General features: G+C 58.3%; 1 protein-coding gene across 1 annotated transcript; it reads right to left on the bottom strand.

Moving 5' to 3' along the window:
* Positions 1 to 759: 759 nt before the first annotated feature.
* Positions 760 to 30,262, bottom strand: NMUR1 (neuromedin U receptor 1). The gene is made up of 4 exons (XM_056121465.1): positions 30,191 to 30,262; positions 4,947 to 5,065; positions 2,490 to 3,334; positions 760 to 1,241 (listed from the first exon to the last, which is right to left on the bottom strand). Exons 1-4 carry the CDS (start codon positions 30,260 to 30,262, stop codon positions 760 to 762), a joined length of 1,518 nt encoding a protein of 505 aa, XP_055977440.1.
* Positions 30,263 to 69,687: the final 39,425 nt, after the last annotated feature.

The raw sequence follows: 69,687 nt of genomic DNA on the forward strand, positions 1-69,687 counted from the left end.
CACGCGGCTGACCCGGGTTCGAGTCCCAGCATCCCATACGGTCCCCCGAGCACCGCCAGGAGTAATTCCTGAGTGCATGAGCCAGGAGGAACCCCTGTGCATTGCCGGGTGTGACCCAAAATGGAAAAAAAAAAAGACTTCCCAAGGCTCACTCCCAGCCTTGACCTGGTGCATTTCCCGGGCCCATAGGGTACAAACCGGCAGAGGTGAGGGTGGAGGCGGGGGCCTCTGTTGGGAGGTGCCTGGTCCTACCGTTCTTGGCCTGGGAGCACCCCTGAGAAGACGGGCAGGGGTGGGGGGAAGCGGCCACCTTGGTTTCAGGCGATTTGTGAGCATGCATAGAAGCTACAGCCGTGGCCAGGGCAGGCGTGGGGCGGGCACGGCTGTTTTCATCTTGCAAGGCCATGCAAGGAGAGGCCTCCTGGGAGGCTGCCTACTCCGTCCCATGCGCCAGGTGGGCGGCTGGGCTGAGCTGGGGCCCGGTTCCTGCACCCCTGCAACCAGCTGGCCCTCTGGTGGAGGAGACCCCAGAGCAGAAAGGGCTGGGCTGGGGACTGGAGGAGCTGCTGGGTACAGGGGCTAAGGGTGGGCGAGGGTCCCAGACGCAGTACAACAGCGAGGAGGAGCCGGGGAGGAGCCTTTCGGAAACAGGGGTGCGAGGCGTGCTGTGCCCGGGCTGTTTCTGCAGAGGGGCATGCGGGGGGCAACAAGCCACTTGTATTTCCCGCCCAGGCAGTGATGTAGGCAGGCCACGGGCTGCTAGTCCGTCCCCAGGCGGAAGCGAGAGGGCCCACCAACAGGGTCAGGTGGAGAAGGCGTCGCAATGCCACTGGGGCCCCCTGCGGTGCTGAGGGAAGCAGACCCAGGCCCACTGGGCAGGGGTTCATTCTGCTGCGGGTCCCCGTTCTCGGCCAGAGGGTGGCCCTTGCCGCCTGTGGAGCCCAGCTCAAACAGGGTGGTACCCGTGGCCACTCGGCTGATGCTGTGGCCATGGCCAGGGGCCGCCCGGCAGGTGGAGCCCAGGCAGAGGACATCCTGGAAGGTCTCCCGGAAGCGGGTGGACATGAGACTGTAGAGCACGGGGTTGGCGGCCGAGCCGACGTAGAGCAGGACGCCTGAGAAGATGTGCACATACTCGTAGGCTTCCTTGGAGTCGGGAGTCCAGTCGGTCACAAAACTCCACAGCAGGCGCTCGGTGTGGAATGGGGCCCAGCAGACGGCAAACAACACGACCAGCACAACTGCAGGCATAGAGGGGGACCTCTGGGGGTCTGCCAGAGCCGTCACAGCACCCAACGGGTTCCACCTGTCCTAATCCATGTGGCCCACCTGGAACATTCTAGAATGTTGCTTCCCCCACCGAGGTCACTGGTTGGAGGCAGGGGGTGGCTGGTAGCACCAGGCCTGCATGCCTGAGCCCACCGCGTCTCCCCTGGGAGCTTGGAAGGGGCTAACGGGGTAGCGCGCTGGGCTGGGCGACTTGGGGGTCTCTGCGGGGGACAGACGCCAGGGCGCGAGCTCACACAGCTGTGGCCAGAGGTGGGGACCAGAGGCAGCCACACCCGCATCCCCACACTGCGCCCACCAGGCGCTCCCTACCCAGGCCCAGTTCCCAGCTGAGTATTCGGCCCCAAACTCAACCCTGCTTTCCTGAGGACTCGGCCCTGTCCCAGCAAGTCTGACACTGTGCCCATTTCTCCTGCCTAAGCTGCCGTGTTGCTCGGAGTTGCGGGTGTCAGAATTCCCGTGGTCAAGAGGTGGTCAGAGGCTGACGTGGTGCAAGAGGAAAAGAGAGAGAGGGCTGGAGCGATAGCACAGCGGGGAGGGCGTTTGCCTTGCATGTGGCTGGCCCGGGTTCGAGCCCCAGTATCCCATATGGTCCCCGAGCACTGCCAGGAGTGATTCCTGAATGCAGAGCCAGGAGTAGCCCCTGAGCATTGCCAGGTGTGACCCAAAAAGAAAAAAGAGGAGAAGAGATTGGAAAGGGAACACTCCACCCTCCCAGGGTTCGAGGTGACAGACCATCCCCGGCGGGGGGGGGGGGGGGGGACAGAGGGGTTGTAGCGTGAACTCAGAACTCAGGGGTACCGCCCTATGCGAGGAGGGGGTCCCTGGGCTCGGGGACAGTGTTTCTGAGGTGAAATTGGATGGGGGGAGGGACAGGGTCTCTCTCTGGGGATAGGGTCTAGCTAGTTATGACAGTGACGCTCTGTCCAGGGTCCCGCCAGCCCCAGGCAGGCCCTGCGGGATTGGGGATAGGGACCAGGGATTGTCAGAGCCTCAGTTTCCCCTGCCTTCCCAGAGCTCCTCATGTCTGCGTTTGGGGGCTCCGGGTCAGCTCCTGTCTGTCACCCCCAGGCATGCTCGGGGCCACGTGGTGCGGGCTCAAAAAAAAAAAAACAAACCACTCAGCCTCACCCCTTCCCAGGTTCCAGAAAGCAACCCCTCCCCTGCCGCCACCCCGCTGCCCCGCGCTCGGACACACTTACACAGCATCTTGGTGACCTGGGTCCGCCCGCGCTCCTTCAGGGATGACCTCTTGGAGCTGTCGTCGGGCCCCGCCCCCTGCCCGGGCGCCAGCAGCCGCTCCCGCTGCAACTGACGCCCGATGAGCAGGTAGAGCACGCTGATGACCCCCATGGGCAGGAAGAAGAAGAGCAGCGTGGTCACCTGCACCACCAGGTTGTAGAGGTCCTTCTGGGACTCGGCCACGGTGCACGAGGACGTGTCGGGCACCAGCCCCCAGCAGTCCACCTCCAGCTCCTTGACCTCTTGCAGACTGGTGTTGGGCACGGCCGAGAGCGTGGCCAGGATCCAGATGGCTGCCAGCACGCGGCGCACGTGGGCCCCCGTCACCAGGCTCCGGGCCCGCAGCGGGTGCACCACGGCCACGTACCGCTCCACGCTCAGCGCCGTGACGTTGAGCACCGAGGCCAGGAAGCCGATCTCGAAGAGCTGCGTGCGTAAGTAGCAGCCGCCGACGCCCAGCAGGTAGGGGTAGTTCTGCCACAGCTCGTAGAGCTCCATGGGCAGCCCTGCCAACAGCAGCAGCAGGTCGGACACGGCCAGGCTGAAGAGGTAGTAGTTGGTGGGGGTGCGCATGGTCTTGTGGCGCAGGATGACCGCGCAGGTCAGCGCGTTGCCCACCACGCCCACGGCGAAGATCAGCAGGTAGGTGACACAGATGGGCACGAAGTGGTGGTACTGCTGTGGCCCCAGGAACTTGACTTTCAGTTCCTCGAGGGTCAGGTTTTTCAAGTCCTCCGAGAGATTGCAGGGGACCGAGGTTTCCTGCTCCACGGAGGGGGGCCCAGTGGGGGTTCCAGAGAGAAGCCTGTGGAATGGAAGACAGGGGTGCCTGGAGCGGTCACGCAGGGCGACTGGTGCCCAGCTCTGGAGGAGATGTGGCAGCGTCATCAGCGACAGAGAAACAAGAGATGGGAGAGGGCGTCTGAAAGACCCCGAGACCCTAGAGCATCCCGTCATCTGGTCCTGTCTGTCTCTTTTTATTATTTTTTAATTTTTTTAATTAAAAAATTTTTGTTGCCTTTTGGGTCACACCCAGCGATGCTCAGGGGTCACTCCTGGCTCTGCACTCAGGAATGACTCCTGGCGGTGCTTGGGGGACCATATGGGATGCCGGGATCGAACCCCAGTTGGCCCTGTGCAAGACAAACGCCCTCCCCACTGTGCTATCGCTCCGGTCCCTGTTTGTCCCTTTTTTTTTTTGCTTTTTGGGTCACACCCGGCAATGCACAGGGCTTACTCCTGGCTCTGTGCTCAGGAATTACCCCTGGCGGTGCTCAGGGGACCAGATGGGATGCTGGGAATCGAACCCCGGTAGGCTGCGTGCAAGGCAAACGCCCTACCCGCTGTGCTATTGCTCCAGCCCGTTTGTCCCTTTTTAAACTGTGGACTGGACCCGAGTAATAGTACAGCAGGTAGGGCATTTTCCTTGCATGCAGCTGACCCGGGTTCAATCCCCAACATTCTATATGGTTCCCCTGAGCAACACCAGAGTGATTCCTGAGTGCAGAGCCAGGAGTAACCCCTAAGCATCACCGGGTGTGGCCCAAAAAGAAAAAAAAATAAAATTAAGCCGTGGACTTAGGAGAGACTTTGTGGGCATCCGTCAATAGGAGACAAGGCGGCTGGAGCAATAGCACAGCGGGTAGGGCGTTTGCCTTGCACGCGGCCGACCCGGGTTTGAATCCCAGCATCCCAAATGGTCCCCCTGAGCACCACCAGGGGTAATTTCCTGAGTGCAGAGTCAGGACTGACCTCTGTGCATCGCGGGGTGTGACCCCCACCCCCCAAAAAAATAGGAGACAAGGGTAGAATCTCACTGGACTGGTCGTTGGGGCCACATGCAACTGTGCTCGGGGATCACTCCTGACTGTGCTCGGGAATCACTCCTGATATGGGAACCATCCAACCCCGCTGCACCCTAAGGGCAAAGGCTCCAGGAACAACGACTCGAATCCAGCCTTGCTCTTTCCCGATTTGCGGCTTCTCTGCAGCTCTTAGCTTCTTTCTCAGGAGGGTGGGGTTTGGGCCACCCTCAGCGGTGCTCAGGGCTTACTCCTGGCTCTGTGCTCAGGGATCCCTCCTGGTGGACTCGGGGGACCATGTGCGGGGCCGGGGATCACCATGCCCTACCTACTGTCCTAGCATCCGGCCCCCTGACCAGGGCGCATTTTCATCCCCAGCACTTGTGGACACCAGAGCAGGGAAAGCGCCAGAGACTTCGGAGAGGGTCGTCACGCTAGAGCCGCAGCCAGGTTCCTCCCCGGACGGAAACCCCCAGAAACAGTGACCCGGGGAGGGGAAGCCCGGATGGGTCCTCAGACCCCTCCTGGCTGGGGGACACTCGCCCCACGCTCTCCCGCCGCGCGGATCCACACCCTGGGCTCCGCATCGCTTCCCATCCATCCCGGGGTCCTCACCGTGCCATCCGGGCTCGCCGCTGCTGCGAGGCGCCCCCGTGCAGATCCCGGGCTCCCACCTCACGGTCCAAGCCCGGGCTCCGCAGCGCGCCCCTCTCCAGCTCCCCGGGGCGCGCGCTCTAAGCTCGGGGCTCCCCAGCGCGCCCCTCTCCAGCTCCCAGAAGCGCGCGGCCTAAGCCCGGGACTCCCCAGCGCGCCCCTCTCCAGCTCCCCGGGACGCGCGGTCCAAGCCCGGGACTCCCCAGCGCGCCCCTCTCCAGCTCCCCGGGACGCGCGGTCCAATTCCGGACTCCCCAGCGCGCCCGTCCAGCAGCAGGACCCGCATCCCCTTCACCTACATGCCTGCCAGACGCAAGCGGCGAGGGCTGCACAGGCGTCCTTGGACCTCAGCCGGACGGACAGACAGACCAACCGACGCCGTGGGGGGAGCTGAGCGCGACTGGCCCAGAGCAGCCCGCCCCGTCTCTGGCCCCGCCTGGCTCGGGTGGGGGGCACGCCCGCGAGAAGGTCACTAGGGGGCGTGGGTGCCTCCGAGGAGACTGCCGTCCAGCCCAGCGTTCTCCTTGGGACCCCACGTCCCCGCAGAGCCCCAACTTTGCTCTAACGGCGCCCAAAGGGTGGCCCCCAGGATCCCGACGTGGTCTCCTCCCCTCAAGATTTACACCCCGTTTCCTAAGATCCTCCAGCCTCGAGGCATCTGCCACCTCCCACATAGCCCAGTCAGCCCCCTGAACCCCAACAATGTCACTCCTCGCAGGAAACGTTTTGCTGGGGGACCCCAACTTCTACCTGCCAAGGAACACACAGGCGTCTCCACCCCATCCCACTTAACTTCCTCCTCCTCCCTCCCTCCAGCCCCCCCCATACCGCCCTTCTTATCCATTCAAGCGTACCCCCCCCCCCCCCCCCCCCCCCCCGCAACCCTCAGCTGGCCACAGGGGGTCTGCAGAGTGGGAAGAGGGTCGACTCTCCAGATTTTAAAACTCAAGAGGCACAGCCGAAGCAATAATACAGTGTGCAGAGAGTTTGCCTGGCTTGCATCTGACCCAAGTTCAATTCTCAGCACCCTATATGGTCTTCTGGGCCATGAATGATCCCTGAGTTCAGAGCCTGAGCACTGTTCGATGTGGCCCCTCATTCCTAATAAGAAATAAATAAAACTCAAAAGAGGGAATCAGAGAAATATTAGAGCATCTATTCTGCAAGTATTTGGTTCCGAGTTCAAATCCTGGTGTCACACATGTACCATGAGCAGCTCTGCTGCTTGAGCCCGCAGCCCCCTGTCCAGGCTCTGTATTTAGAGTTCACTCCTGGCAGTGCTCAGTGGACTGACCCATATGTGGTGGTGGGAAGTGAACAGGGTTGGCCAAATCTAGACCAGCCGCATGCAAGGCAAGCACTTTATCTCTTCAGTTCCTGAAATTGTAGCTTTATTTATTTATTTTTGTTGTTGTTGCTTTTTGGGTCACATCTGGCGATGCTCAGGGGTTATTCCTGGTTCATGCACTCAGGAACTACTCCTGGCCATGCTCAGGGTACCATATGGGATGCTGGGGATCGAACCCGGGTCGGGCCGCCTGCAAGGCAAACGCCCTACCCGCTGTGCTATCACTCCAGCCCTTTGTTTTTATTTTGACGAAACAAGAAAGACTTCATAAGACTGATTTAGCGAACAGAAAAAAAAAAAATCAGCAGGACCAGCTCCTACTGCTGTTTGGAGGAAGGGCACAGGAACAGACAGTTCAAACGCTTCTGGGCCTCTCTGAACTCAGAAGATCAGCATAATAAACAACCTGCTCTCCAGCAGAGACTCAGTTGCTGATCCCCTGGCCTCGGGCCGAGATTCTGCGGAGGAGCTGACCAGCACCAGAGCCTGGGCAGTCTCTGGAGGAAGGCTGGAGCAGTGTATCTGTGGATCTGTTTAAAACTGCTCTGGTTCCCTCCTCTGACCCTCGGTCTCTCATTTCCAAAGACGGTCAAGATTCTGGGTCCAGATTTAAAAATAAACCCATGTGTCTATTTAGCCCCCAAGAGACTGGATTCGAGGACTCAGCGCTGGACCTCAGGGGGTAGCCACGGGTGACATTTCCCTCCCCTTCTCCCTGAGCTGCCTGTCCACCCGCCTGCTGTCCTTCCAGTCCAGAGTTGCTGGGAAGCCCCTCTGTGGGCCAGTGGGGCATGCCCTGACCTCAGGCAGCTTTTCACTGGGCCCAGGAAGCATCGTAGGGTTTATTCTAGAACTTTCAAGAAAAGATAGCGCCTGCCCTCAGGTCTTGCCAAGCTCAGACAGGTGGTTCTAGGTAACGCAGAGGTTTGGGGGCTTGAGCAATAGTACGGAGGGCGTTTGCCTTGCACACCTGACCGGGATTCGATCCCCGACTTCCCATATGGTCCCTGAGCACCGCTAGGAGTGATTCTTTTTGTTCGTTTGTTTGAGGATCCACCTGGAGACACTCAGGACTCACTCCTGGCTCTATACTCAGGAATCATCCCGGGCCAGAGCGATAGTACAGCAGGATGAGCATTTGCCTTGGACATGGCCCACCCGGGTTTGATCCCCAGCACCCTATATGGTCCTCTGAGACCACCAGATATGATCCTGAGCACAGAACCAGGAGTAAAGCCCTGAGCATCACAAGGATGCAACCCCCAAACAAACAAAAAGAAATTATTTCTGGAGGTGCTCGGGTGACTATATGTGGTGTTAGGTTCCAACCCAGGTTGGCCATGAGCAAGACACTCCCCAGACCACTGTACTATGGCTCTGGCCCAGGAGTGGTCCCTGAGTACAGCGCCAGGAGTAACCCTGAGCATCTGTGGGTGTAGCCCCCGAAGCCAAAACACACACACACACACAAAGCGGATGCTTAATCTTGATGGGCAGGTGGCGCAGACGGTCCTGCAGAGGTCATGGCGAGCATGACGTGAGCTAAAGGCAGAGCGCCCAGAAGGCCCTTAGCCTCACTTAGTCGTTGTTGACAGCAAAGAGGAGGAAGCGCCATGCACTCACCCAGCCCAGAGGAAGTGATCGTCCACATTCTTCTTCCAAGGCCGGCAGAGAAAACAATATTAGAAGCGTCTGGCTTCCCCCCCCCCCCCCCCCCCCAGGGATCGCGGCAGGCCAAGTTCGGCTGTCCACGGCTGTTCACGTGGAGGTGCAGCCACTGGCCCTTCCTGGCAGTGTGTGTGTGGGGGTGTCTCTCCTGCTTCTCAGAAGCTTCTTCCCAGAAAGCGCTGGAATATTTGCCTCTGAGACAAACACACAGGGAGCAGGGTGTTTATTAGGGCAAAAAGACTGCAGAAAAGTGTCAGGCCCTCAAGGACCCGAAGCCGCGGGAGCACTGCCCCCCCCCCGGCCCGTGCCAGGTCCCCCACTGTCTCTCAGCAAAGGGCACATGGCCCCAGAAAAAGGCAGGAAGGAGCGGCCGTGGATGCTGTCAGGTCAGTGTCCCTTCCGCCTCCTCTCTGGGGATGCCCAGCCGCCTCTCAGAGTTGCCGTGGGGTGCTCCCTGCCCTGGATGAGTGAGGCTGAGCCAGTTCCTTGCAGGCAATTGGGAAAGGGGGTCACTGATGGTAGCACTGGGGTCAGATGGCGGAGAGGGGAAGTCAGTTTTTGCTCTCAAAAATGTTTTCATGGGGTCGGAGCGATAGTACAGCAGGAAGAACATTTGCCTTGCATGCGGCCGACCCAGGTTCGATCCCCGGCATCCCATATGGTCCCCCGAGCACCGCCAGGAGTAATTCTTGAGTGCAGAGCCAGGAGTAACCCCTGCGCATCGCTGGGAGTGACCAAAAAAAGCAAGTAAATCAATCAATAAGCATTCAGGTTGGGCTGGATTGTTAGGACAGTGGGGAAGCAGCCCACCCTGCAAGGCTTTGATCCCCAGCACCCACTGTGCACCCCCAGAGAAATGCCAGGGGTGATTCCCGAGTGCAGAGCCAAGAATAAGCTCCGAGCGCTGTCCGATGTGACCCCAATCCCAACCGAAGCCAGTGGATTGAGCCCTTCAAGGAGATAGATGGTTCACCCGGGCACAACATCGCTTGCCCTGTCCCTTGATGCCAGCTCAGCTTATGTCCCGGTCCCGTCTCTCCGCAGATCTCTGTTCAGCCTTTGTGCTCCCGGCTAGAGCCGTCAGCTCTGCCCCTGCCCAGGGCTACAACTCTTGAACCTGTCACTGGTGCCTCTGGGACTGACCTCCCGGCTTAGCCTTCAGCAGGTGAGTGCCCTGCTGTCCAGGGGAGGACAAAGACAACGTCACCCGCAGGGGGCATCCTCTTGTCTCCCACCCCTAGCCATGCCCCATTTTAGAGGAGACTTCTTGGCGGGTGAGATTAGAAGCGTCCAGTAGAATGAGCTGGATGACCTGGCAGCCACGCCCATGGGAACATAGGGAGGGCTCAGGGTGGCACAGAGAGGGGAGGACCCCCCCCCTCGCCCAGGCTGGAGACAGGCTGTTTCCATGCTGTGTAGGCTCAGAAAGTCCTTGCCAGGCCTGGCTGGCATTGCCCTCGGCACACTCGGGATCTGTGGGTGGTTTAGCCGCCTGGGATCACATCAGGAGAAGTTTCCATTATTGAAACATTGTCTCTCTCTCTCTCTCTTTCTCTCTCTCTCTCTCTCTCTCTCTCTCACACACACACACACACACACACACACACACATGCGTGCACACACAACAGAATGTGGTGGGTTGGGGGCGCATCAGGGCGCTTCTGCCTCGCCAGGCTCAGAACACTATGCTAAGTGCAGGAAACGGGTGGCACAAAGATAGAGGTAAGGATGTGAACACACACATTGTATTTGTATGGTGGGATGGCAGAAACTTTCAGCTGAGGCTGGAGCGATAGCACAGTGGGTAGGATGTTTGCCTTGCACGCGGCCAACCTGGTCGGCCCAGGTTCGATTCCTCTGCCCCTCTCGGAGAGCCCAGGAGGACTACTGAGAGTATTTCATCCGCATGGCAAAGCCTGACAAGCTCCCCGTGCCGTATTCAATACGCCAAACACAGTAACAACAAGTCTCACAATGGAGACGTTACTGGTGCCCGCTCGAGCAAATCAATGAACAACGGGAGGACAGTGCTACAGTGCAGTGCTATGGCAGAAACTTTCATACCTCCTATTGGCATTTTTTGTCTTGTTTTGGGGGGGTCACACCCTGCTGTGTGTTCAGGGATCGTTTCTGATGGAATTGGGGGACCACATTGGTGCCGGGGTTCAAATAGGAGTTGGCATTGTCCAAGGAAAGTGTCACTCTCTGCCCCTGTTTGTTAGTTGTGTGTGTGTGTGTGTGTGCGTGCTCACAAGATTGTTTTCTTTTGGGGGCCACACCTGGTGGCATTTGGAGTTTACTCCTAGCTCTGTGCTCAGGGAACATCCCTGGTGAGTTCAGGAGACAATACGGGATGCTGAGATGGTAGCTGGGTCGAGCATATGCCAAGCAAACGCCCTACCCTTTGGACTATCTCTCCAGCTGTATTTTTTTTTTTTTTTGCTTTTTGGGTCACACCCGGCGATGCACAGGGGTTACTCCTGGCTCTGCACTCAGGAATTACCCCTGGCGGTGCTCAGAGGACCATATGGGATGCTGGGAATCGAACCCGGGTCAGCCGCATGCAAGGCAAACGCCCTACCCGTTGTGCTATTGCTCCAGCCCTCCAACTGTATTTTTTAAAAACAGTTGGCAGAGGAACCCAGGAGATATTACAGGGGTTAAGGCACTTGCTTTGCGTGTGGCCCTGGTTCAGTGACTGACATTCAGAAGTGATCCCACAGAAAGGAAATTCTGTTTTGGAGCTAGACAGACAAAACTGCTGGTAAAGTACCTGCCTTCCATCGGTCTGATCCCAGCATCCTGTATGGTCCCTTGAGCACCATCAGTAGTAATTTCTTAGTGCAGAGCCAGGAATCATCCCTGAACACCACCAGGGATGGCCCCACCAAAAAACAAACAAATGAAAAATTCACTTTTGTGTTCAGATTTTCAGCTCTCCGTGTGTCTTGCTTTTGTAGTAATAAAACTAAAAATAATAGAACCAAAGTATAATTAAAAATCAAATAAAGGGCCTGGATCAAGAATACAGTGGTTGGGGCTAGAGCAATAGCACAGCGGGGAGGGCGTTTGCCTTGCACATAGCCGACCCAGGTTTGATTCCCAGAATTCCATATGGTCCCCCGAGCACCGTCAGGAGTAATCCCTGAGTGCATGAGCCAGGAAGAGTAACTTGTGCATCACCGGGTGTGACCCAAAAAGTAAAAAAAAAAAAAAAAAAAAAAGAATACGGCAGTTTGGGGTGTTTGTCTTGCAGGCGGCTGACCCGGGTTCGATTCATGGCATCCCATATGGATCTCCAAGCACTGCTAGAAATAATTCCTGAGTGCAGAGCCAGGAGTAAACCCTGAGCATCGCCAGGTGTGACCTAAACAGCAAAATTAATTAATTAATACCAAAAATAACAAATAAAACTCAAGTGAGGCTGTAGAGAAGGGCTGGTATCAGCTGGGCAGTGTGTGAATCAGCTGCTAAGGTGCAGGCCAGGCAGCCTCGAGAGCCGGTCAGGCTGGCTTCAGCAGGGCAGGGCTCCCGGCTGGACGGTCCTGGGCACTGACATCAGGTCCATGGCTGGGTGGCTGTGGGCATGCGCGCATGGACGGGGCCCAGGAAACGGGATACTGAGCACAGCGCCGCTCCTCTCCTGCAGACAGGACTCCGCAAGAGTGACTCACACGGTTTCCTGAGCTTCTTACATGGAGGTGCAGGTTTTATGGTCACACCCAGCAGTACTCAGAGGCTGCTCCTTGCTCTGTGCTCAGTGCTCTGTGCTCAGGGAGCCGCTGTGCAGTTTGGGGGATGACACCCAGGCCTCCCACACATTTTGCTTTTTTCTTTGCTTTTTTTTTTTTTTTTGCTTTTTTGGGTCATACCGGGCAATGCACAGGGGTCATTCCTGGCTCTGCACTGTGCGGTGCTCTGGGGACCATATGGGATGCTGGGAATCGAACCCGGGTCGGCTGCGTGCAAGGCAAATGCCCTACCCACTGTGCTATTGCTCCAGCCTCCATTTTGCACCAAGCTATTGATCTATACTTTGTCCCCCCTGACCCCCCAGAGTGTCATGGAATGAGACAAGTTATGGGAGCTGGAGGAGGCCAGGGGTTGCGGTTCTTGCTTTGCATGAGGCCGACTGCAGTTCCATCCATCCCTAGCACCGCTCAAGGAGCACCAGTCGGAGTGGCCCCTGAGCACAGAGCCAGGAGGAAGCAACATCACCAGGTGTGCCCACATCTCTACAAAAATACACATGATGGTGTCAAGGGACCAGATCTATCAAAGCACTGGCCTTGCTGAGGCTGATCTTGGTTCAACTTCAGAATTGCAAATGGTTCCCAAGCACAGTCAGAAGTTACCCTGAGGGGCTGGAGCGATAGCACAGCAGGTAGGGCGTTTGCCTCGCATGCCACTGACCTGGGTTCAATTCCCAGCATCCCATATGGTCTCCCGAGCACCACCAGGAGTAATTCCTGAGTGCATGAACCAGGAGTAACTCCTGTGCATCGCCGGGTGTGACACAAAAGCAAAAAAAAAAAAAATTTAAATTTAAAAATCACTTAATCACTTAACTTCCCGTTAGTCGTCGATTTGCTCGAGCGGGCGCCAGTAACGTCTCCATTTGTCCCTGTCGCGTGCTAGTGTTGCCCAATGGCATCTGTTCGCTCCGGGAACATGAAGGGCCTCAAACCGATCGTTCATGATCTTGACGAAGAAGTCTGACCATCTGGTAGGTGGGCGGCCACGCGGTCTTTTGACATCCCGTGGAATCCAGTCGGTAACAGCTCTAGTCCAGCTTTAAAAATAAAAAATAAAAATAAAAACAGAAGTTACCCTGAGCCCCACCTGGTTGTTCCTCCAAATAAATAAATAAACCAGATGGGACTGTCAGTGTGTTCCAGCTTAGGCCCACGGTGTTAGGGAACTTTGCACCCAGAATGCCAGAGAGCGGGGCTCACCCGCAGAGGCCACCCTTTGCACAGACGAGACCTCAGGCCTGGCGGCAACTTTCAAACATTCCCTAGGTCTGACTCCCAAAATGACCAGTAAGGGAACCCAGAAACGGCCTCCCTGTTGCCCGGCGCCCAGCAAACCCTGGAATACGAGAGAGGAGCAGCAGCAGTGCCGCCCTGATGCCCCAAGAATGACGCTTCACTGTGGCTGCTGTGATGGCCAGAGGTGACCCCCGCATCCCCAGCTGGGGACACTCACGCTCAACCACGGCACTCGGACTCATTTCGTTGTGGTGTCTGTGTGGACTAGGGGTCACTGGGCCACCCTCCCGGCTATGTGCTCATCTGGTTTCTTCAGCCGCGGGGCTCATGGGGGGTCACCCGCTTTTCCTGGGGTGTTCACACACACGCCCAGCTGTGCATTGGGCAGCATGAGTCCCGGGGTCAGAAACGTCTGCACCGGGGATGGAACTCAGGCCCTGGCCGCAGGTGACCTGGGAATGTGGGGAACTGGGGGGAACCCCAAGAAGACAGTGCCTACACCTCTCTACTGCACCCACCGGGCCAACCCGGAAATGCCTGCTGAGGGTCTGGATCGAAGAAAGCCCACCCCGAGCACCTGCCCCACACAGATGCCCACGAAGTGGCCATCAAGCTGCCCCTGATGCCCGCTTTCCGTAGGCAAGGGAATAGCCCTCACTGCTTGGGTCCTTGGGGAGTTGGGGACTTGGCCCAGGATGAAGTCAGTCCTCACCACAGACACAGGCGTCTCCTGGCACCCGAGCCCGTGTGTTGCTGGCGTCTCCCGTCTTGAGATGTGGACTGTCCTGCATCCCTGTCTGGTGCGCGGGGTGTGTGCAGGGCCCCCTCCGCCTTGAGGAAGCCCGCCTTCTCTGGGAGCGCGTTCCTCTCCCTCCCTTTCTCTTCTTCCTTCTCCTTCCTCACAACTCTCCAAATGCAATCCGTTTTACTTCGTTCCTCCTGAAATTATTTTCTGCGAGGCGAGAAAAGAACCCGGTAAGACTGAGTAAGGCTGGGGCTGGAGAGATAGCACAGCGGGTAGGGCGTTTGCCTTGCACACGGTCGACCCGGGTTCGATTCCCAGCATCCCATAGGGTCCCCTGAGCATCGCCAGGAGTAATTCCTGAGTGCAGAGCCAGGAGGAACCCCTGTGCATCTCCAGGTGTGACCCAAAAAGCAAAAAAATAAATAAATAAAAAAGACTGAGTAAGGCCCAGAACTGACTTTCCCTTCCTGCAAAGAGCAATTCCTCGCTCCATCCTGAGTCCGCGGTTTGCTGAGAAATCAGGTGGTGGGATCAACTCCCATGCGAAGAAGACCAAGCGGTTGTCAGGTGTGGCTTGACCAGCCACCTGGTGGAACTCGCAGGGCTCCGCCCAGGGACTCATCACAGACTTTACCCGTCCTAGCCTCCTAGCCGGTCCCGGGGCCATAGAGGCCGAGAAAGTGACCATATCTCTCCTCCTCACCTCACATAAGCCACCCGTCTGGTCCACCGACTTCAATAGCACCACTCAGTTCCCCGAGCACTGCAGTTCTGAGCACCTCCCAGGCCTGTGTAGCTGGGAGGTTTTCCGGGGGTAGTCCCGGGACCCAGCACTACTGGGAAGGGTCCCCTCAAAAGCAGCTCACTCGTACACCGCAGCTTCCTTCCGTTTCTTTGGGGAAACTCTGAGGGGAGTTCCAAGGTCTCCCGAGGGCCCCCAAGCCCCAGAAGCCCCTTCTCCTGGTTGTGGTGTCTCCCTCTCTGCCCTCCAGGCCATCCCACACTGCCCTGACCAGCCACCGCGCCCACCCCACGCTTGCAGAAATGGACCCGAGCAGCTGCGTTCGTCACACTGGTGTCAAGGTCCCTGGGGCGGCCAGCGGTCCCAGAAACTGGTTCCCATCCTTGTGCCCATGGTGGACAGTCCAGGGCAGAGACTTGGCCCCGGGCCCAGAGTCTCAGGCACGCATAGCCTGAACCACTTGCTCTGGGCTGGGAATTGGGGCCCCCACTCCTCGGCCCACTCCCCCGCCCGTTCCTGTCCTTTAGCCCAGAGTCAGCACGTGGGACCTTTCTCTTTCCTGTTTGTCAGTCCCCTCGCTGGGCCTGAGCTAACCACACAAACCGCCGAGGCCTGGGGAGGGCAGGCCTCGGGAGGTCAGAGCGTTCAGCTGTGCTGGAGGTCTCCGAGGGTTCAGGCCAGGCAACGATGACCCAGCTGGGACCTGCAGCTCCTGGACCAGGAACAGCCCCGAGGAGACCCAGACCACCAGGAGCCCTGTGACACTGGACCCCACAGATGCAAACGTCCAGCCCACAGGCCGACAGCCTCCAGCCCAGTCTGGGAAACCAGCGCTGGAATGCCATTTTAGTTATTGGTGGCAGGGGTAGCGGTAACCCAGTGATGCTCAGGGCTTTCTCCTGGCTCTGCGCTCTGGGGTTACTCCTGGCGGTACTCAGGGACACACACGCAATGCCGGGAATTGAACCTGGGACCAGCGCCTGTAAGGCAAGTGTCTTAATTGCATGTTACTCTCTAGCCGTGGAATTTTGCTCTTTTCCAGATTCAGTGTCTTCTTTAGGTGAAAAGACTGCTGCTACACGCTCACATTTCACACACACACACACACACACACACACACACACAGTCACCCAGAATAATGGCAGAAGGACACCCCCCCACCACCACCATTGGCTCATAGGTTTCCCAAATAAAAAGTTGGATTTGGGGGCTGGAGCGATAGCACAGCAGGTAGGTGTTTGCTTTGCATGCAGCCAACCCGGGTTCGGACCCTGGGATCCTATATGGTCTGACAAGCACCTCCAGGGGTAATTCCTGAGCGCAGAGCCAGGAGTAACCCCTGAGCATCGCTGGGTGTGACTCAAAAAGAAAAAAAAAAGTTGGATTTTGGGTGATAGTACAGCAGGTAGGGCTTTTGCCTTGCATGCAGCCAACCCGGGTTCAATCTCCAGCATCCCATATGATCCCCAGAGCACCGCCAGGAATAACCCCCGAGCAATGCTGGGTGTGACCAAAAAAAAAAAGGCAAAAATCAATAAATAAGTCATCACGATCACGACCACCCTGTTGTTCGTCAATTGCCTCGAGCAGGTGCCAGTAACGTCTTCTTCGTCCTAGCCCTGAGATTTTTTTTTTAAGTGCCATATTCAAGGCTTTTTCAGGGTTAGGAGAATGAGACCCATCATTGTTACTGGTATTTGGCATATTGGGTACGCCACGGGGAGTTTGCCAGACTCTGCCGTGTGGGCAGGTTACATTTGGTAGCCTGCCAGTTTGTCCAAGGTAGGAATGAGATGATAAGATGATAAGATGATAAGCCACGCACTTCCGGGAGCTGAGTGTGATAATCTCTGGATCCTGGCCGTTGTTGGAGTTACACTTACAATAAATAAGTAAATAATAAAAACAAAAAGTTGGATTTTACTCTTCATGTGCAATGGTTCGTTTCACGTGCCAAGGGGGCAGGAGTACCCAGTTATTCACACTAACATGGTGACCAAGTCTGAAGGTGGCCGTGACGGTGTCGGCATGTATGCAGTGAACTGCTGCCCAATGGACACGCTGGGCCTCCCAAATGTGATTGGGTCTGGTCTAAGCAGGTGAAGGCCTCTGCTCAGGACCCAAGAGATGGCACGGGGGGTGAGGTGCTTGATCTTCAGTCCCAAGCACTGCATCTAATCCCCAGAGCACCGCCATCCCAGGGAACCCTTGGGTGTGGCCCTGAAACAAAATAGAAAGCCTCAGTGCAGAAAGAGAGGTGGTGTCGCCCAGGAAACAGCCGAGAGAGCAGACGCAAGGCCCTAAGTCCATTCAGGGGGGTGTGAGTTGCTCCCGAGGTCAGAGAAATAGTTGGAAGTTTCTCTGACCTTGACCTGTATCCTGCTCTTGGTTTGACTAATGTAAGCTGGAAATCAAAAATATCCCCAGACTCCAGAGGCACAAGGACTTAATTCAGAGCCCAGCAGCCTGTGGCAGAAATGTGAATGGACTATGCATTAAACTACGGTGCCATGCCCGTTGCCCCCCACCCAGGGAAAGGGCGTTCGTCTCTTCCGCCTTCCCCTCTCCCCTCCCCCCCTCCCCGCAGCATGGTGGCCACCGCCTCAGAGCTCACCGCATAACTGCAGCCTCATGGGAAGGGGTGCAAAACCAGCTTGTCCTTCACACCCAACCGAGGCCACAAGTTGCCCCCCACACGAGCAGCTCTCCAGCACGGCCATGGCACCAGATGCACAGACCAATCTCGTAATTCTCCAGCTCTTGGCCGAAATCCCTCCAGACTTAATTAGTAAAATATCAGAAATCCAAAATCGCGCGGCTGCAATAGCGGCCACACGACATCATATGGCTTTCATAACCAGCAATAGAAAACAAATTCTTTCACAATGCCTTTTCAGCAGTTCTGATTGTTGGGGGGAAATTCCAAACAATAATGGTGCAGCTTTTGTCAAAAGAATGAATGTCATCAAAGTAGAGAGAGTTAAGTAGAAATCATCTTCCTCACAGGCATCGGGAGGGGTGGAAGGGGGGTATATTGGGGTTCTTGGTGGTGAAAAATAATTACTGGTGAAGGGAGGGGTGTTCGATCATTGTATGACCGAGACTTAAACTTGAAAGCTTTGTAAATTTTCTCACAGTGATTCAATAAATAAATTTTTTTTTAAAAAATACCCCCAGAAAGCAACCCGTCAACAGGGCTGCTGATGGAAAATTCCAGAAATGGCTGGAAAGATAGGGTGAGTCCAGTCCCACAGCTGCTCAGCTCCCACATAAATCAGACCAGGCCACAGCAACCCCCACCCCCACCCCCAGCCTAATCCAGCCTAATCCAGCCTGAGCCAGCCCACCCTTCCCATGTCACCGCCTTTGCACACACTGGGACTCTCCTTCCTGCCACAATCTCATCCTTCAACTTCCCAAACACAAATTCTTGCTCCCAAACCTTCTATGTGACATCTCTGTGTGCCTCTGTGTCCATGTCGTGGAGCCTAGCCAGGCCCGGAATGGACTCACTGGTCAGTGCTCTCGCAGAGTGAGTCTCTCTCTCTCTCTGCTGGGAGATCCAGAGGAACTCACCCTTTTCCTTGCACGGCTCTCCAGGGCAGGTCAGAGCTTAAGTGGCTCCTGAACTCATGTCTTTTTGGGGTCAGGGTCCCTCCCACCTTCCCACAGTGCCCCCTGATGGAGGGTGGTCCCCTTCTGCCCTCAGGATCCCCCTCCTCCCGACCTCCTCCCCTCCCCTCCCGCCTTCAGCTCTTGGACTCACTCCCCTCCCCTTCACTCCCTTCTCTTTATCTTTTTTTTCTTTCGTGTGCATGCATGTGTATGTGTGTGTGGGTGTGAATGTGTGTGCATGTATGTATTTGCTTGCGCATGTGTGTGAGTGTGCATGTGCGTGTGTGTGTGTGTGTGTGTGTGTGTGTGTGTGTGTTTAGGCCACACATGGCAGTGCTCAGGGCTTATTCCTGGCTCTGGTTCAGAGATCGCTCCTGGCAGTGCTCAGGGAACCTTTTGGGGTGCCAGGGATCTTACCCTGGTCTGGGCAGGCAACTTCCTTAACTGATCTCTGGCCCTGCAGGCTAACTCCTCTCTCGGGTTCTGCAGAGTGAGGTCATCAAGGTCATGGAATACTTAGAGTATGCGGGCACTGGGTACTCACTCACAGCCCCTGCCCTGCTCCTTGTGTTTTTCCCTAAGGGTTTCATGGAGAGTATGAAATCTTTTTTTTTTTTTTGCTTTTTTTTGGGTCACACCCGGCGATGCACAGGGGTTACTCCTGGCTCATGCACTCAGGAATTACCCCTGGAGATGCTCAGGGGACCATATGGGAAGCTGGGACTCAAACCTGGGTCGGCTGCTTGCAAGGCAAACACCCTACCCACTGTGCTATCGCTCCAGTCCCTGAAATCTTTGTTTATATTTTTGTTTGGGGGCTACACCCAGCAATGCTCAGGGATTCCTACTCCTGGCGGTGTGCTTAGGGATCACCTCTGGAGGGCTCAGGGGACCCTAGGGGGTGTCGGGGATAGAACCCAGGTCAGCCTCGTGCAAGGCGAGCCCCCTCCCGGCTGTGCTATTGCTCTGCCCCTGGCCACCACCATCTAGAACAGAATTCTGGAGTGTATCTGGAGATTCACCCAGCCTGTGAGCGGGAGAGAGAATCTGGCCCCGCACGGTCTCCTGAGCACCTCTGGGAGCGACCCCCAGAACCCTGGGTCTGAGCCCCAAATAAAAGCAAAACCCAGCAAATTCCGCCTGCAGGGCCAGAGGGATGGAACAGGACCTAGGGCTCTGGTCCCCTTCAGGATCCCCAGGATGTAGTATTCCCTGAGAAGCACCAGGGGGCACCCCTGAGCACAAAGCCAGGAGTAACCCCGGATCCCGACTAGGTCTCATCCCAAATGCCCCTCCACGCAGCCTGAGGGCTGGAGAGAGAGTTCAGGGGGGAGGCGCCTGACCCCAGTTCCATTCCTGACACTGCACACGGTCCCGGAGCACGGGAGCTGCTCAGAGTCTGGGAGCACCTGCAGAGCATTTCACGGCTCCTCCGCCGGTCGCCCTCCTGCAGCTCTGCTCGGGCGCTCGGGGCTTCATCCATTCAGCACCTGCACCCAATCGGGCTCTGAGCAGCCTTGAGTGAAGGCACCCATCTCGCTCCGGGTCCAGCCCCCAAGCACAGTGCTCTCACTACAGCTCTTGGCGTGGTCCTGGCTTGGACCCAGGCTTGCAGAGAGAGGGTGATCAGGGTGCAGCGAGTCCTGGCCAGGGCCCTGAGCCCAGCTCCGGGGTCCCCTGAGGATGAACGGGGACAAGGGCTCTCATAGAGGGAAGATGGTGGGAAGGCCTGGGGCCGACCAAGCCCAGAAGCCCGGTGCTGCCTGTCCGCCCCACTCAGCCCTGCGGGCACCCAGGCCATACGCCGGCGTGTCTTTCTCCCTTTCTACCCACTGAGACTCCAGGCAGGCCAGCTGGGCCCCATCAGCTATTCACAACCTTCCTCTGCCTGGTCCCTAAATAAAGCCTCCAGGGGTGCTGACCTGACCCTCCACCCAGCCTTCGCGCTCACATGCTCCCTCCCTGGGCCCGGCCTCCCCCCACCCCCAGATTTGACCCCCACCCCTTGGGGGCCAGAGCAGTAGTACAGCAGGTAGGCACTTACCTTACACACACACAGCCGAGCCCCATCTGATCCCCGGCACCCCATAGGGTCCCCTGAGCACTGCCAGGAGTGACTCCTGAGCATTGCAGGGTGTAGCCAAAAGAGTAAAAGAATTTCTCCCACGTCAGGATCCCCGCAGCCCTGAGGCTGGGCCCTGCTCCCCACCAGCCTTCTGCCCTCCTCAGCTGCCATCATCTCCAGGACTCCAAACGGGGCCTGCGCCCAGAACCCTCCACGGCATGGCCCGTGTTCCCCACAGGCCTTGGGGTGTGCGTGTGCGTGTGCGTGTGTGCATGTGTGTATGTGTGTACGTGCACGTGTGTGCACGTGTATGCATGTGTGTGTGCGTGGAAGTGTGTGTGTGTGCGTGCGTGTGTGCGTGTGTGGGAGTGTGTATGTGGGAGTGTGTGTGCGTGTCTATGCGTGTGTGTGTAAGTGTGTGTGAGTGTGCGTGCGTGTGTGCGTGTGTGTGCGTGTGTGCGTGTGTGTGCGTGTGTGTGCGTGTGTGCGGAAGTGTGTGAGTGTGCGTGTGTGCATGTGTGGGAGTGTGTGTGCGCGCATGTGTGCGTGTGTGTGTGCATATGTGTGTGTGCGCACGTGTGGGGGGGTCCTCTGAGGATGTGAAAGGAGCAGAGCATGGTTGAGGGGCAAGGGGGCACCCCTAGAGAGGCCAGGAGGCAGAGAGGCGGAGGAGGAGGCTGCTTGGGGGATCTGAGGGCAGAGGCCCCTCTCTGTGACCTTCTAGCCAGACCTCTGGCAGGCACAGGAACAGGGGGTCCCCTTTAACCTGGGGCACCCAGGACCATAGGGCCCAACCAGGTGGGACTGTGGCCACCTTTGGAAGTCTCAAAGCCGAGGCTGCACTGCTCCCCCGCCCTACCTGGGTGTGTGGACACAGAGAGGCCCCATCAGATGGTCCCCGGGCTCCAAATGGGCCCAGCTGCCGCCTGCCAGTGTCTCACGACTGCTCGTATTTGGGTGCCAGGAAGACAGTAGGTGGGTCAGATGCTGTCTCGTCCGAGGCCAGTCCTGGGTGGGACCGGGGCTCCGCCAGGAGTGAGCCCTGAGGACTGACGGGTGTGGCCAGAAACCAATCCATAAAATCAAAAGACAAGTCGGGGTCCGTTTTTATTTTATTTATGAATAAATTGTACAGCAGGGGCTAGAGAGAGAGCACAGTGGGGAGGGTGTTTGCCTGGAAAGCAGCTCGCCTAAATTTGATTGCCAGCACCCCTCCGAGTGCAGAGCCAGGAGTAAGTTCTGAGCACTGCTGGGTGTGACAAAAAAAAAAAAAAACTGTCACTGTATCACTGTCATTCTGTTGTTCATTGATTTCCTCCAGCGGGCACCCGGAACGTCTGCATCCGTCCTAGCCCTGAGATTTTAGCAAGTGTCACATTGGAGGCTCTTTCAGGGTCAGGGGAATGAGACCCATCATTGTTACCGGGTTTGGGCATATCGAATACGCCACAGGGAGCTTGCCAGACTCTGCCATGTGCGCAGGATACTCTCGGTAGCCTGCCGGGTTCTCCGAAAGCGAGAACTAGACAAACAAACAAACAAAACAGGGCAGGAGAGTTCAGGGGCTGGAATGTGGCTTTGCATATGGGAACCCCAGGTTTGCTCCCCAGGCCCATGTGGTCACCCCCAGCACTGCTGGAGGAAACCCCCAAGCACCCACCAGGGGGACTCCTGAGCACTGCTGGGTGTGGCCCCCAAACCAAGATAAATAAATTAGTAAATTAGTAAAATAGCCTTGGGGGAGGTCAAAGGACTGACATGCAGGCTTTGCATGCGGGACCCCCAGGGTCAAATTTTTAATTTATTGTTTGTTGTTTTGGGGGCCACACCTGGTGATTTTCAGGTTATTAGTAGCTCTGAGCACGGGGACCACTCCTGGAGAGGCTCAGGGACCACATGGGGGTGCCAGGGATCAAACCCGGGGCAACCGCTTGCGAGACAGGCGCCCTCCCCCCTGTAACTGCCAGCCAGCCCCGCCTAGAAATCACATCTAGTGTGGGGCGCAGACGCTTCCCAGTGTGTCCAATATTGAGTGGGACCCCAAAATAAAATTGTCCACCAAGAGACCGTGGTTGCTAACGACCTGTGTCCTGTTCTCCATAACACACCTTGTGGATTGACGGTGGTGTGTGTGTAGTCTGGGGTGTAGGGATGGGAGTGAGACGTCGGGGCTGGAGCAATAGCACAGCGGGTAGGGCGTTTGCATGCGAGTCAGGGCCGGTGCCTCGGCCCTGAGTGTCTCCAGCCCCTGAAACGTCTCTCAGCCTGCGGGGTGAGGGCTTGGACCTGGGGTTCACATCCACGCCCTGAGCAGAGTGAGTCACCCAGCCTGAGCCAGGGCTCCGCCCTCCTGCAGTGGCGCACAGTCGGCACCAGGGGGCAGCAGACAGCCAGGCCGGGCTCAGGGGCACCAGGGCCCTTCGTGTGTGTGTGTGCCCCCCCCCCACCCCCGCGCCCCTCCCGGTCTCTGCCCTCCTTGTGACCATCTTCGGGGCTTCTGATTTTCAGACAGTACATCTTCCACATCTTCCTTTTTTTTTTTTTTTACTTTTTGGGTCACACCCGGCAATGCTCAGGGGTTCCTCCTGGCTCTGCACTCAAGAATTACTTCTGGTGGTGCTTGGGGGACCATATGGGATATGCCCAGGCTCGAACACGGGTCGGCCGCGTGCAAGGTAAACGCCCTACCCGCTGTCCTATCGCTCCAGCCCCCAGTGCAGCTTCTTAAACGAAAATAAAGACCTCGGTGTTCTTCTGCCTCCTCGCTGAGGTACGTAAGAATACTCTGGATAGGTCCATGTTTGCAGGTTTGCTTTTCAAGATTTTATTTTATTATGTTTTTTCTTTTTGGGTCACACCCAGTGATGCTCAGGGGTTGCTCCTGGTTCTGTACTCAGGAATTACTCCTGGCAGTGCTGGGGACCATACGGGATACTGGGGATTGAACCCGGGAGGACCACATACAAGACAAAGGCCCTATCCACTGTACTATAGCTCTGGCCCTGAGTTTTCAGGTTTAACACATTCTATTATTCAGAAAGATGCTCTCAGAGTCGCAGCCACAGAATAGGGGTAGGTCACTTGCATCACACTCACCCACCGGAGTTTGATCCCCCGCATCCCCGATGGTGCCCCGAGCACAGCTAGGACTGGTCAGTAGCTAATCCTAGGGGTGACCTGCCAGAAGCTTGATTCCTGATTGTTATTGTTTGGGGATCACAGCCAGCAGTGCTCCGGGATTACTCCTGACTCCCGAGCACAGAGGCCAGGAGTTAGCCTGTGCATCGCCAGGTGGGGTCCAAATGGTTTATTTTGGATTTTGAGGCCACAGCTGATTATGCTCAGGGCTTCCTCCTGTGCTTGGGGCACATAAGGGATCGCGGCACGCAAGGCAGACACTGGACTCTTGCTCCGGCCTCTTCGTTTGTCTTGGAGGACACTTCTCCATTTAATATTTATTTTTTTATTTATTTATTTTTTTGATTTTTGGGTCACACCCGGCGATGCACAGGAGTTACACCTGGTTCGTGCACTCAGGAATTACTCTTGGCGGTGCTCGGGGAACCATACGGGATGCCGGGAATCGAACCTAGGTCGGCTGTGTGCAAGGCAGACGCCCTACCGCTCTGCTATTGCTCCAGCCCCTAATATTTATTTTTAAATATTTACTTTTATTTTGGGGGGGGTCACGCGGTGCTGGGGTGGAACTCAGGGTCGCCTGCATACACGGCGTGTGTTCTACCACTTTCTTTCAAAACAGTGTTTTTTTGTGGGGGGGAGGGGGTGGGCTACTCCTGGCTCTGTGCTCAGGGGAACACATGAGGCACTTGGGGGATGGAACTGAGGTTGGTGGCCACATGCAAGCCGGTGCCTCGGCCCTGAGTATCTCCAGCCCAGGGCTGTGCTAGCTCTTGTCCTGTCCCCTCTCAACCATCCCCTCTCTTCCCTGTCCCCTCTCGCCGCTGTCCCCTCCGCCTCCCGAGGTGCCGTCCACACAGCTCTTGCCCAGGCCCTTCCTCGCTCCCCTCAGCTTCCTGCCCTGCCCTCCACCCCTGCTGAGACCACCCCTCTCCGCTCTCTGCCATCCAGAGTCCCAGCACCCTCCCTGTCCCCAGCACTGTTTGCCCTCAGCAGAAGGAGGGGCCTTCCCGCTGGGCCTAGCTGGCTCGGGGCGCCTGGGAGGAGCATGGGGGTGTGGGGGGGCTTCTGTCCCAACTGTGCTAGTTCTCCCTCCAGACTCAGAGGCTGGGCACAGTCCCAGAACTGACCCTGCTGTCCTGTATGCTTGCTCGAGGGCCACTACGGTGGGGCCAGGGGCTATTCAGGCGACCGCTGGGCCCCTCTAGGGTCACTCCGGGCACTGTGGCGGGGGGCGGGGGGGGGCAAAAGCCCTGGCTGCAGGGGCTCGGCCTGTGGGGTTCCCTTCCCCCACACCGCCAGCTGTGCTGGGGCACCGGGTGGGACACACCACGGGTCCTGAGAGGTCGGCCCCTGTGGTCAGCTTCCCTGCCGGCTTTGAGTGAGGCCACAACATGCGTTGTGGGCTGTGTGTCTGGGGGTGTAGTGAGGGGTGGAAGGTGGGTGGTGTGAGTGGGGTGTTGGGGAGTGAGTGAGGTGTGTGTGTGCAGTGTATGTGGTGTGTAGCGCGTGGGATGCAGTAGTGGTGTGTGGGGTGTGTGTGTGTGTGTGTGTGTGTTCAGGAAGTGCAGTGTGTGTGGAGCGCCTGCAGCACACAGTGCCAACAGTGTGGGAGGTGGTGTGTGGGGTGTGAGCTGTGCGGTGTGTGTGGTGGGGAGAACGGTACGTAGTGTGTGTGGTGTATGGTGTATGTGGTGTGTGGGGTGAGTGTGGTGTGTGGTGTGTGTGGTGTGTGGTGTGTAGTGTGTGGTATGGTGTAGGGTGAATGTGTGTGGATTGTGGGGTGGGGGTGCAGGGTGAGGGGTGAGTGGGGTGGGGTGTGTGCGGAGTCACCCCTGAGCCTCGCCAGGTGTGGCCCAGAAACAAAATAATAAATGAAAGGAGTCCGATCAGGCCTGGGAGAGGCGCAGGTGCGGGACCCTGGCCGGGGTTCGAGTGCGGGAGGTCCACGAGCCTCCCTCTGCAGGGAGGCCGAGCGGGAAGGACGTTCCGGGAGGGCTCCGTGCCCCCCACAGCCATGGGCGTGTGGGTGCCTCGGAATGCTGTTTGCACACAGAGCCCCCGGCTGCTGAGAGCCCGGGGAAGATGGAATTTATTTTAACTTGCAAATTTGTTCTGAGACAAAATAACATGCGCCCATTGTGGAAAGGGCAAAGGGGCTGTAGACATTCAAAATTGCACAAACGCTTCAAAGAAACCTCTGGCCCACCATCCCCCACCCCCACCCCAAACTGGCCACTTCCGGGCCTGTGGGCCCCCACGCAGGACCCGAGGGGTCGCCGGCCTGAGACACCCCGTGTGAGCCGGGGCGCCTCTGGCCTCCCATTTCTTGGACGCTAATTCCGCTGCACGTTCCCCGTTTACTTAGAGAAGAGTTGGTTGTGCTATGGGGTATCTGGCGAACTCGCCATTCTCTTTGAGTCCTTCATGTTACTCCTTTATTTATTTTTATTTCTGGCTTGGGGGGCCACACCCAGCAGAACTCAGTATGAGTCCCGTATGGTTCAGGCCAGGCTATTGTGCTGTCATCCCAGGCCCTCTGTGATCGCATTTGTAACAAAGAGGCTCTTCTGGGAGCAGACCGGGCACTTGCCTTGCACAGGGCCCATCGGATTCCATCTCTGGCACAGCGTATGTGCCCCTTTGCCCCATCAGGATTGACCTCTGGGCACCGAGCCAGGGGTAAGCTCTCAAGGCCAGGTGGGGCCCTCCCCAAAAACACCAACAAATAAAAGACAGTGTTTGTTCTTCAAACTTCAGTGTTTTCCCCTTTGCAGATTCCTTGCTGGGTTTTGTTGTACAACCTCTGGCCCTCCTCAGATCTTTGTCTTCTGGCAGTGGTTGCTCTCTCCCTCCCCCACGGTCTCAGTCTGTCTCTGCTTCTGTCTCTTTCCAGTTACCTCTTTAAAATTGGCCTGGGGGCTGGAGCAATAGCACAGCAGGTAGGGTGTTTGCCTTGCATGTGGCTGACCCAGGTTCGATTCCCAGTATCCCACATGGTCCCCTGAGCACCGCCAGGAGTGATTCCTGAATGCATGAGCCAGGAGGAACCCTGTGCATTGCCGGGTGTGACCAAAAAGCCAAAAAAAAAAAAATTGGCCTGCATGGGCCAGAGCAATAGTACAGCGGGTAGGGCGTTTGCCTTGAATGCGGCCGACCCGAGTTTGATCCCCGGCATCCCATATGGTCTCCCTAGCACTGCCAGGAGTAATTCCTGAGTGCAGAGCCAGGAGGAACCCCTGAGCACTGCTGAGTGTGGAAAAAAAAAAAAACTTTTGGCCTTCTCTCTCCTCCAGCTCATGAGGCAGGCTTCCAACCGTGCAAAGGCAGCTGGGACTGAGAAGGGATCACTAAGCCAATGATGGTCGGAGGGGTCACTTGGGATGGGAGATGTGTGCTGAAAATGGACAAAGGACCAAATGTGATGGCCTCTCAGTATCTGTAATCTGTGCTGCAAACCATAATACCCATAAGTAGAGAGAAAGAGGGCATTTGTCTGCCATAGAGGCAGGAAGAGGGGTGGGATGGGGGTGGGGGACAGGAAGGGATACTGAGAACATTGGTGGTGAAAAATGTACCCTGGTGGAGGGATGGGTGTTCGATCATTGTATGACTGAAACTCAAACATGAAAGTTTTGTAACTGTTGCTCACAGTGATTCAACTTAAAAAAAAAATAGAACTTTTGGGATTGGAGCATCTCCAGGTGTGGCCTGAAAACAAAATAAAAAAAAATCTGCATGGAGGTTGGAGCCATAGCACAGTAGGTAGGGCACTTGCCTTGCACCTGGCTGACCTGGGTTCAACCCCTGCACCCCATACGATTGCCCCAGAGTAGAATAGGAGTCATCTGAGACAGGAGTATGCCCATAATCACCAGGTGTAGCCCCAAAACAAAAACAAACAAAAGCATTTTAAATCTGCCATGGGGGTGAGGGAGAAAAATTAAAAATAAAATCTGGGGGCTGGAGTGATAGCACAGCGGGTAGGGCGTTTGCCTTGCACGTGGCCGACCCGGGTTCAATTCCCAGCATCCCATAGGGTTCCCCAGCACTGCCAGGGATAATTCCTGAATGCAGAGCCAGCAGTAACCCCTGGGCATCGCCAGGTGTGACCCAAAAAGCAAAAATAAATAAATAAACAAAAATAAAGAAATAAAATCTGCCTGTGAAACTGAAAAGTGAACCCCATGTTTTTCCAACCATGCAATTGACTGTGCACCCCTGCCCTCCTCCCCCCGTCCTGCCCTGTCCCTCCAGACCACCTCCCCCAGGCCACAGTCTCCTGGTCACTGGCCCACACGAAGGATAACTTTTGATGTTCTGAAGAAGGGAGGGGCTTACCTTGAAGACCTCAACATAAATAACTTTAAAATGCCCTCTAGAACCTTCTGTTCTGCTCAGCCTGGCCTTGGCTCCCTTCTCTGCACTGTGGGGCTCCAGCCTTTCCGGCCATCAGAATGCAGGGCTCCTGCCACACCAGCCCTTTTCCAACAAAGGCCCTGAAGGCCGCCATCACTCGTCCTTAGGAGGCTGGGGAGGGAGGCCCTTTGTCATTGAGAACGCTCTGGGGTCTGAGCCTCTACTCCCGGGACTCATTAAGCTCCTGCTTCCAAACAAATCCCAGGCAGACCTGAGTGGAATCCCAGGCCATCTGCTCCCCCTGCTGCACCCTGCCAGCTCATCTTCTCTTTTTCAAGTTTGGTGCCCGGTGCCCAGTGCAGGGAGGGGCCCGGGCCTGGCCCGAGCGTAAAATGTACTCCAGCCATCCCCTACCCCCACCCCTCATCTCCCAAACCCTCCACAAGCAGAGGTGCCAGAGTGATCATATGGAGGCTAGGACCCTTGCCTTGCAAGCCACCCACCCAGGTTCCATCCTCAGCATCCCACTCGGTCCCCTTGAGCACTGCCAGTAGTTCCTGCATGCAGAGCCAGGAGCAACCCCGGAGCACTGCGCCAAACCCAAAAAAATCCTAGCAGAGCTGAAAGACCATTTGGGGTGCAGGGGATAGAACCTGGGTTGGCCACGTCAAAGGCAAACACCCCACCGCAGACCTATCGCTCCGAACACCCCCTCCCCCTTTGAATCCTGACAGAGAGGAGCTTGGGGGTCCAATGCTGGGGCGCAGGACCCCAGAGCAGCCAAACCGAGGAGCAAGAGAAAGTTATTAAAGTAGGCCACACCCCCATGTCGAGGCCACGCCCCACCCTAGACCACGCCCCTAGAGGCCATGCCCCAATGCAGGCCACGCATCTGTGAGGCCACGCCCTCTTGTGCATTACGCCCCTCTAGAGGCCATGCCCCAATATAAGTTGCACCCCATGAAGCCACGCCCTCTTATGACAGGCCCTTCTAGAGGCCACGCCCCTGTATAAGCCACGCCCCATCCTTCTAGAGATCACGACCCCTGGTCGAGGCCACGCCCTGGGCTGTGGAGCCAAGACGTCCCTGCTTCCGCTTTTGAGGCTTCTAGATCTTTCCTGATCCTCTCTGCTCCCCCTCCTTCCCAACTGGCTTCCACGTGTCTGGCCTCTCGGTCTCCTAGCCCCCGAGTGTGGCCGTTGCCTTGTGGAGGGAGCAGTGGGGTCCGAGCCCGCACAGACTTTGGGGAGCGCGGACCCGGCCCAGGGCCACCTGGGAGCAAGCGGGGCTTCGCTGGCCGGCGTGGGACCCCCAGATGCTCCATTTCCCTTCCCCCTCCCCTCGTCCCCCTTTCTCCTTCCAACAAAGGCTACCGCATTGCTGATCACAGATTTTATACCCAATTTTGTTTCTGCAAAAATTTGGGTGTGCCCATTCCGTGGCTTGCTTGCTTTGGGGACCACACCCGGCTCTGATCAGGGGCCCTTCTGAGTGGCCCTGTGTGGTGCTCCAGCTCCAGATGTCCTGTAAGGCTTGAATGGGGTGGGTCACGTGCAAGGGAACGCCTTACCTCCTGGACTATCTCTGGGGCCCCAAGTTTTGTTTTTTGGGTTTTTTTTTTTGCTTTCTGAGGTCACACCTGGCGATGCACAGGGTTTACTGCTGGTTCTGCACTCAGGAATCACCCCTGGCGGTGCTCAGGGGACCATATGGGATGCTGGGAATGGAACCCGGGTTGGCCGAGTGCAAGACAAATGCCCCACCCGCTGTGCTATTGCTCCAGCCCCCCAAGTTTTGTTTTTATTGAACAGCAGAGAGCAACAACTACAATGCTGGTAGTTCAATGCAGTAGTCACAGACTGGGGACCATCTGGGGAGGACCCCACTCCTCCAGGGAGCAGAGAGGGGCTGCCAGAGTTCAAACCTAAGGGACTTGGGGGAAAACAGAAGATTCGGGGTTGGCAGGAACTTTTCAGTGGACAGGGAACCTCCTACCCCCTGCAGACAGAGCGGCCCCTCCTCCAGCCCAGCCCCACTCCTCCCCTATATGCTTCCTATCCTCCACGCTAAAACGTTGATGTCAGCTCCTCATGTGGCCCTGGGGGGGGGGGGGGGGGGCAAGGCCGCAAGTCTGATCCTGAGTTTGCAGAGACCCCAGCTCCAGGAAGGAACGTTCTCTTCCCAGCTCTTCCTCTGAACCAAGTCGTTTTGTCATGATGTCTGCTTCCACCAGGAAAGGCGGGCCGAGAGTACGAACCAAAGGTGCCCCCAGAGTTCTCTCAGAGCACAGCCAGCCATGTCTGAGCACCATGACCAGACTCCAGGAGCATCACAACAGAAAGGTATGTGAGCACCAGCCTCAGAGTTGCGACTGGGGAGCACCCATGGGAGCACCAGAGTGACCCCCAGGGAGCACCTCCACCATGCACGTGTGATCCCCACACTATAGAGTGGACCCCCACGATCTGGGTGCAACACCCGCCTCCAAGAACATCAGCTATGGGAGGATGGGGAGGGGACAGTCACACCTCACCGATGGGTTCCCGGGAGGCAGGGTCAGGCCGTGCTGTCCTCGCGTGACCCCGCAGCACGACCACGCAGCCATCGTCACAAGACTCAGCCACTGATTGGTTTTGTTTTATTTTGTTTGGGGGCCACACCCGGTGGTGCTTAGAGGTTACTCCTGGCTCTGCGCTCAGGAATCACTTCTGGTGGTGCTCAGGGGACCCTATGGGATGCCGGGGATCGACCTGACACAAGACAAACACCGTCCCCATTGTACTATCTCTCTGGCCCCCCTCAAACATCTTTAGGGCATGCAGGACTGCGGTGCTAGAGATCTGCAAGTAGGGGTTCTGGCCATGGAGGAAGAGCCAATTTAGCGCAGCTTCACACGCGTCACTTCTTCTCAGGACTGTCCCCAGGGGTCAGCTGGGTCTGAGAGCGGGTCTGTGCCTGCCCAGAGAGCTGAGGGGCCCTGGGAAGGCTGAGATGTGCAGGTCCTCCATCCCCCTGTGAGAAGCAACCCCGAAATGCAGGCTGATAACCTCTGGGGGGGAAGCAGTGCCCAGGCGACCCATGCCCTGGAGTCTTGGGATGGTGCAGCCTCTGCAGAGCACAGCGGGTCAGGGGGACGGAACCCTGTGCCGTAGGCCAGAGGATTCGCTCCTGCCCTTCCAGCACTGACTTCTGGGGACCCAGGGTGTGCTCTCTCTCTCCTTTACTGCCTCCTCAACGTGGGAAGTGGGTTGACTCCATGCTTCTTTTTTTTTTTTTGCTTTTTGGGTCACACCCGGCGATGCACAGGGGTTACTCCTGGCTCTGCACCACTCAGGAATTACTCCTGGCGGTGCTCGGGGGACCATACGGGATGCTGGGAATCGAACCCCGGTCGGCTGTGTGCAAGGCAAACGCCCTACCCGCTGTGCTATTGCTCCAGCCTCTCCGCGCTTCCTTCCTTCCTTCCTTCCTTCTTTCTTTCTTTCTTTCTTTCTTTCTTTCTTTCTTTCTTTTTCTTTGTTTTTGGGATCACACCCAGTGGCTCTCATCAGGGCTTACTCCTGGAGGGGTTCAGGGGACCCTCTGGGGTAGCGGGGATTGAATCTAGGTCAGCCACGTGCCAGGCAAGCGCCCTCCCTGGCCGTGGAGGAAAAGCCAATTCAGCGCGCCTTCACACGCGTCACTTCTCAGGACTATCCCCAGGGGTCAGCTGGGGACAGTCCCGCCTCCCTCCAGCCGCGCCTGTTTCTTTCCCAGGGCGCTACTCACAGCCTTCTCACCTCCCAACACTTCTATACCGGGGTCCACCTTGGAGACGTACGGTGGGCAGGGACGGTCAAGCTGGTGGGTCCCCTCGGGCAGGGCTGACCCCGAGCTGATCCTGGGTTTCCGCTGCAGGGCAACCTTAGAGCGGCTGTCCTTGCATGGCACTCCTGCACTCCCTGTTTCAGTTCTGGCAGCTCTGACCCCTGCCCGACCCGCTCCAGGGCCGGTCCGCACCCTCCTGTGTGGTGCCTGTGACGTCATGAGCTGCCCACAGCTCCCTGTGACCTCACTCGCCACCTGGGCAACACAGCCCGGCAGGGCCAGGGCCACTGCCCCGAGCGTGGCCCTAGCGGCAGGGGGGGCCTAGATGACCACCGTGCCCTCGGGGGCACCAACACCCCCACCCATGGAGACGTGACCGGCCAGGGGCGAAGAGCCAGCACAGGGGGCGCAGTCAGCAGCCAATGGGGGTGTCGCAGAGTCAGCACGCCCTCCTTTCCGCCGAGGCCTCCCAGGACTGCCGGGGACCGCAGTCAGCTGACAGCCACTCCCACACCATGGCCTGCGCCTCCAGCACTTCAGGCCAGACCACCAGCTCACCTGACGTCTCAGAAGTGACCCTCGAGGACCAGGACAAGTGCAACAGTGACTCAGGGCTGGACCAGGACCCGCCGACACCCAACAGATCAAACCCGAGCATTCAGGACATGTCTGCAGACAAGGACAAGGGCAGGCGGAGTGTCCAGACTCTACCATCGCAGTTCCGCCTGATGGAGAGCACCACCACCCCGGAGGACATCATCGAAGGGGAGCCCGTGTCCGTTTCAGCTCCACCCAGCACTGTCCCTATCACTGCCCTCCAGGAAGCCCCCAGTGCTGGTTCCACGCTCAGTGCAGCTCCTGGCACTGCCCGCAGCACGGCCTCCACACCTGGAGTGGCTCCTGGCACTGCACCCAGCACAACCTCAGCGCCAGGAGTGGCCCGTGGTTCCTTTGTCAGTGCCAACTCTGCTCCTGGTGTGGCCCGTGGTTCCGTGGTCAGCACCGACGCCACACCTGGTGTGGCCCGTGGTTCCGTGGTCAGCACCGACGCCACACCTGGTGTGGCCCGTGGTTCCACGGTCAGCGCCGACGACGCACCTGGTGTGACCCGTGGTTCCGTGGTCAGTGCCGACTCTGCTCCTGGTGTGACCCGTGGTTCCATGGTCAGCGCCGACGTCGCGCCTGGTGTGGCCCGTGAGTCCTTCGTCAGTGCCAACTCTGCTCCTGGTGTGACCCGTGGTTCCATGGTCAGCGCCGACGCCACGCCTGGTGTGACCCTTGGTTCCGTGGTCAGTGCTGACGCCGCATCTGGTGTGACCCGTGGTTCCATGGTCAGCGCTGATTCGCCACCAGGTGTGGCCCGTGATTCCTTCGTCAGCGCTGACTCCATGCCTGGTGTGCCCCGTGGTTCCATGGCCAGTGCTGACTCCGCTCCTGGTGTGACCCGTGGTTCCGTGGTCAGTGCCGACGCCGTGCCTGGTCTGACCCGTGGTTCCGTGGTCAGTGCCGACTCTGCTCCTGGTGTGACCCGTGGTTCCGTGGTCAGCGCCGATGCCGCGCCTGGTGTGGCCCGTGATTCCTTCATCAGTGCCAACTCTGCTCCTGGTGTGACCCGTGGTTCCGTGGTCAGCGCCGACGCCGCGCCTGGTGTGACCCGTGGTTCCGTGGTCAGTGCTGACGCCGCGTCTGGTGTGACCCGTGGTTCCATGGTCAGCGCTGATTCCCCACCAGGTGTGGCCCGTGATTCCTTTGTCAGCGCTGACTCCATGCCTGGTGTGCCCCGTGGTTCCATGGCCAGTGCTGACTCCGCTCCTGGTGTGACTCGTGGTTCCGTGGTCAGTGCTGACGCCATGCCTGGTGTGGCCCGTGATTCCTTCGTCAGTGCCAACGCCGCTCCTGGTGTGACCTGTGGTTCCGTGGTCAGCGCCTACTCTGCTTCTGGTGTGACCCGTGGTTCCATGGTCAGCGCTGATTCCCCACCAGGTGTGGCCCGTGATTCCTTCGTCAGCGCTGACTCCATGCCTGGTGTGCCCCGTGGTTCCATGGCCAGTGCCGACTCCGCTCCTGGTGTGGCCCGTGGTTCCATGGCCAGCGCTGACTCCACTCCTGGTGTGGCCCGTGGTTCCGTGGCCAGCGCCGACTCCCCGGCTGGTGTGCCCCGTGGTTCCGTGGTCAGCGCTGATTCCCCACCAGGTGTGGCCCGTGGTTCCATGGTCAGCGCCGACTCCGCACCTGGTGTGACCCGTGGTTCCGTGGTCAGCACTGACTCCGCTCCTGGTGTGCCCCGTGGTTCCATGATCAGCGCCGACTCTGCTCCTGGTATGGCTCGAGGTTCCGTGGTCAGCACTGATTCCCCGCCAGGTGTGGGCCGTGATTCCCTCGTCAGCACTGACAACACAGGCAGGGCAGTCCGAGGTTCTGTCATCAGCACTGGCTCCTTAACTTCAGTGCTCCCTGACACTGCCCCCAGTGCTCATTCCATGGCCAGTGCGGCCCCCGGCGCTGTCCCCGGCAGTGTCTCCAGCTCTGCACCTAGTGCGACCCCTAGTGCTCAGTTCAAGCCGCATCCCGTCTCCAGTGCCACCACCTACCCCGTGGGCAGCACTGGCCCCAGCTCTCATGGGTTCCTGACCAGCGCTGTCCCCAGTGCAGCCTCCAGCGACGAGCTCGTGATCAGTGAAACCTGTGAGGTTGAGGCCATGCCTGAGTCCCAAACCCAGGTGGCCATGAGCACCACAGAGCTACCCGACCAGGAGCCCAGCCCTGCCCTGGACATGCAGCCGTCGGAGGAGTCCCAAGGGGAGCTGCCAGGGGGACCGGAGGCCTTCGAGGCTCCGGGCCCTGCCCCACCGCCCCTGAGCGGGGGATCCAGCTTCTGGGGGGTCAATGATGACAGCAGCTACATGCGCTCCATGACCAGCCTGCTGGGAGGTGGCGAGGGTGCCATCAGCTCCCTGGCGGACATCCTGGTGTGGTCAGAGGCCACCATGGGCATTGCCACCGGCTTGCTGACGTCCGGCCACGGGCAGTTCACTGACTTTCTGCACAGTCGGAGCGCCCGCCTGCACTCCGTGTCCAGCATCCTGGGCCACGCCAGCTCGGTCCTGCACGCCCGGCTGAACCAGGGCACCAACGCGGCCCTGCGCTGTGCCACCCGCGTGCTGGAGACCGTGGAGCAACGGACTGTGAACAGCATCCGCTCGGCCATTCGCTATCTGAGCAACCACCTGAGCTCGGAGCAGGCGGGCTGCAACTAGGCTGGTCCAGGGCGCCCCCCTCCCCCCACCACCTCCACATCATCCACCCCTGTCCCAGACGGCGGGGCAATAAAGACCTAGAGAGCGTTTATTTTCTAAGCCGCCTGCCTTTTTTTTCTTCCTTTTTTGATTTTTTGGTTTGTCTTGGGGGGGGGGGGCACAGAGAGTGAAGTTATTCCTGGCTCTGTGCTTGGGGGACCCTGTGTGGTGTCAGGGTTCGACTGCATGCCAGGCAAACGCCTTACCTGCCGTTCGGCCCCTAAGTCACCTGCCTTCTCCCACCCCATGCGGAAGACTTGGATGTTCTGGAAGCTGGGATGCTCCGGAAACCAAAAGGGGTCCCCGATGGGGGTGTTGTAGATCAGGCTGTACCCCTCAGGGGTGAGTCTTTTAGGGGCTGGGGTGAAAAGGGCAAGAAGAGAGGAGTGGGGGGGTGTGGGGGTGGTCTCAGACTCAGCCAGGAACTGAAAAGGTGATGCTGGTGTCCTGTCCATGGGTGGGGTCCAGCCTGCCGGCCAGGGGGCGGGTCCAACTGGACCCCCAGGCTAATCTCGAATGTGCAGGAGCGTTTACCTAAAAGGGTTTGTGTATCTTGTGGGGGAAAAAGAAAAAAAAAAAAAACAACAGATCTTATTTCTTTGATTTTGTGCTCAGCTCGGGATCAAGTGTTGTCTGAGACTGTGACAGCTGGGACTGCAGGGGGGTATGGGAGGGTCTCTGTTCCCCACACCCATCCCATCCCCGGCTCACGGGAAGGGGGGGCGGGGGGGAGGGGCGCATCTGCTGCCAGGCCGAAGGGCCCTCGTGCGTGCACACACTTCCCTGGGAAAGCCACTGTTCCTGTTCTCTGCAGGAGAGACCCGGGTGCCTCCACCGCCCCCAACCCAACCCACCCCACCCGAGTGCCCGAGGGGCTAGGGGCCTGGGCCCTTAGGGCACCCGGAGTTGGACAGGGACAGAGAAAGGGACAGAGGCCAGAGGAACCACCAAGTTCCTGGTGGGCATCCTGGGGCTGGGTGGGCCTGGAGGGTAGCCTGGGGCAGACAAGGGGCATAAAAGCTGTTGGCGAAGACCCCCAAATAGGCTCAGGCACGTGGCCAACAGAAGCTTGTTCCGCAGAGGTGTGGCCCACCCCGCCCAGGCCGCTTAGAGGAGCACTGGAGGCCCATGGGGAGGGGTCTGTGTGGGCTGTCATCCCACTCTGCAGGCTGAGCGCCCCCTGGAGAGAGACACCCCCATTCCCGCAGGCCCCAGGCCTGCCCTGCTCTGCCCTGGGTCATCCCTAAGGAGGGAGGCCAGGAGGTGTCTCCCATCTCCCCGGCCTGGGCCTCAGCCCTGCTGAGGGGGCTGAGGATTGGGGTGTCACCAACACCCCGCTTCGTGAAAGCTCACAGAGGTGAGAAAGGTCTCAGCGTTGGGGTCCAGGCTGCCACTAAGGCTGGCTCACCCTCTCCGGGGACCCCATGCCTCGGTCACCTCACGTGTGAGCGGCTGAGAATCAGCTGCTCGGGGTGCCCCCCAGAGCCTTCCCGGAGCGCAGGACGAACTTGGGGTGCTAAAAGGGAGCGAGCACTGAGGATGGGCCCTGGCAGCTGCAAGGACAAGCTGTGTGGACAAGCTGCCATTGGTCATCGACCTTCTTGCATGCAGGAGGGCACGTCCGCCTCCTTCCCCGTCCCCCACCCCCACACAGAGCAGATATCCAGGTGCTGGTGCAGGGAGGTGGCGGAACAGGTGGCCAGAGTGAAAAAGTCACAGTCCAGGGCCAGAGATGGGCACAGCCCAGCCTCCAGGGATAGACTCAGAGGCCACAGCACCACAGGACACGGGGCCACTCCTGACCCCAGGAGCAGCGTCCCAAAGTGCTGTGGAGGGGGACAAAGGAGGCCACAGTGGGCAGAATGCCCCAGCGAAGGCACTCGCCTCGCACACAGACGACCCAGGTTCGATCCTGGGCATCCCAGAAGGTCCCTAAGCACCGCCAGGAATAATTCCTGAGCGCAGAGCCAGGAGTAACTTCTGAGGACTGCCACGTTGGATTGCCAGGTGCAGCCAATAATAAATAATCATTGTCACTGTCCTCCCATTGTTCATCGATTTGCTCGAGCGGGCCCAGTAACGTCTCCATTGGAGACTTTGTTGTTACTGTGTCTGGCATATCGAATACTCTCGGTAGCTTGCCGGGCTCTCCGAGAGGGGCGGAGGAATCGAACTCGGGTCGGCCATGTTGGCCGCGTGTAAGGCAAACGCCCTACCCGCTGTGCTATCGCTCCAAAATTAATAATAATAAAAGAGAACCACCTCTCTGGGGTTAAAAAAGCCTATCCCCCCCCCCAACACTATCTTCATGAAGAGCTGAGACATGGCTCAGAGGTAGTTCACTGGCCCAGATGGTAAACAAGACCAAGAAGAGAGTTCGGGGTGAAGGTGCTTCCTCTGCCAACCCCAGTTTGAATCCCAAAGCACCTTATAGGATCAAGCACCACAGGGGTAACTCGTGAGCACAGAGCCAGGAGCCAGGAGTAGTCCCTAACACCACCGGATCTACATCAAACAAAGAGGTTTGTTTACAGTGGCAGCCACTGAGGCTGGGGTGATAGTACAGCAAGGAGGACACGGCCCTTGCATGACCCAGGTTCCATCCCTGACACCACACCCAGACTGCACTAAAAGCAATCCCTGAGTGCAGAGCCAGGGGTTAGCCCTGAACACCGCCAGATATGGACCCCAAAGCAAAATAAAACAAAAAATTAAGACTGTTTTCCCATCTTTAAAAAACAAGCAAACATGGGGGCCGGAGCAATAGTACAGTGGGTAGGGCATTTTCCTTGCCAGTAGCCAACCTGGGTTAGATCCCCGGCACCCCATTTGGTCCCCTGAGCCTGCCAGGAGTTATCCCTGAGCACAGAGCCAAGAGTAACCCCTGAGCACAGCCGAGTGTGGCCCCAAAATCAAAAGAATTTTAAAAAATAAAAATAAAAACAAACATGGATCATAGTTATAATACAGCAGGGAGGGCACTTGCCTTGCATGGGGCTGACCTGGATTTGATCTCTGGCAGCCCATATGCACTGTCAGAAGAAATTCTGAGTGAAGAGTTAGGAGTAAGCCCTGAGCACTGTTGGGTATGACCCCCCACACACACACACACTCACACACAGAAAACAAGCAAAAAGGACATGAGAGACAGTAAGGGGTTAAAGCACTTGCTTGCACGTGTTAATTGCACACACACACACACACACACACACACAAACACAAGCACCACCACACACACACCTCAAATAATTCCCACACCCTGTCAGGACCAATCCCTGAACAGAGCCAGGAGTAAATCTTGAGCATCGCTGAGTATGGCCCCAAAATCAAACCAGACCAAAGGAAACAAGCAAAACGCCAACGTCCAAGTCCTTTTCTCAGTTCTGACTCTTCTGTGAAGTCAAAACATTGTCTTAATGGCCATTTGGCTAAATGAACCACATGCGCCACAGATAGAGCAGGTTTGATTGGGCCAGCACAGATGCTATCCAGAGCGCCTCCAGGAGAAAGTGACCACAGGTAGGGCCAGTCCACAGGGAGACAGAGTCGCGGTAAGCCCAAATCTTTTTTTTTTTTTTTTTTAATTAGTGAAACACCATGAGGTACAGTTATAGACTTACAAAATTTTGTGTTTGGGTTTCAGTTATACAATGATCAAGTACCCATCCCTCTACCAGTGCCCATTTTCCACCATCACGGGTCCCGGTATCCCTCCCACCCCCCATCCCCCCCATCCTACCCTGCCTCTGTGGCAGGGCATTCCCTTTTGTTCTCTCTCTCTCTCTCCTTTTGGGTTCTGTGGTCTGCAAGAGAGGCATTGAGTGGCAATCACTTTCAGCATGCTTCTCCCATCCTGGGAGGATGCTCCCAACACCCTTTATTTGGTGCTCCCTTCTCTATCTGCGCTGCCCTTTCCCCCAGCGCGTGTAAGCCCAAGTCTTAAGGACTAAGTTAAACCAAAGTCTCCAGGAGAGAGTTGCTGCGCCTGGGAAGGCCTCTGTAGCTCAGCACCTGGCTGGTTACGCGCCCCCTGCTGGACAGAAGGTAGCACTGCAGGGCCCGGCCGGCCGAGGACACAGCCTGGACCCCTACGCTCCTGGCAGAGTCGAGAGAGAAAGCCCAGGCCCCCCAGACACAGAACAGCAGGGCCTTGCACAAGGGCGTTTTCCTTGCACAAGGCCAACCCGGGTTCCATCCCGGGAGTCCCTTATGGTCCCCCGAGCACCACCAGGAGGAACTCCTGAGCATTGCTGGGTGTGACCCCAAAAGATGAAAAACAAACAAAAGAAAGCCAATAGGGCCTGGTGGGAACTGCAAGGCAGACCCGGTGCTCGGCATGTGGGGAACATGTCTCACTGCGGAGACATAAACGTGTGGCTTTTCCACACCAAATTGTTCTCCGGTATCTGCAGACGCCATCTGTGCATCCCACCACTCACTTCTGACACTTCTGCTCCCCCCACCAACCCCAGGCAATGCAGACCCCACACGCTGGAGGCTCAGTCCTCAAGAGTCTTGTTCAGGGAGCTGGAGCAATAGCACAGCGGGGGGGGGGGGGGGGTGTTTGCCTTGCACACGGCCGACCCGGGTTCGATTCCCAGCATCCCATATGGTCCCCCGAGCACCACCAGGACTAATTCCTGAGTGGAGAGCCAGGGGTAACCCCTTTGCATCACCAGGGACAAGAGGGCAGAGGGGGCTTGACCAGCCAGTGTATGCCACCATCCTGGCCCTGTTTGTCAGAGGGAACTCCCAGGCAGGAAGGCCCAGCAACCTCCAGGGAGGGTCCAACTATGGCAGAGAACTCAAAAGCAGGGCCCGGCCACTGACTACCCACTGACCCTGTGCCAGCCCACAGAGGCCTCAGATGAGGGTCTGGCTGACTCCATGCCTCATCTGTAAAATGGGTTCAGCTGCCTCACAGCGATGGGGTGATAGTCACGCAGACTCAGAGAGTGGGCATAGCAGAGTAAGCGGCACCGACATCCACTTCCTGCCTGCCTTTCTTCAGGATTTCTACCTGGTCTGACTACTGTTCACACTCTCTTTGGAAAGGAGTCTAAGATACTTTTGCCTCAGACCGGCTGCTTTGACATTTAGATTACCTAGAGTTGGGGCTGGAGTACTAGTACAGTGGCAGGACATTTTCCTTGCAAGCAGCCAACCCCAGCATCCCATTTGGTCCCCCGAGCCCCGCCAGGAGTGATTCCTGGCCAGGAGTGATTCCTGAGTGCAGAGCCAGGAGTAACCCCTGTGCATCGCCGGGTGTGACCCAAAAAGCGCAAAAAAAAGAACTAATTGTAGACATTAAAAAAAAAAGGGGGGTAAGGAGGGAGCCCAGGCTGCCTGTCCCCTCACAGCACCTGTGCCCCCTCACCCACCCAGGAACCCCTGCCCTGATTAGCTGAATTCTTCCCCAAAGAGCCAGACACAGACCAGGAAAGGATGAAGCCAGGTCTGAGGCTGGGAGTCCTGGGGGTAGGCCCCAACCATCAGCTGCTGTCCCAATACTGTGCCTGGTTAGGATTTGCCCTCAACCGTGTGCCTAGGTGCTGGCTCGCACCCTCTCTCCTGCTCCACGGATTATAAGGGGTGCGTGTGTGTGGGGCCCAGAATGAAACTCAGGGGCACACACGCCTGTGCCCAGGTGCTCTTCCCATGCAGTTCTCAGTTTCAAATGTCAACCGGTGCAGAGGGGTGCAGAGGTTTCGCCTGGTTTCGCTACTGCCTGCAATTTATTAGTGACATTTATCACTATAATGACACACTAGAATAATAATGACATTTTATGAATGCATTTGTCAAATGGCAGTTTGAGGTAAGGAAAAACACCTTCCGCCCACGGCCTCCGCCCTGCTGAACAAGACCAGCCAGGTCCCTCTAGACTAGGGCAGGGGAAGTGGAGGCAGGGCAGGGCACGGCACGGTGGCCAGCTTGCTTGCGGCAGCTGCTTGGTGCTCCTGGACCTCCCCCCTCCTCTGGGAGTCCGCAGGTCACGGTCCCCTGGGGGGCGGGGGTGAGTGGCCGCAGAGGGAGTGAGGAGGCCATGTAAGAGCAAGGCCAGGGCCTGGCCCACCCAGCAGCGACCCAGGAAGAGGGTTAAAAGGCATAGGCCCCGCGGGGGCAGGAGGAGCTGGGGTCAGGGCAGTGGAGGCCCAGGAGGGCGCGCCACGGGAGCACTGGCCAAGGGAGCACTGACCACGGGAGGCGAGGGGGCAACGGGAGCATCGCCCACGGGAGCACTGGCCACGGGAGCACCGGCCACGGGAGGCGGCGGGGGGGGGCAACTGGATCATCGCCCACGGGAGCACCGACCACGGGAGCACTGGCCACAAGAGCACCAGCCACGGGAGGGCGGGCCACGGGGTAGCGTGACTGGCCCTGCTGGCTGGTGGTCGTCAGAGCAGGCGCCGAGCCGAGCCCAAACGGGGGACAGTCAGCCGGGGCGCCAAGCCCGGGGACAGCGCAGGGAAGGGGAAGGGCAGCCCCAGGCGGGAGGCCCGGCCGAAGCTTCGCGATCGGGGGCGGGGCGGGGTGGAGCCGGAAGCTCCAAGCTCGGGGGTGGGGGTGGGGCGGCCCCGGCGCGCGCAGGCCGGCCCCGCCCCTCCAAGCCCCGCCCCACCGTCTCCATGGCGACGGCGACCTCAGCGCCGCGGCGCGGGGGGCGGAGGCGGGGCCCGGCGCGGTTGCTGCGCAACGGGCCGCTGACGTCAGGCCATTGAGTTCGGTTCCCAAGGCAACCGGCCGGGCAGCTGGGCCGGGAACTATTTGTGTCTGTCCCCAGAGGGGCTTCGGAGCCGAGGAAATGCGGGCGGGGACCGAACAGAGGCCCGTTGAGGTCCCCCAGGCCGGGCCGGCGGGACGGGCACCCCCAACTCCCAGCCCCCCACCGGGCGCCGTCCCCCGAGGCCCGGCACCCGCGGGCTCTATCCTTAGCAAACGCCTGGGTGGGCGAACCCTCCCCGAACTGGGACCTTCGCCTTCCCTCGTGGACGGTCCCTCTTGGCATGGGTCAGCTGCTCGGGCAACCTTGGCCCCGCCGCTCTTCGGGGGTCAGAGGAACTGAGGCCCCCGGAACAGAATGACGCAGGGATCCCCGTGGTGGGAAAGATGCCCGGGTCCTGCCCGCTGGGGTCCAACTGCAGGAGAAAGGGACAAGTACTGGGTAAACTGAGGCAGGGGCATCCCTGAACCGGAGATGGACAACCGGAGGGACAAGTCACAGGAGCAGACCTGGGGCGGGGGCACTCAGGCCTCATCGTGCCTTCAGCCCACCACTCCCTCTGTCCAACCTGTCACAGAGTCTTCACAGCCACCCAATGTGGTGGGTCTGCTGGACCCAGGGGCACCCCAGGTCTAGGCCTGAGCATGGCATCAAGGCACTGCCCACCCCTGACTCCGTGCCCTGATGGGGCCCCAGCGGCACCCGCGGGCTGCCTGCCCAGGAACTGAACCTGCACTGCCTGATCCCAGGCGGGCAAAAGCTGCCTAACACCCAGGCAGCTCCCCGACCCCGGTCCACACGTGGGGACTGTCCAAGGATGGCCCCTGCCCGCTCCCACAGGCTCCCTCGACAACTAACCCAGGCCACGGTGCTGGTGAGAGCCGCCAAGATATTGGGGGTCCCAGTGCAGAATGAGGACTCCAGGGCCCTCCAAAAGTATCTAGGAGCTGAGAGGACGCACAACAGGGGGGGTGTTTGCCTTCCACACAGTCCCCCAGGTTCAAGCCCCGGCACCTCACACAAGCCCCCGGAGTTCCATTAGTACAGAGCACAGAGCCAGGAGTAAGCCCTGAGCACTGCCTCGTGTGACCCCAAAACAAAACAATGAAAGGTATCCAGAAGGCCAGAGAGAGAGAGAGTACAGAGACAATAAGGTGCCTATTTTGCACACAGCCACCCGGATCCTGGTCCCCAGAGCCCCGCCCAAGGGATCCCTGAGCACCACTGGGAGTGGCCCAACCCTGCACCGAGGCCCTAGTGACCCCTGCACACGGCACCCTGCTCGAAGCCAGCCTAGCTGGGCGTCCAGCCCTGGCACTGCCCGCCTGGCCACAGGCTGCCTGCTCCTCTCAGGGCCTGTGGCCTCGGCCATGCTGCTGCTGTCACTTCCTGCTGGCCACTGTCCCACCCTGCATTGGTTGGGGGCGAGGGCGGAACAAGGGGGTGCCAGGCTTCCCCAGCAAAGCCTCAGGACTGCAGGACGCTTCCAAAAATACTCGGTTCTTCCCAGGGCTGGAGGTGGGGCTCGTTCCAACTGAAAAACACTCAGAGCTGAGCACGACCAGTGATGGATGAGCCGCCCCGGTCAACAGGAAGCAGAACCAAAGTCAAGGACGCGTTTCCCGGGGGAGGGCGGCTGCGTGCCCGTGACTCATGGCGGTGGGTGCCTGCTGGGAGCCAGGGCCTCTGCACATCCCCCCCGCCCCCTACAGCCTTGTCGCCTTTGGCAGCGCCTCTGAGGGGTCCCCTCCTACCAGGGTGGGCTGGGCAGGGCCCTTCAAAGGGACGGAAGGACCCCAGCGGGGGAGTGCAAGGATGGAGACCACAGCCATGGACCCTCTGTGGGAAGCACCCCAGACTGAGGAAAAGAAAATGCCTTACCGTGGGCCAGACCCATCGCACAGCGGGGAGGCCTCTTGCCTTGCACGTGGCCAACCTGGGTTCGATCCCCAGCATCCCATAGGGTCCCCACAAGCACTGCCCAGAGTAATTCATGAGCGCAGAGCCAGAAGGAATAACCTTTGTGCACCGCTGGGTATGACCCAAAAAGCAAAAAAAAAAAAAAAAGGAGAAAGAAAAAAGAAAATAAGAAAATGCCTTACCATGGGCCAGAGGTTCAATGGGTGGGGCGCTTGCCTTGCACATGGCCAAGCAGAGTCTGATCCCCAGTATCTTATAGGATTCCCCGGAGCACTGAGTGAAGAGCCAGCACTGCTGGGTGTTGCCTCCAAACCAAATAAACCAAATATATATATTATATATATATAATAAAGGCCCTCCCATTGTTCATCGACTTGCTCGAATGGGCCCAGTAACGTCTCCATTTTGAGGCTTGTTGTTACTGTGCTTGGCATATCGAATCCGTCCCAGGGAGCTTGCCAGGCTCTGCCGTGCAGGCGAGATACTCTCGGTAGCTTGCCGGGCTCTCCGAGAGGGGCGGAGGAATCGAACTCGGGTCGGCCATGTTGGCTGCGTGCAAAGCAAACGCCCTACCGCTGTATATATTTGGATTTGGGCAAATATATATATATATATATATACACACACATATATATATATATATATATATATATATCACTGTAGCACTGTCTTCCCATTGTTCATCAATTTGCTCTAGCGGGTCCAGTAACATTGTGAGACTTGTTACTGTGTTTGGCATATTGAACACGTCACAGAGAGCTTGCCAGGCTTTGCTGTGCGGGCAAGATACTCTCGGTAGCTTGCCAGGCTCTCCGAGAGGGGCAGAGGAATTGAACTCGGGTCAGCTGACCAGCCGCGTGCAAGGCAAACGCCCTACCACTGTGCTATGGCTCGTATATCATGGCCCATGCAGAGCCAGGAGTAATTCCTGAGCACAGCCAGGTGTAGCTTAAAAACAAAATAGAAAGGCCCCAAACCAGAGCAGTGACAAAGAGTAGCAGCGAGGGAGGCCTGTGAAAACAAACGTGCCGTCGGCCCTGCAGCTCTCTTCTCCCTCTGCCCCCCTTCTGTGGTGCTGATCCCCCCGGAGGCCCCCCCACACACACATCATCACCTCCCACCTTGTGCAACACCCAAGCCCCTGCATGCCTGGCCCTTCCATCCCGGCGTGGATGGAGACGCTTCTGCCCTGTGGGACCATCCCCGGCCAGGGAGCGAGCAAAAAGCACACGGAGGGGCTGGAGCAATAGCACAGCGGGTAGGGCGTTTGCCTTGCACGCAGCCAACCCGGGTTCGATTCCCAGCATCCCATCTGGTCCCCTGAGCACTGCCAGGGGTAACTCCTGAGTGCAGAGCCAGGAGGAACCCTGTGCATCGCCAGGTGTGACCCAAAAAGCAAAAAAAAAAAAAAAAAGGCACACAGAAATGAAAAATTCTCAAAATGAGAGAGAGCACAGCAGGGAGGGCACTTCCCTGGCGTGCCTTTGGCCCAGATTGGATCCCCAGCACCCCCAAAAGGTCCCACGAGCCCTGGCTCAAGAGTGACTCCTGAGCACAAAGCCAAGGGTCAGCCCTGAGCACTGTTAGGTTGTGGCTCCAAAACCAAAAAAAAAAAAAAGATGAGAAGGGAAGGCTGTCCTAGAGGCCTGACCTGGCCAGGGCGGCTTCCGGAGATGGAATTTCAGAACTTCCTTTCAGCTAAGGGGGCCTCTCCAGAGGCTGCCCACCAGACAGATTGGAGGATTAGCTGTAAGCAGGCAGGGTTCCAGGGAACAACCGGTGTAGCTGCATTGAAAGTGCAGCCTTGGGGCCAGAGCAATAGCACAGCGGGTAGGGCGGCCGACCTGGGTTCAATCCCCGGCATCCCATATGGTCCCCCAAGCACCGCCAGGAGTAATTCCTGAGTGCAGAGCCAGGAATAACCCCTGAGCATCGCTGGATGTGACCCAAAAAAAAAAAAAAAACAAAGAAAAAAAAAGTGCAGCCTTTCCCATCCCCCAAATAAGAAAGACTAAAATGAATCTAAGCCATGACAGAGATGCAGAAGATGCGACATTGTCCTGGCGGCAGGAGCAGGCAACGGTGCTTAGCAGACAGGGGCCACTTACCCCGCCAGCCTCGCCCTGCAACCAAGCCGCCCGTGACTGCACATTCTGCAGGGGCCTGAGCTTGGCTGTTCTCTTTATTTATTTTTATTTTTTCTGATGACACCCGGCACTGCTCAGGGCCTACTCCTGGCTCTGTACTCAGGGATCACTCCTGGTGGTGCTCAGGGGATCAGATGGAGGATAGGACTGAAGGTTGGCCACTGGACTCTCTCTCCAGCCTTTTCTTTTCTTTTCTTTTTTTTTAATATTCGAGACTTTTCCTTTCTTTTGGTCTTAGGGCCACACCCGGGTGCTCAGGGTCTACCTTCTGCTCTGGGAAACCAGATGGTTTTGGATCAAACTTGGTGTGCAGGTGTGCACCGGGTGTGGCCCAAAAAGCAAAAAAAAAAAAAAAAAAAAAAAGACACTCACAGGCCGGAGAGGTAGTACAGTGGGTAAGGAGGTACTTGCCTTGTACACAGTCAACTCAGCTTTGATCCCCAGCATCCCATAGGGTCCCCAGAGCACAGCCAGGAGTGATTCCTGAGCACAGAGTCAGGAGCAAGCCCTAAGCACAACCAGGATATGCCCCCCCAAAAAACAAAATGAAAAAATGGAACAATCCTGAACCACCAACGTGGCTTGTGGCTCAGTAGCAGAGCACCTGCCTTGCAAGCAGGAAGCCCAGGTCCCGTCTCGCCCCACACAGGCTCCCGGGAGTGGCTGCTGAGCCCTGAGCCAGGAGAGCACTGCCCATGCGGCCCCCTCCGAAACAAAGAGAATCATCCCGAGTCTCAAGCAGGCGGTTATGAAGCAAACACTCATGGGCACTCTGCGTGCCAGTACCGGGTCTGCCTGGCCCCCCTTCCGTGCATTAACTAATTCCATCCTTAAGAGCACTCCAAAGCGGTACTCTTCCACGGCTGCAGCCACACCCATGTTGCAGAGGAGAAACCGAGCCCCAGGGTGGCAGGATTCCAGAACCTTCGGCAGGTCCGCACACATTTGGCCCTCCCTGGCGCTCGCTGCCAGCCCTTCTCCCGTGGTTGCTGCCCCGTTCAACCGGTTACTCAGTGTTTGGCCCGTCACCCGGGTTACCAGGCTGGATCGAGGGGGCAGAAACCAAACCAGTCTGCCTTGCTGGAACCCGCACAGGAAGCCCGTCCTCTGGCCATCGATGCTGTCACCAGGACAACAACTGGGTGCCAAATTCTCCATAAGTAATGAAAGCACAATTTAAGTGGCAAGGGTGCCCAGGCCAGTTCGCTCAGAGGGACCCTATTAAAGCAGAATGTGGGGCCTATTAAAAAGACCCTATTAAAGCAGAATCATTCTCCTAACCCCGAAAGAGCCTTGAATATGGCACTTTTTTAAAATCTCAGGGCTAGGACGAAGGAGACGTTACTGGGGCCTGCCTGCTTGAGGCAATCGACGAACAACAGGGAACAACAGGATGATCGTGATCTTGATTAAAGCAGAAAAGAGGGCAAAGGAGAGGCTTCCCGGCTGGACGGAAGGGGAAGCAGAATTCTCCCTGTTTGCTCCGGGGGAAACTGAGTCCAAAAGAAATGCCTCCCTCAGTGGAACCTCAAATCAGACCCCAGGAGACTAACCGGTCCCAGCTTTGGAGTGAGCGCCTGCGCCGACAGACCAGCGGGCCCTACTGCTACTGGCCACCAGGGGGCGCTGCTCCCCAGCCTTCGGCCCCCACCTGCTCTCAGGAACCCCAAGTCGGAAGAAATCCTCCTCCTGGTCACTAAGAAACGGAAGAGGAAAGCAGGGTTGGGGTGACGGGCCACACCCACTTTCAGTCCCCAAAGCACCCCTGCAAAGAAGCTCTTGTTCCCATTTTACAGATGAGGAACTTGAGCCTCAGGGTCTGGTTAAGATTTCCCCAAGCCAGGGAACTGTGAGCAAGTTGGACCCTCTGGCACCAACCTCCCCTGGCAGGGGACCACAAGCACTTCTGGCGCCTGCTTCAGGGGACTCTATTCCGAGTGGTGACCGGACACTCCATATGTGGTCCCTGTGTTCCAGCGATAATTCCAAACGCCAAGAGACTTAGAAGCTGCTCCTTCCTGATCCTGGAGCCCCACCGGGGTGCTAAGCTCCTTCGTGACTGTCGTCTCACCTCCGGGGCCCCCCACCCACCATCTCAACCCAGTACTCCCCCCATTCTGATGCCCCTCCGCTGGGAGGCTATGGACCACCCTACACACACACACACACACACACACACACACACACGCCCTACTCTACATCCACAGGGTTGAACCCCAAAGCAGGAAAGTAGCACAAACATTTCAGCCAGGGACTGGAGAGATCATACAGCGGGTACTTGCCTTGCACATGGCAGACCCAGGTTAGAATCCCCAGCATCCCATATGCTCCCCTGAGCACCACCAGGAGTGATCCCTGAGCTCAGAGTCAGGAATAAGTCCTGAGTAATGCAGGGTGTGGCCCCAAAACAAAACAAAATAACATTAACCAAGAAGGATTCATCACGGGGCCCACAGACACAGGTTCTTTTCACCTGCGAACCCCGTGTGTGTGTGTGTGTGTGTGTGTGTGTGTGCGCGCGTCTTTGGGGGGGTGGGGAGGCCGATGCGGTGCCAGGGATCGAACCTGTGCCAGCCGTGAGCAAGGCAAGCGCCCTGCCTGCTGTACTCCCTGGTTCTAATTCCTTTTATAACCCCAGTTCCTGCTTCGTGATTAAAGTCTGAACTGGACAGGCATCTCAGGGTCCACCTGCACCAGCATTTCCTTTCTCGGGGTAGGATGGGGGAGGGAGGGAGGCATCCCTGTGTCCAGCCAGGCTATGGGGGGGGTGGGATGGGGGCAGCGTCCAGGATGGGACACTCCAGCGGGGGGGGGATGAGGCCAGATGTAGGTCCCGCCAGGTCCCCGCAACCCGGGAAAGGTGAAAGGGGAGGTGATGAGCCTTTATCGAAGATCCTGCCGCAGGAACCGAGGTCCTACCCTCGCGGGCCAAAAAAAGACCCTGCCTTCCGCGAGCCCCCAACGGTGCACGCCTCCCCCACCCCCACCCCAGCCCGCGTGTCGGGGCGCACGTGCGCGTAAACGGCCAGGTGTGTGTGTGTGTGTGTGTGTGTGTGTGTGTGTGTGTGTGTGTGTGTGTGTGTGTGTGTGTGTGTGTGTGTGTGTGTGTGTGTGTGTGTGTGTGTGTGTGTGTGTGTGTGTGTGTGTGTGCGCGCGCGCGCGCCGGGCCCCGCGCGCGCCCCCTGCCGGCCGGCCGGCGCCGCTGCTGCGGGGGAGCGTGTGCCGCGCCGCGTGTGCCCCCTGCGTGTGTGCGGCAGGGACCCCGGGGGGCCCCCCAGCCCCAGCCTCCACCGGGAGGGCGAGCGCTGCCCCGCCCGGGCCGGCCGGCGAGGGTGGCAGGGTGCGGGGCGAGCGCCACTCCCGCCTGGCGCCCCGATGGGTTTTTCCATGACTGCATCCGGCCGCCGCCGCCGCCTTTGTTCCCGCCGGCCGAGCCCGCCCGCCGCGCCCCTGCGCGCCAGGGTTTTTCCAAGGGCTCAGCCGGGGCTGCGGGCGCCGCGCCCCCGCCCCTGGGCGGCGCCCCCTCCTCCTCCTCCAGCTCGGCGCCCCGAGGCCCCCCGCAGACAGCCGGGGGGCGCGGTGGGGGGGGTGGGGACTCAAAACGCCCAAGCTTGGCCCTGCCCCCCCGACCGCACCCCGCGCCCGCGAAACCCACATGTGTGCCCCACTTGGCACCGGGAGCCGGCTGCTGGCGGGGCTCCGGCGCACGTGGGTGGGTGGCCCCGCGGGGGCGCCTTCCGCCTCAGCCCCGTCGAACGGCCTCCCGTGGACTCCCCCGAGGCCGCGGTGGGGGTGGGGAGCCCCCCACGGGGACAGCCCTGCGCCCCCCTACACACACACACACACGCGGGCACTCGTGGGCGCTCCGCACCAGATCTCAGGGGCCCCTCCCGGAAGGCAGGCAGGCGGGGCGGGACTGGGGAGGGCCTTCTCGGGTAGCCCCAGCAGGGGTCTTGGGGTTCTGGGGAGCCCCTGGGCAGGACCTGAGCTCATTGGCGGGAAAAGTGTGAGTTGAAGCAGGCTCAGCCTCCCGCTCCCCCTGGAACCACATTCTCGGGGTTCTGGGCGGGCGGGGCTGGGCGGGATGCCCAGCAGGTCAGGGGGGTGCTGGTGAGGGGGGTGCCTGGGGATTCCGTCCCGCCCAGGCCTGGGTCTAACCGCTGGCGGGCAGCAAGGGACACCCAGATCTGTCCCAGAGGAGGGATAGCCCCAGCCCGGCACCATCCCTTTGCCTTTGCTGGGATGGATGCGTGGAAGGGTGCTCCCCTCCCCGGCCTTGGCCTTTCCCCATCCCGCTGAGCCCCACAGGCCTCTCACTCAGAACCCCAAAAATACTGGGCTGAAGGTGGCTGTGAGCAGGGAACCCGCGGGCTCCGCCAAGGGTAGTTTCCTCCACACTGCGCGCACCGAGTGGGCACCGGGTGGGAGCCCGATTTAAGACCTAACTAAGGGATGGGGCTGAAGGGATAGTACAGTGGGTAGGGCGTTTGCCTTGCATGCAGCCGATCCGGGTTCGATCCCCGGTATCCCAGAGGATCCACCCAAGCACCACTCAGGAGTGATTCCTGAGTGCAGAGCCAGAGCATCGCTGGGTGTGACCCAAAAAGCAGAAATAAATAAATAAAAAGACCTAACTAAGGGGCCCAAGCGGTAGCACAGCAGGGAGGAGGACACGTGCCTGGCACGTGGCCCAACCGGGCAATCCCCAGCATCCCGTATCACACCAGGACTAATTCCTGAGCGCACAGGCGGGTGACCCAGAAAACAAACCAAAAAAGAGCTTGCCAGAATACACACAGCCTTTGCCGTGGACACAGCCAGCCCCGGTTCCATCCCTGGCATCCTATATGGTCGCCTGGGTCCTGCCAGAGTGACCCCTAAGCACAGTGCCAGGAGTAAGCCCTGAGCACCACCCAGTGTGGCCGACCCCTCCTGGTGGGCGATGGGAGAAAGCGTCTCTGAATTTCAGAGCTAGACAGAGCCCCTGGCGCGTGGCCGACTGGACACGCATCGTGTCTCGGGAAGGTCGGACGCTGTGCCACCAAGGTCATGGGAAGTAAGTGAGCTCCATGCTGACCCCCAGCACGCACTGTGTCTATACGGAGCTTGTCCTGCAGATTGGGGTGCAGTTTCCCCTCTGAACTCCGAAAGGACGGGAGACGAGACTTCCAGGACGGGGGCTCGGGAGATTCAGGGCACCCCTGCTGCTGCCTCCTCCCTTTCCTGGTGTTGTGGTTTTAAAATGGTTTTACTGGACCGGACCCATAGTACATAGTACATAGTACCCTTACACATGGCCGACCCAGGTTCGACCTCTGGCATCCCATCTGGTCCCCTGAGCACCGACTGCCAGGAGTGATTCCTGAGCACAGAGCAGGAATAACCAACCACTGAACATCGTTGGGTGTAGCCCCCAAATCAAAAACCATATAATAATAATGATGATAATAAAATAACCAAAAATGGTTTTACGGGCTTTTTATAATGATGTGTCCGCTCGAGAAATGTATAGCCGACAGGTGATTCTTTTTTTTTTTTTTTTTTTTTGCTTTTTGGGTCACACCTGGCGATGCACAAGGGTTACTTCTGGCTCTGCTCTCAGGAGTTACTCCTGGCGGTGCTCAGGGCAGGGGACCATATGGGATGCTGTGCTATCTCTCCAGCCCCCAGGTGATTCTTTTGATGAGGGAATTTTCTGGGCCCTTCCAGAAGCCCGCTCGGCTCCCTTTGCTTCTCTGCATGGCTGATCCACCCACCTGCTCATCTATGCCCGTCCTTGCCACTGAAGCTGCAGAGAAGGAAGGGCTGGAGCATCCTTAGCAGGAAGACTGTCCACCTCATTGTCCTCTTTGGGGGGACACTATGTCTGCAAAGTGGGGAGACCTTTACTGATTTGTTGCTGTTGCTGCAAAGACCTGGGTGACACACTTGTCCCTGGACTCGCACACTGGGGGGAGGTTTGGGCCACACGGCGGGGGGGGGGGGGGGGGGGGGGGGGGGGGGGAGGTGTGCACGGGCTTTCGAGGGCTCTGTGCTCGACAGCGACCCCTGGTGGTGCTCAGGGAACCATCCGGTGTGTGGGGAAGTCTAACTGAACCTGGCAAAACGCAGGACAAGCGCATGTACTCTCTCCGGCCGCTGCCTGCTCATCGGGTGGGTGCTCTCACCCCTGATCCCTCACTCCCCGAGGTCTGTGCTCCTTTAGGCGCGGTGCTTGAGTCCTGCCTCCCCCCCTGGTTATGGGGGTGGCACTGGTTGAGTCTCACCTGCTTCCCAGGGGTCACTTCTGCCCAGGATACCCACCCATCTTTTTAGTTGCAGTGCTCACCGGGGCTCCCAGCCTTTAAACCTTGGTGCTGCCGCAGCCCGGGTGGCACTGGGCATGACAGACAGCTGGGCGGGCCTGCCCTGCTCGTCTTGGCTAAGCGCATGTGGTGCTACCAGGGGTTGGAGCCAGGACTCTCCACTTGTAAGGCGCCACTGTGCAGCTCCTCTGGGCGCCCCCAAGAGTAGTTCACATAACTATGGGCTAACATCTGAGGAGGTTTCCAGGTCCACAGGCGAGCCGGGTATTGGCCCCAGGCCTTGGGGGAGCCCCCAGCCCCAAGTTGGGTGGTGCCTGTCCAAGCCACAGAGTAGGAGCAGGGTGGGGACAGAGGGACCTATGTGCCGTGGGGACCTGGTGGGAGATTCAGCAGCCCTTGGCCAGGCTGTCTCTGCCCAGGCTTCTCCGTGCTGGCAGCGAGGGTCAGCCCCAAGCAAGGAACAGAGGCCTCGGCTGGCACGGGCAGGCACTGGATTCTGCCCACCACCATGTGCGCTGACGAGTTGATGAGCCTCTGAGGGTCCCTTTTGTGGCTGACGGCTGGATTAAGACCCAGAGATTCCAATTCGGTTCCTGCCTAGCTGGGGGACCGGGAGGTAAGCCATGATAAAAGGTTGGTTTGGGGCTGGAGCAATAGCACAGCGGGTAGGGCGTTTGCCTTGCACGCGGCCGACCCGGGTTTGATTCCCAGCATCCCATATGGTCCCCCGAGCACCGCCAGGAGTAATTCCTGAGTGCAGAGCCAGGAGTAACCCCGTAACCCCTGAGCATCTCTGGGTGTGACCCAAAAAGAAAAAAAAAGCTGGTTGGCTCATTATGTAAAAGAAACCACTCTTGCCTTCCATATGGCTGACCTGAGTTCCATCCCCAGCGCCCCACAGGGTCCCTGAACCCCACCAGGAGTCAGCCCTGAGCACTGCTGGGTGTAACCCAAACACCAAAGAAATAAAATAAAATAAAAGAGAAATAAATACTGGGATTGATTTAGGGGGGAAGTCCCATCAGAGACTCTCTGGGTTACCAAAAAATGGGGCTTGGAGAGACAGTATAGTGGGTAAGGCATTTGCCTGGCAGGCGGCCAACCCTGGGTTCTATTCTAGCTACCCCACATGGTTCTCTGAGCCCCGCCAGGAGTGATCCCTGAGTGCAGAGCCAGGAGTAAACCCTGAGCACTGCTGTCCCCAAAACCCAAAATAAGCAGGCCCTGGAGGTACCCAGTGTGGTAGGTCCTTGTTGCCATGGGAACAGCCACTCCCTGGCCCTGATGCTGTCCCAAGAACCCCCACCAGGGCCTGCCCAGCCTTCTCCGGGCCTGCCCACCAGCTCCTCCGTCTCTCGGCCTCCTCATCTTTGCTCAGGATTTCCCAAGCCCTCTGAAATCCTCCAGCCAGGCCGACCCCCGCTTCACACAACCTCCTCCTCCCCTCCAGTCGCTCCTGGAATGCACCTGGGCTCAGAGCTCCTTCCGGGGACTTGCTTACACAGGGGCCCTAACCAGAAGCACTTGGAGCCTCTGGGGGGGGGGGGGGGGGATGGAGGGGCTCTTGGATTAACCCCCTCTCCATAAATGGACCAGCCAGACCATAATTGAAACATCCCTTCTCCATGGAGTGCCCCAGCCCAGCGCCCCCATCCCCCGTCCTACGACAACACCATAGCTCCATCTTCATAGCCGCTGTCCTGTTTGGGCCCCGGACCCAACCTGAATCCCAACCGCATCCCAACCTGACCTCTTGGCCCAAGGGCTGGCACCGTTCTGGTGCTTTGGTGCTTCTCTCTCGGACTTGGCGCCGAGTTCTAGAACTGCCAGGCTTGGCTCTCATGCAACGAGGGGTGTGTGTGTTTGTGTGTAGTGAAGGTTTGGGTCCACCTTAGCCCAGACAGACACAGCCCCCCTGTCCATAGTGGGGACCCCTCCCGGCTCTCTCCTCCTCCACCAGATGGCCCGGGCCCCAGGCGGTTTCCAGTTGACCGCGTGGGATTAATAAACACCACAGGAAGTCTTTGTTCTTTAAAAAGAAAGCAAGTTTTCTTTTTTAAAAAGTCTTTAAGGACATGAATTTAAAAACGCAGAAGAAAAGGAGAAAGAAAGAAAGCGTCTGCTCCCAGCCCCCTGGCTATCCTGTCGTCTGGGCGCTGGGTGGGACTCCCGAGGGCCAGGCCGGCAGCTGGTCCCGCGTTAAGTGTCCAGCTCCGTGGGGCCCCAGCGACAGGACAGGGGGCAGCGTTCTTGCCTCACGGCCAGCCACCCGGGTTCTGGGGTTCTGTCCCTGGCTCCCCAGTGAGCCCTGAGCACCGTCTGCTCCTCAGGGAGGAACTGCAGCCACTGCCAGAAGTGGCAGCCCCGGGGTCTGTGTGGGACAGTGTCTTCCCGCCTCCCTCCCTGCTTCCTTCCCTCTTCTCTTTCTGGTTTTTGGGCCCCACCCAGCCGGGCTCCCGGCGGCTATTCCTGGCTCTGTGCTCAGGAGTGACCCCTGGTGGTGCTCTTCGGGAACACACGCGTTGCCAGTGACGGCCCCTGGGTCAGCCTTAACCTCCCCACGCTGCCTCTCCCACCCCAAAACCCGGCTTTCTAATTCAGCTCCCAGTTGGATATCGAGAACTTCATACCCGATTTTCTCATCGGGAATTGGCTGAACCCTGGGGTCAGGGCAGGATCCAGGGCCAGAGAGAGTCCAGAGGTGAGACGCCTTGCCTTGCACGTGGCCCATCTGAGGCCGAGTCCCTGGCACAGTCCTGGTCCCCCAAGCCCAGCCAGGAGTGGTCGCTGAGTACAGCCTTGAGCACCTCTGGGTTTGGTCCGAGAGCGGGGGGGAAAAAAAAAGTGCCTCACTCCCAGGTAGAACAAAACCAGGGATGCATTCCCGGGGCTGCTAGGGGCTCGTGGGAGGATCCTTGGATGGACGGTGTCTGCTCTGTGGTGGGCAGTTAGCCATCACTCTGCTGACCATATGTGGGGTCCGTCGTGAAGCACCTGGCTTCAAGCCTCCAGACCTTCCTTGCCCCACATATATCTTGGGCAAAGCCATAGCTGACTGGTCGATACGGAACGGGCATAAACAGGTAACCAGGTAAATTGGAAAGCTTTCTGATTTCTAAAAAAAAACTAGTCCTAGTTTATTTTTGACTTGTTGTTTTTGGGGGGGTGTGGGGGGAACCACACTGGAAATGCTCAGGTGTTACTCCTGGCTCAGAATTTGGGGATCACTCCTGCTGGACTCGGGGAACCGTAAGGGATGTTGGGATCAGAGCCTGGGTCGACCTCTGCAGGGCAAGCGCCCTCCCCACTGTGCTGTCCCTCCTTGGTTTGATTCCCGGCACCACCTATGATCTCCTGAGCATTTCTACGACTCACCCCAGAGCACAGAGCCAGGAATAAGCCCTGACAGCTAGGTGTGGCGTTTAAAAAAAAAAAAATGGGGCAGGAGTGAGCGTATGTAGGGTTGGGTGATTGCCTTGGACATGGACTATTGGGGTTTGATCCTTGATACCCTGTATGGTCCCCCAAGCCCATCAAGAGTGACCCCTGAGCACAGAACAAGGCTTAAACCCTGAGCACAGCTGGATGTGGGCCCCCACCAGCCCCCCACCAAAAAGGAAAAAAAAAAGAAGAAAATAAAAGGTCTACTTCCTTGGAAAGCAAAATCAGTGAGAAACTCTAGCTTTAACCAGACACCTGAGGGCACTGCCAAGGCTGATTGTTTAGGGGTAGCTGGAGCAGTGGTCTCCAGAGGGCTGAGTAACTCAGAGATGACCCTCTGTTTCAGGGGGGCCGGGGGTAGTTGCTAACTTTAACTGGATCATGCAGGGAAGGAAGACCAAGCCCCATAGGAGACCTGGGGTGTAAAAATCACAGAATGATCAAAAAAAGAGGCTTATCCGGGAGACAGGCACAGTTCTTGGATTCATTCATTCCTCCACCCACTGTCTCCCAGGATGGGGTTTGTTTTGGTCCGTTGGATTTAGGTTTTCCTGGGGGACAGTCAGAGTGACCAGGGGCTCAGGAGCCAGTCCTAGGCCAGGGTGGACAATGCCATGGCCCAGTGAAACCAAGTCATTTATGTCGAACCTGAAGGCCACCAGACTGCCCAGTAGTGCTGGTGGCAGGTGGAGGGTGAGGGGGCATCTCTGGGCCCACATACTGCTGGGGACCAAAATCCATCAAAGCCTGTGCCTCTGACCCCAGCCGTCTCCCGGCTCCTGGGACCCAGATTTTAGCCCCATCAGGTGTAAATTCCCGAGCACGCCACAGGACTTGAAGTGAGGGCGGATGTGGGAAATTCCTACCGGGGCTCACTCTCAGGCAGATCTCACAGGTAGGGTGCGCCCCCCCTTCTCTCCCACCTCGGAGGTTGTAGGGCCCCGTCCTCCCGCGGAGCACTGTGGGGACAGTGAGGAGCACCGCCGGGCTCAGAGTGGGTGGAGGGCTGCCTGGTGTGGGCGGAGGAGAGGCCCGTGGACAAGTGGGTCCAGGTCGGGAGGAGGAAGGTCCCACCACCAAGACAGACGGGGACAGAGGGCCGGGAAAGCGAACACTCCTAGGGACGGGAGATGTTTCCTGTGCTTGTTTGCTTTTGTTGTTGTTGTTGTTTTGCTTTTTGGATCACACCCAGCTCAGGGGTTACTCCTGGCTCTGCACTCACGAATTACTCCTGGCGGTGCTTGGGGGACCATAAGGAATGCTGGGAATCGAACCCGGGTCGGACGCGTGCAAGGCAAACGCCCTCCTGGTTGTGCTATTGCTCCAGCCCCCCTGCCCTTTTTTTTAAATTTTTATTAGTGAAACACCATGAGGTACAGTTGTAGACTTACAAATGCTTGTTTGCTTTTGGTCCGCGTGCAAGGCAAGTGCCCTCCCCGCCGTGTGGCTTCTTGGGCCCCGGAGCACGGGTTTGAACCTCTAGAGCACATGCGCCGAGCACGGACCCTGTCCCTGCAGTCTGGGATTCCAGCAGCGTGAGACGGGGAAGTGGGGAGGGATTCCATGAAGCACTGTGTAAAGCAGGAAAAGAAAAAGAAAAGGAAACCACCGTCCCTCGGAGAGCAATGCGAGGGGAACAGGACCCACAGTTAAGAAGCCAGCACCTGGCTGACCCCGCTTTCATCCCGGCACCCCCGGGACCCCAGCACGTCAGGAATGATCCCTGGTCACGGAGCTGGCAGGGAACCCTGAGCACCTGGGTGTGGCCTCCAAATCCAAACCAAAAAATAAGGATTTTTTGTTTGTTTTTTCCTTTTTGGGTCACACCCAGAGATGCTCAGGGGTTCCTCCTGGCTCTGCACTCAGGAATTACTCCTGGCAGTGCTCGGGAGACCATATGGGATGCTGGGAATTGAACCCGGGTCGGCTGTGTGCAAGGCATATGCCCTACCCACTGTACTATCGCTCTAGCCCCCTTGAAAAAAAAAGTTTTGGGGCTGGAGCGACAGCAGGGCAAATGCCGGCTGAGAACCGGCACCCCCAGTCCCAATAAGGGCCCGGGCCTCAGTTTCCCCCACCTGAGAGCTGAGGCACTCCTGCCCTTCTCCTGCCCGTCTCCAGGCTGCACCAACCTGCCCAGGATCGCTGGGAAGTTGCTAAACTCGCCGGCTCCCTCCTCGGAAAGCTGGAAACACCTCCGGCAAGGCTGGTGTGTCAGACCATTGGCTGCGCTGCCAGACAAAGGCCAGAAGCCTCTCAGAGTTCCAGAACATTCCGGCAAACACTCGGCGGGGATATAGGCTGCACACTGGCTGGTTTGAGTGGAGAACAGGGGCCCCCTGACACCAGAGGGGGTGTGTGTGAGACACAGGGGGAGTATCCCTGTGAGTTGTGTGTGTGAGTGTGTGCAAGAGTATGTGAGTGTGTGGGATAGTGTGTGTGTTGGGGTATGTGAGCGTGTGTCTGTGTGGCAGTGTGCTGTGACTGTGTTGTGCATGTGTTCTAGGATGTCTGTGTGACAGTGTGCTGTGAGTGTGTTATGTGTGTGTACTAGGGTATGTGGGTGTGTGTCTCAGAGTGACTGCTGTGAGTGTGTGTGTTAGAGTATCTGAGGCTGTGACTGTGCTGCAGGTGTGAGTGTATGCTAGGTATGTGTGTGTTGTGAGAGTGTGTGTGTGTGTGTGTTGGGGTATGTGAGTGTGTCAGTGTAACAGTGTGCTGTGTGTGTGCTAGAGTATGGTAGTGTGTCTGTGTGACAGTGCTGAGTGTGTGTGTGCTAGGGTATGTGAGTGTCTGTGACAGTGTGCTGTGAGTGTGAGTGTATGTATGCTAGAGTAGGTGAGTGTGTCTGTGACTATGCTGTGTGTGTGTTAGAGTATCTGAGTGTGGCTCTAACTGTGCTGTGGGTGTGTGTATGTGTTTGTGCTACGGTATGTGAGTGTTTGTGTGTGACAATGTGCTGTGAGTGTGTGTGCTAGGATATGTGAGTGTGTGACAGTGTGCTGTGTGTGTATGTTAGGGTATGTGAGTGTCTGTGTGTGTGCTGTGTGTGTGTGCTAGAGTATGTGAGTATCTGGTGAGTGTGCTGTGAGTGTGTGTGTGTTAGGGTATGTGAGTGTGTGACAGTGCTGTGTGTGTGCTAGGTTATGTGAGTGTTTGTGTGAGTGTGTTGTGAGAGTGTGTGTGTTAGGGTATGTGTGTGACAGTGTGCTGTGTGTGTGCCAGGTTATGTGAGTGTTTGTGTGAGTGTGTTGTGAGTGTGTGTGTGTTAGGGTATGTGAGTGTGTGACAGTGTGCTGTGTGTGTGCTAGGTTATGTGAGTGTGTGAGTATGTTGTGAGAGTGTGTATGTTAGGGTATGTGAGTGTGTGACAGTGTGCTGTGTGTGTGCCAGGTTATGTGAGTGTTTGTGTGAGTGTGTTGTGAGTGTGTGTGTGTTAGGGTATGTGAGTGTGTGACAGTGTGCTGTGTGTGTTAGGGTATGTGAGTGTGTGTGACAGTGTGTTGTGAGTGTGTGTGTGCTAGGGTACGTGAGTGTCTATGTGAGTGTGTTGTGTGTTAGGGTGTGTTGAGTGTCTGTGAGTGTGCTGTGTGTGTATGTGTAGGGTATGTGAGTGTGTCTGTGTGACAGTGTGCTGTGTGTGTGTGTCAGCGTTCATGAGTGTCTGTGTGACAGTGTGCTGATTGTTGCGTTGCTAGGTACGTGCGCGTGAGTGTGTGGGGGCCAGGAAGTCGGGGTGTGCCTCTCCGCAGCCCCCGCATCGCTCCCTGCTCCTCCTGGTGGCACCTCGTGGCGTTTCCTGTCCCCGCAGGCTCTCCGGGCAGTGTCTGGGCCGTGGCTGGCCCCCACGACAGGGGCTGCCCGCCCACAGGCCCATGCGGGCAGGGGCGGGCGCCGGGCAGTGGGGCCGGCCTGTGCCGTGGGGACAGCACTTGGCACCCACTGCCCGCTCACAGCAAGCCTTTGAGTCGTGTGCTGGGAAGCGGCCCGGGCTTCTGTGCCAAAGGGAACGGCAGGCCAGTGGGACAGGGCCGACCGGCCTGGGCTGGGAACTGGCGCTGAAAGGAGTTTCTCAGGAAAAAAAAAAAAAAGAAAGAAAGAAACATGAAAATATGTTGACCCACGAGAAGCAACATCTCTGAACTACCCCGAGCACTGTGCGGGAGACTCGGAGTTCTGGCTCCCAAGTGCTCCTTCACTGGGTCACAGTGCGAGGTCGGGGTGTGTGTTTCTGTTTACGCTTTCGCCTGGTCTCTGGGCGTGTCTGTCTCCCCGGGTGTGGGTGCGTGAGCGGCCGAGGTGTGGCCAGCGGTGGCTGCTGCCCGGGTGCATGAGCGGCCGAGGTGTGGCCAGCGGTGGCTGCTGCCCGCGCGGGGAAATTCCAGGGCTAGAGCCTGGTCGGCCAGGCCCGAGCTGCAGTGAGCCATTATTTCCTTGGGAGGAAACCAGCTCACAGCCAGGAGAGAAACAGTTTCCATTCCGGCAGGGAGGAGGGAGGCAGGGATAGGGAGGAGGGTGGGGAGGAGGGAGGAGTGCCTGGAAGGGAGTTGCCCTGGGCCCACCGGCCCCCTCACTCCCTGAAGCTTCCAGAAACGGTTTAAATTTAGCCCTTCTATTTCGGTCCTAGCAGGCCTCACCCTGCACGCAGCGCGGAGCAGGCCCGGAAATGCCCGACACTCACGTTTCTGGGTCGCTTGGGATTGTGACGAAGGATCAAGTGAGGAACCTCCCAGGCCCAAACTCTGCTTTCAGAACCCGGGACACCCCCGTGTCTGCGTCCTCTGAACGGAAGAGGGAGCTTTGGCCCCGAGGCCGTTGGAGGTGGGGGGACCGACTGTCCCACTTGGCAGTCTCAGGGAGACCCCAGCCAGAAGAGGGTTGGTTGGGGCTGGAGCGGGTGGGCACCGGCCTTCCAAGAGGTCAAACCCTGGTTCGATCCCTGGAATCCCGTATGGTGCCCTGAGCACTGCCAGGAGTGATTCTGATTGCAGGGTCAAGAGTAAGCCCTGAGCACCACCAGGTGTGGCCAAAAGAGAAAACAAAACAACAACAACAACAAAACAGGCTGAGGGGGAAGAGGGGAGGGATAAGACATTAGGTAGGGCGCCCACCTCAACCCCTGCTCGGTTAACCCTGGCACCCAGAATGTCTCCTAAACACTGCCAACTGTAACTCCTGAGAGTGCCAGGTACAACACAAGGAAAGAAGGAAGGGAGGGAGGGAGGGAGGGAGGGAGGGAGGCAGGGAGGGGGGAGGGAGGGAGGAAAGAAAGAAAGAAAGAAAGAAAGAAAGAAAGAAAGAAAGAAAGAAAGAAAAGAGAGAGAGAGGAAGGGGGGAGGGTTAGGTGAGCAGCCCAGACCCTCAGGCGCCATGGGGTAGGGGCGGGGCGGAGGGAGCAGCCCAGAACGTGCTTCCAAGAGTCCAGCCTCTAGCATGAGCCTTTAAGGCACCAGCTGAGGGTCCACTGGACAGAGCCCAGGCTGGGCAGAGACAGCTCAGGGGTCTGGGAGAGCCCAGATTTTGCATGGGTGAGGCCCTGACTTCAAGCCTCGCCATTGGCACGCACCAACCCAGGTGCCCACCTTGGGCCCGCCCTCATAGTGGGCACCGCCCCCACCGGCCAGCCGTGCCCGGGACACCGGCCAGGTCAGACCCGCCCAGCCTGCAGGCTCCCTAGCCAGGGGAGAGGAGGTGCCTGGGGCTTCCAGAATATTCTAATTTGAATGGTTGGCTGGTTTTTGTTCGGGTTTTTTTCCCTGAACTTTGTCTTATCTTAAAAGTGGAGCTTCCGGACAAAATTCAACTCTCATAAATCCCCAGCCCAGTAAGTTGTGACCAGGGAGATTTGATTTCTATCCCTGGGGAGATGTGAGATAAGAAATTAAAAAAAAAAAAAACAGGGACAGGAGACACAGTATCGAGGGTGAGGCATTTGCCTGGCTTGCAGCTGACCTGGTTCATCCCAGCATCCCCTACGGTCCCCTCCAGGAGTAATTCCTGAGTACAGAGTCAGGACTAAGCCCTGAGCACCGTCGGCCAAACACAAAGAAAGAACAGAGAGTAGCTGGAATCTGCCGGGGACCGTATCTCTCGGCGGCTCTCCTCTCGCTCTCCTGAGGTCCTCGTTAGATTCTCACCACCTCCCTGGGCCGCATTTCTTTGTGACTTCTGTGACTGAGACAAAACCCCCAATGCTCTTTTCTCTTGTTGATCTGCTGCTGACAGTTTACTTATTGTTTTTGGGGAGGGCCACACCTGGCAGTGCTCAGGGATCACTCTTGGTGTGCTCGGGGGAATATGGGATGCTGGGGATCGAACCCCAGTCAGTCGCATGCAAGGCAAATGCCCTCCCTGCTGTCCTGTCTCTCCTTTTCTGTCCTGCCTTTTCCGGTTTAATCTGTAGGTCCCCAAGAACTAGTGCAAGAGGGAAGGGATGGACGAGCTTCTCCCAGGTGATGCCAAGTTCAACCAAGTGGTGCCATCCTTCCGGTGGGAGGGGCTCTCTGCTCGTGATTACCCCGAGGTGCTTATGAGGGTCCACCTTCATTGCTCACTCACCGGGAGACTGTGTACCCTCAGGTGCTATGATTTCTGCAACAGACTTTCTCTTTTCTGTTTAGTTTTTTGGGCCACAACCGGTGATGCCCAGGGGTTACTCCTGGCTCTGTGCTCAGGAATAACTCTTGGCAGTGCTCGGGGGACCATCAAACCTGGGTAGGGGGCTGGAGTGATAGCACAGAGGGTGGGGGCATTTTGCCTTGCACGCCGCCAACCCGGGTTCGATTCCCAGCATCCCCATATGGTCCCGCGAGCACCGCCAGGAGTAATACCTGAGTGTGTGAACCGGGAGTAACCCCTGTGCATCGCCAGATGTGACCCAAAAAGCAAAAAAAAAAACAAAAAACAAATCTGGGTAGGCTGCGTGCTAGGCAAGTGCCCTACCCATTGTACTCTCTGCCCCCGACCCCCATTTTTAATGTTTGGTGGGTTTGTGGCTTTATTTTATTTTATTTTATTGGGGGGGGGGGGTTGTGGCCACATCCAATGTTGCTCAGGGCTCAGGAACCGTATTACAAGGGATCAAACCTGGGTCATACTCTCCCCCCGCCCCCCGAAATAATTTGGGTTTTTTCCAGTGTTTTTTAAAATTCCTTTGGCTGAGCTGCAGCACATATCTCCGCCCTGCCCCGACCTGCCTCGGTCCCTCGTCCCCCGCACAGCCGCCTGCAGGGGTGGCGTCGAGCGCCCTCTGCGGGACTCCGGGCCCAGTGGGCATCGGCACCGCTGCACCCCGCGGAGCCCAGCGAGGCCGGCGCCAGGTGCCGTGCGGGCCACGCCCAGCAGGGGGCAGCAGCGCCCGGAGAGCGGGGCCGACCAATCGGAGCGCGGGGCTCGGGCCTCGCGCACTGTCGGGACCCTCCTAGGAAGGAGGGCTTTTTTAAAAAATTATGATTTTCCTATTTTTTGCTTTTTGGGCCACACACAACGATGCACAGGGGTTACCCCTGGCTCATGCACTCAGGACTTACTCCTCGGTGCTCGGGGAACCAGATGGGATGCTGGGAATCAAACCCGTGTTGGCTACGTGCAAGGCAAACGCCCCACCCGCTGTGCTAACGCTCCAGCCCCATTTTTTGTTTTTGTTTTTTTTTTTTTTTGCTTTTTGGGTCACACCCCGTCCTAGGGTTATTCCTGGCGGTGCCCCGGGGACCATATGGGATGCTGGGAATCGAAATGGGATGCTGGGAATCGAACCCGGGTCGACCGCATGCAAGGCAAACGCCCTCCCCGCTGTGCTATCACTCCAGCCCCTGAAGAACGGGGGTTTCCATTTCTCTGTTTTTGTTTATGGGACACACCCCGCGGTGCACGGGGGTCAGTCCTGGCTCTGAGCTCAGGAAATCTCCTGGGGACCCTAAGGGATACCGGGGATCGAACCGGCAGCTTGGGGGGCCAGCGCCCTGCCCTCTGGACTGTTGTCCTGCCCGGCCCGGATAATCTTCCCAGCAGCGCCCCTGCGGGCTGGGCGGCCCCTACCGGGCTCACTACCACTGCTGCCCGCCCAGGCCCCAGGCCCGTGCCGCCCCTCCTTCCCCCTGGACAATGGGGCCAGTAGTGAGAGCGGGCAGGGCCTGGGCACGGCTCCATCCTGCTTCTCCGTGCTGGGGGCCACAGCGGGTGGGGGGCGTGCGGCCGTGCCTCAGCACCCCACCCTGCCCCAGCAAGCCGGCATTTCCAACCTGTCCAGCAAACCAGTTTCCCCAGGTCCTCAAGGAGCAGGAAGACGGCCACCAGGCTGGGTCCCCAGTCTGCTTTTTTTCTGGGGGGGGCGGGGTTTGGATTTGGGGCCAAACCTGGCAGTGCTCAGGGACCATTCCTGGCAGTGCTCAGGAGTCCCATATGGGACGCCTTGAGGTTGGGGGTCACATTGGGGTTATACTGCAGAGCTGGGGCTACCCCTGGCTCTGTGCTCGAGGATCCTAGCACTACCGGCTGCATCCAGAACCTTAACCCCTGTCCACCTATGAGACCCATCTTTCCTCTCCTGCCTTTTCCATTTGTCTTTTTTTTTTCTTTTTGGGTCACACCTGGCGATACACAGGGGTTCCTCCTGGCTCTGCACTCAGGAGTTACTCCTGGCGGTGCTCAGGGGACCATATGGGATGCTGGGAATCGAACCCGGGTCGGCCGCGTGCAAGGCAAACGCCCTACCCGCTGTGCTCTCTCTCCAGCCCCTCCATTTGTCTTTACAGAGGCCACAGTTGGTGGGATCGAAGTCAGGGCCTTGAACAGAACATCACTGTCACTGTCACTGTCCTCCCACTGTTCATCGATTTGCTCGAGTGCGCCCAGTAATGTCTCTATTGTGACAACTGTTACTGTGTTTGGCATATCGAATATATATATGTACACATATTTTTTCCTTTTCTTGACATGAAAGCACATATAAAAGGGGCCAAGAGACAGTACAGGGGTGAAGGTGCTTGCCTTGTCTGGGATGACCCTGGTTGGGTTCTAGACCCTACACCGCACGGTGCCCAAGCACTGCCCGGGGTGGCCCAAACACCACCCCTCCCCCACCCCTCCACAAGTACCATAGAGAAAAATCACTTGGTTCATTATCACTCATGACAAATGTTCAAGTCTGCAACACTAGAAAATCTGACATGCCTGATGGAAAAGTCACAGGGCACTTGCCTGGTACCTGTGGGGCCCTGGGAAATGCCGCCTGCAGGCCCGCCCCTTCCGCTCAGAACTGACCAGCAGTTCAGGCTGTTACTGCGGGCATCCTGACTCACAATGTGGAAGATTCTGGAAGGGCTGAGGGCTCGAGAAATCTAGAAGCTCCACAGGGTGACTGCAGGTGACCTATGCTCCTCTCCCACAATCATATCCCCACAGTGAAGTTGACACAGGGCTGCCGTCAGCCCACTGTTTCTTCACCAAGTGACCCCAGGGCCTTTGCACTTGTACCTGCAGTCACTCGCTGAGTTCCTCCACACTTGCTGTGTCCCTACTTAGCTCCCCCCACCCCAGTAATCAGAGGACAGAGAAGGCAAGGGAAGGGGGGGAACCCCAAGTTCCCTGAGGACCCACCCAGAGCCTCTCACCAGGAGGTGAGCCAAAGACAGACATACCACAGAATGACCTACAGCCACAAAAAGGGGCTTCTTCACAGACAGTGCCCAGAGACAGGAGGGAGGAAGCGTTTAGAACAGGAAGATCCACCCAGGCTGTAAGGGGCGAGGGGTGGGGCGGGGAGGGACATAGAGGAGCCCGGATTGTTCCTGGGAAATGATCGGGAACAGGCCGTGGTGGCGCCAGTGCCAGGGGTGACATGTCGGTGTCTCTGAGTCAAAAACACCATATCCCTGGGGGGTCGGGGGCTCTGGGCCGCGGAGAACACCCCTCTGGGGGGACAGAATACAGAAGGGCGCTGGTCCTACGTGCAGCTGTCTGGTCTGATCTCTGGCACCCCAAATGGTCCCCCAAGCACTGACAGGAGTGAGCCCTGAGTGCACGGCCAGGAGAAAGCCTTGAGCATCGCTGGCTGTGGCCCCCCAAAATACAAACAGAAACAAAAAGAATAACTCAGAGACCCCCCCCAAGTGGTGGCTAGAAAGGGCTCCCCCCCCACCATGGGCCTCCTTGCCTAAGGATGATATTGAGTCAAAGGCAAATCAGATGCTCACGCGATAGGAGCCGGGCCCGCCCCTGATTTGCCTAGACACGGGGCCACACAGGAAGGGCCAACCCAGACGGAAGAGATGGCCCGGCCAGGCGGGCAGGACACCCCCACCTGGCTAGAGGCAGCCCTGACCGACCACGCTGCTCCCCCACAGCCCCCCAAAGGCTACTAGTTCCTTTGATCAGAGCTCGATCAGCTGCTGCCAGGTTCCAGAGTGAACATTCTCCATGATCTGGGATCCACGGGGGTCCCAGACACCCAACTGGGTGAAGTCCCGCAAGCTGGTCTGTGGGTGTCTTTGCTTTGCGGGTGTCATGGGGCTCCTGCCCTCCTGAGCTGCAGGTGCCCAGACAAAGCAGCCTTTTGGTTTCCAAAGCTGCCGTCGGAAATCCGCCAGTGACAGTATAGTCGGGAAGGGCATTTGTCTGGCACCGGGCCGACCCAAATTCGATCCCCGGCACCCCATACGGTCCCCCAAGCTCCGTCAGGAGTGATCCCTGAGCACTGACATGTGTGGCCCCAAAACAAAAGAAAGAAATGGGGGCTGGAGAGACAGCACAGCGGGTAGGGCATTTGCCTTGCATGCAGCTGACCCGGGTTCAATTCCCAGCATCCCATATGGTCCCCTGAGCACTGCCAGGCGTAATTCCTGAGTGCAGAGCCAGGAGGAACCCCTGTGCATTGCCAGGTGTGACCTAAAAAGAAAAAAAAAAAAGGAAAGGAAAGAAATGGGCCCAGAGCCGGAGAGAGAGTACCGGGCAGGGTGCTTACCTTGCATACAGCTCAACTCACCCAGTGTCCTCGATCCCCGGCATCCCCAGAGCACAGAGCCAGGAGTCTGCTCTGAGTACTTCCGGGTGTGGTGGCCCAAAAACCAAAAGGAAAAGAACATCTGGCAGCTCTGACCCCATCGATCAACCCCAGGCTGCCCCCAACCCGGCCAGGACACATTCCTGGCCGCATCTCATGGATGAAAAGACAGACAGACTCAGAGATAAAGAGCCTGGCAGAGCCGCCGGCTAGTGTGTGTCACAGGTCCTTCTTTGACAAGACGTAAGGGATGGCGGTTGTGGGGAATGGTTTCGGTGGCCAGGGCACGTCGGACACTCCAGAGGGGCCGTGTTCCTGCAGGAGTAGGAAACAGAACCAGGATCCAGGGGAGGGCAGAGACCAGGCCGGGGCCAGGCCCCGCTGCCCCCTCCAGAGTGAAGAGGGCTTGGGCTTCTTCTCCTGGGCCGCAGGGACGAACGGAGGGGCTGTGACCCTTGGCTTGATTCCAGGGTCACCTACAGTCCCCTGAGCAGAGCCAGAAGAGCCCCTGAGCACCACCAGGTGTGACCCCCCCCTCCTAAGTTCCAACCCCCCCAAATAGAAAACAAATCTTCCACAACAACAAAACAAAAGATCTAAGAACATCCAGGGGTTCCCGACAAGTCGATTTGTCCTTAAAGGGTGGGGAATGGGACGGGGCCAGAGTGGTAGTGTAGTGGGTAGGACATTTGCCTTGCAAGTGCCCGGCTCAGGTTCGATCACCGGCATCCCATAGGTTCTCCTGAGCACTGCCAGGAGTGATTCCTGAGTGCAGAGCCAGGAGTAACCCCTGAGAGTCGCTGGGTGTGGCCCTAACCCCTTCCCCAAAACAGGGAGGTTGGTAATGGAAATAAGGGTGGGAGATTCTCAGAGGGCTGAGGCTCACACTGGGCACTAGGGCCCCTGGGTTCAAGCCCTGGCACCACATGGCCCTCCAATGCCCCTGAACACGCAGTCACCTGCTCGGACACCCTCAGCCACTGGGAGCTGGCAACCAGCCAGCAGCGAGAGAGGCCCCTCCTAGTTTCTCTGGAAAGTGGGTGATCAAGTTTAGACAAAGGAACTCGGTATCTTACCACCGGAGCTGCCACTGCAGGCCCAGGCTGCAAGGTCGCAACCCTGAACCCCAACCCCTCACTGCCTCCTCCTAAGGAGGAACCAGTGGCCCTGTCTTTCCCAGGCACTGACCACAGGACTCCGTGCCAATACTCCTCCTCAGCTCCCGGGAGCTTGGGCGAGCCTGGTCAGCTCAGGAGGCCGAGGTACGGGTATTATCCACTGGACCACATCTGGAGAGTTTCCCTGAACCCCGGATTGACAGGACGGGCTGTTGACACCCCAGGACTGAGCAAAGCCCGGAACCCTCCTTTCCAGCCTGAGATATTCCCTGAGAACGCCTGCACCCAGTGTCCCAGAACCCACAATGCTGGGAGCACCCCGCTCGGCGAACAGGGGCACAGCTCAGTAAACAGGGGCACCTTGGGGTACAGCAGAGATGTATTGGCCTTATGAGGCCCACCCAGTTTCGATCCTCCAAGCACCGGCCAGGAGTAATTCCTGAGTGTAGAGTCAGGAGGAACCCCTGAGCATCGCTAGGTGTGACCCAAAAAGCAAAACAAACAAACAAAGGACAACAACAACAACAAAAACAGGCACCAGCTCCCCAAGCGTAGCTGGCTGCCTGGAGGAGGTGTGCAAACGCTTTCCTACCTCCCGGCATTCTTGTGGCCGGTCAGCTCTGCTTCCGGGCTCCCCATCTGCACCTGGTTATGGGAATCAAAGGCTTCTTGTTCTTAGTGACCCCACCCCCCTCCCAGCCTGCCCCCCAGGCCCCTAGGGCCTCTCCCAGGGTACTCACCCTGTGGGTGGGGTGAGTCCCACAGCTCGGTGCTGGGGCCAGCGTTGCCAAGGACCACCAGGGCTCCCAGCGGCCCTTGGGTGGGGTGTATGTGTGTGTTTGGAGGGAGGGGGTGAGGGGGGAGCACTGGAGACTCCCCAACCCTCAATGCGCCTTTGATTGGGGGGGTTGGGGCCACAACCAGCGGTGCTCAGGGGTTTCTTGTGGCTCTGTGCTCAGGGATCTCTCCTGGTGGTGCTCGGGGGAACCCTATGGGATTCCGGGGATCGAACCTGGGCCTGTCGTGTCCAAGGCAAGTGTCCTCCCTGCCCTATGAGCCATCCTGCCCCTCAGAGCGGCTTTGCCAAGGGTCCTGATGCCACACTGCGGGGGAGGCCGGGTCTTGGCTGCTTCCCAAGGTTCTGCCAAGAACACGCGTGATGAACGCGTGGTGGGAAGGTTGACAACGGTTAGAGCTTATCCAAGAGGTCCCAGGTGCGATCCCTGGCGCTGCAAACACAAAGACTGAACTAAGGTGCATCGAAAACGACTTATTTTGCACGGGGGAGGGAGGGGGGGCCTCCCCGCTGCGCTCGGATCCACGCTCCCATCTGGGCCAAGCTGCAAAACGACGCGGCTGTGCCGAGGCCGTCGGGTCTCCCCGCAAGCCCGGGAGCGCCAGCGGCGGGCGCCCCGGAGCCGGGCTTGGGTGCAAAGACTCCGGCGGGCTCCAGGGCCACGCCACGCTCCGCTCCAGGCCGCGCCGGCGCCGCGCTCCGCGTTCCGCGCTTTCCCTCCAACCCTTTGTGTCCCGGCGCGCGGCGCGGGAGCGCGGGAGAGCGGGAACGCGCGCCTGCGAGGGCGCCTGCGCGAGGGGGCGGGCGGCGCGCCGGGCCGCGGGCCGCGAGTGGCCGCCGCGCCCGGAGGTCCCGCCCCCGCCCCGCCCCGCCCCGCCCGGAGGTCCCGCCCCCGCCGCGCCGCCATTTCGTGCTCCGGCGCGCGCGCGGTCTCGCGTGATGGGCGCCCGGAAGCCCCGACAACAAAGGCGCGGGCGCCGCGGCGGGCCCGGCCCGGTGGACGACCCCGGAGCCCCTGGTTCCCCGCGGGTGGGCTTCCATGCCATCGCCGCCGCCGCCGCTCCCCGTGTGTGTGTGTCTGTGTGCGCGCGCGCATTTGCCTTGGGGGCACCCGGCGATCGCTGTGTGTGTGTGTGTGCGCGTGCGCGCGCCCCGGTTTGCCCGCGGCACCCGGCGATCGCTTCGTGTGTGTGTGTGTGTGTGTGTGTGTCCCGGTTTGGCCCCGCAGCGAGGGGCCCGGAGTGACAGTCCAGTGGGGCACGACCCCGCTCCATCCCCACCAGGAGAAAAAAACGGCCCACGGTGGTGGCCCAAGCACAAGCACAGGCCTAAAGGGGTCAGGGAGGTGCCCCCGTCCCCCACCCCCGAGCTCACCCTGCAGCCCCCCGCCCCCCTCCACCACCGACATCAGTGAAGTTCCAGTTCCGGTTCCGGGAGGGGCCTGGCAGCAGCGCTGGCGGGTGGACAAGCCCGGGCG

This window comes from Sorex fumeus, unplaced genomic scaffold (genome assembly GCF_029834395.1).
Source record: "Sorex fumeus unplaced genomic scaffold, SorFum_2.1 ptg000005l, whole genome shotgun sequence".
Lineage (NCBI taxonomy): Eukaryota > Metazoa > Chordata > Mammalia > Eulipotyphla > Soricidae > Sorex > Sorex fumeus.

What these genes read in the sequence shown, in the direction of transcription:
- NMUR1 (XM_056121465.1), bottom strand. Translation starts at nt 30,262, where the DNA reads ATGGCTGCGTGGTCGTGCTGCGGGGTCACGCGAGGACAGCACGGCCTG. An exon ending in CGGCGAGCCCGGATGGCACG is followed by an intron (nt 3,335 to 4,946) that starts GTGAGGACCCCG and finishes TCCATTCCACAG; the next exon opens with GCTTCTCTCTGGAACCCCCA. An exon ending in CCAGGTCACCAAGATGCTGT is followed by an intron (nt 1,242 to 2,489) that starts GTAAGTGTGTCC and finishes CTATGCCTGCAG; the next exon opens with TTGTGCTGGTCGTGTTGTTT.